We start from the raw sequence: 72,089 nt of genomic DNA on the forward strand, positions 1-72,089 counted from the left end.
ATCCCACATACTTAGCGGAATCGCTCTGTCTTAGCTCCTCCTTCAATTTCTCCAGCTGCTTCTGCAAAAGCCTGATGAGGGGAATGACCTCTGTGAGCTGCTAGCCGTGCTCCCAGTCCCTCTGTCTTCTGTGATGTGCACAGCATCTATTCATGACTGCTCAGCTAAGCAGAGCAGCAAGTGACAGGAGCCCCCAACTGCCCCCTACCATTCATCACTGCCAAGTTGAAAATCAGTATAAATAAGGGAAGGGGTCATGGTAACTGGTACCGTGGTTAAGTGACACTCCCATAGGCTTCAATAGAAATGAGAAACGCTGAAAACCGGTACGGAGCCCCTTTTGTCCGGTACAGACCATAAAAAAACAGTACTGTACCAGCAAAAAAGGTACAGTTGGAGGGTATGCTGCCCCCTTTTCCCTACAGCGGGACACTGCGGCCTGAGGGTGGGGCATCAGGACAGTACTAAAAAAACAGGACGGGAGGTATGGTTATTGCAGTGGTAACTAATGTTTTGTAGTGCTATTTAGAGCAGCAGAAGAGGAGTTATGACTGCAATTCACAAAGGGAACCACCTACAGCAGTGGTCTACAGTAAACAGCTCTGTCACAAAACAGTTTCTGCCTTCCACCTGTAAAACTGTGTGTTCTTTAAACTGTAGACAGCAGCAGAAGTTTTTGTTTGCCATGGCAACCTGCTTTCCAAATGTTGGAACAGGAAATTCTGATTCCAACTTCAGGATGAAAACAGCAGAAGCAAATAGTTTTGTTTGTCCTTATTTTTGACTGGAGAATGCTGACAAACCGGACAGTCCAGTTTATTCTGCATACTATTACGGCTTTTGGCTTACGTGTGCGTGTGTGTGTGTGTGTGTGTGTGTGTGTGTGTGTGTGTGTGTGTGTAAACTGTGCTTTACGAAAGATTGTATTCGAAAGCCTTAAAGGATACATGTGCATGTCTTTGAATGCAGGAAAAGTATGCTATTTTTGCAATAAATCTGAAGTATGATCATTGCAAATGTTGGGTGGAACAGAACATTGTCTTCCCTTTCCTTCTATTACATTTTATGTGTATAGTACATGTTAATATTTATTAATAGTTTCAAATAGTTTAGTCCACACTCTAAGCAGATGACTGAAGGAAGCAGGGAGACAGAAACATAGAAGGAATAAATTGCTTTCAGTTTCAGTAAAGATCAATGGTTATGCTATGCGGTCGCTTATTGTATGATTCTGTGTATATTTATTTCCTGGAAACTCCCCTGAAAGAAACAGTATAATGGCCTCTGGGACTCAGTAGCTGTTAATAGGATCACTTGTAAGCTTATTTCTGGTATAAAGAGGAGGGGGCGAACAGGAGTTTTTGGTCATCATTCAGATCCTAGAAACCCAGGTTGCTTCCTCCCCTCCCCACTTTGAGGCATTTTTATTGGTGAAATGAAGAGAGACAGGACTTGAGTACTTGCTCTTCTTCTAGAGGTTAATGACCCAGTTAGCAGCTCTTGGCTGAATTTCCCGACATTTTGCAGACATCAAGGCCGTGTCTGCCTGCCAAGTACATCCTGTTCCCTGGAGCTCATCCAAACCCTCTCCTATTACTGTATAATGCGACAAAAAGGGGAGGAGGGCTAGAGACCAGCCAGAGACAGAAAAGGAAACAAGCTCAGATCTAACCTCTAGGTTGCCAAGAGTGCCTGCACATAATTCCAGTCCAGTAAACATGGAGTTAAACAGTTCCCTGCGGGGAACACAGGAATCTAAACACTATAAAGTACATTGAACTTTCATTATTCTTAGAAACAGTAGAGGAAGTATTTTGTGAGGCAGGCGGGCCACAAGATTCCTGCGATGTGTCTGCATGTTCACTTTCTGAATTGAGATAAAATTAACTTGTTTTCATAAGGATGCTCTCATACAATATACATTAACGTGACACTTCTCTGAGATCTGAGCAAATTCAATGTTCCTTTTATTGGTGAGCAGACCTATATGTACTATGCAGGAACTAAAGATGGGACGCTTATCAGTTATTACTCAAAGATAGTCACTAATATAAAATATTAATATAAGTTTATTTAGTATAAGCTCAATCACAAATGGAAAGAAAACTGTTAAACATCAGCAAGAATATGTGATTTTTGCAAACTGAATACTGCCAGTTTGCCTTTTTATTTGTCCTATTTATCAACACCTGTTTTGGGAGGATTTCTGCAAATATTAAACATCACCCTAATGTATGGTGGGGTGTGGATCATAGGGTCGACAGTCATTAGGCTGACCACTATTGGCCGACTGTGACTAGGCCGACACCTGAAATACGTCGACACGGTCATTAGGTCGACATGGAAAAAGGTTGACATGAGTTTTTTACTTTTTTTGGTGTAATTTTCTTCGTAAAGTGACCGGGAACCCCAATTAGTGCACCATATCCGCTCGCCATGCTTCGGGCAAGGTGCCATGCTGCACTCAGCACAGGTTACTATTCCCAATTGTCATCCATGTGGTTCGTATATTATGAAAAATATAAAAAAAATGGTGAAAAACTCATGTCAACCTTTTTCCATGTCGACATATAGACCAAGTCGACCAATAGTGTATCCCGACAGAGGGTTAGGGTTAGTCTGCAGAGAGAGGTGGTTAGGATTAGGCACCACGCGGGAGTGTTAGGGTTAGACACTAAGGGGGGAGGGTTAGGTTTAGGCTGCGGGAAAGGGGGATTAGGTTTAGGCACCACTAGGGGGAAGTTAAGGTTAGGCACCAATAGAGGAGGTTAGGGTTAGGCTGCGGACAGGGAGACTTAGGGTGTAGGGGAGGGAGGTTATGGTACCTAATGCACTCCTGTCGGCATTGCTGCAATCGGGAATCTGGACTGACCGCCGGCATCATGACCACTTGCTTTTTATACTGAATCTGTAAGTTTCAATATCAGTAATGACTATCAGTGAAGGGCGCAATGAGTGCACATGAAGACACTGGTATATTCACATTAGCATTCCATTAACAAAATATTTACATCGGAAGGTGGCCACATACACAGGGCTTCATTAACAATGGGGCTGATGAAGCTGCAGCTCCAGGCCCACACTACAAATAGGCCCAGCCACTGGTTTAGAGGTGGATCTGAAGCTGCCCAGTGCCATTAGCATAAAGGTTTTCACTATAGTGCCGCGCAGTGGAAGGCTTTCGTAGCCCTCCCTGCACCGCATACCCATGGTGACACGGTGCCTCCTCCACGCCGCAAACGCAACAGCATGTGACATCACAAAGGTGCCGCCCTGCCGCCATATCCAGACTTCAAGAGCTACTTTGCAGTTCAGGTCACACTGCATGGAGCCACATCACTTTAATACACAGTCAAGTCACATTATTATGACTTACTCCTACATTTGACGTTGGCAGCACATAGGCCCAAGAAGTACATCACTTGTGGCTTGGTGGGTATATAATAGTGTGCTATGGGCCATCTGCACACAAATCACTCGTTGCTGTTATGGGTAAAAGGGGCAATTTGTCCGTGTTGCAAAATGTGATGATTATAATCTTTCGGGCCAAGGGTGGCAGTATTTCGGAAACAGCGCAGTTTGAGAACTATTTGCGTGTTTCTGTGGTAAAAGTGCATCATGACTGGACAAATGGCACCATTGCGAATAACCAACGTGGAAACTGCGGAGCACCATGTGCCATTAATGTGAGAGGTGAATGTCGGTTACGAAGGTGCTTGAGGGCCGATCGACATGATACAGTGCAGCAGCTCACTATCAAAATGAACCTGAGAGTTTAAAATAACAGTTCAGCCCGTCTAGCTGCTGTCCGTGCTGCACGTGGCAGTTACTCTGGCTATTAGCTGGTGGTCATAATAATGTGACTCGACCATGTATGTACTGTATGCAAACAAACACACTGGAGTACAATAAACATATGAAGTAGTGTAAACAATAGAACAATACATATTTTTTGACTACTTTTGTCACAAATGAAAGCTCACACTGCGGGGTATCACAGCGCTTATATGTATGCGAACAAACGGTCTAAAAAAACAACTTTTTTAACTTATTAACTTTTTTTGCAAATGACACTGCAGAGTCACACTGCCTATAGGGGGTAATTCAGAGTTGATCGTAGCAGCAAATTTTTAGCAGTTGGGTAAAACCATGTGCACTGCAGGAGGGGCAGATATATGTGCAGAGAGAGTTAGATTTGGGTGGATTATTTTGTTTCTGTGCTGGGTAATACTGGCTGCTTTATTTTTACACTGCAATTTAGATTTCAGTTTGAGCACACCACACCCAAATCTAACTCTCTCTGCACATGTTATATCTGCACACCCTGCAGTGCACATGGGGGGTAATTCCAAGTTGATCGCAGCAGGATTTTTGATAGCAATTGGGCAAAACCATGTGCACTGCAGGGGAGGCAGATATAACATGTGCAGAAAGAGTTAGATTTGGGTGGGTTATTTTATTTCTGTGCAGGATAAATACTGGCTGCTTTATTTTTACACTGCAAATTAGATTGCAGATTGAACATACCACACCCAAATCTAACTCTCTCTGCACATGTTATATCTGCCTCCCCTGCAGTGCACATGGTTTTGCCCAATTGCTAACAAAAATCCTGCTGCGATCAACTTGGAATTACCCCCATGGTTTTGCCCAACTGCTAGCAAATTTGCTGCTACGATCAACTCTGAATTAGGCCCATACTTGGAGTGGACACAGCACAACACAGTAGCAGCCACTGACTGGAGTGTATGGACACAGTATAATGGAGACAGCACAGCCCAGCAGCCACTGACTGGAGTTATGGATGGACATGGTACAATGGAGACAACACAGCCCAGCAATCAGCACAGCAGCGTGAACAGTGGCAAACGGAGCTGAGTGACCGCCACGGGGTCCTTACATAGAATCCAAAACCCGCAAGAATCCAACATCGGGTTGATGATGTTTTGCCTCATTTGGAATCCAAGCAAGGTGGGAAAACCTAAGAAGTCGCTTGGATTCCTTAAGATCAGCAAAGTTCTAATTTGAAATAATTAATTTAAAGGACTTCACTGAATGAGCCATAAGTAATTTCCCATCTGCAGGGCAGAAATGAGACCTGCACCAAAACATATACCTCTGACAGAAGACTCATAACACAGTCCGGCTGCATCGCTGTATGTGGGGGAAACACTGAGCCAGCAAATTAACTTTCATAAATGTAATTTTATTAATTGGAAAGAATGGAAATATAAATTTGTGCAAAATGTGAGTTGGAAATCCGCTCCCTGCCAGACAACTGATGAATGGACACTTTCAAAGAGACTGCCATGGTCAAAATGTCCTCACCTCATACTTTTTTAGTAAACTGGACATTTTCATCCTTGGGTCACATGTCAATATTGTTGTATTCTGTGACTGGTAGTTGGGCATCTGTAAAGTAGCTTTGTAATAGTTTGTGTATCACTAGTTGTGAACTATTTGATGTATTCTGTACTACATGGGGTTCATGTAGAGTTGTACAATCAAACAATAAACCCATAAAACATAGCTATGGTTCCAATACCGTTAGTTTGTAAGCTTTTGCCCTCACTTATACCATCATCTCCTCCCCACTGACAATAAGGGCTCTAAATGTCTGGGTTCGGCCAGTGTTGCTATTGTGGCTGTTATGAATGCATGTGCAGCAATGTTTATACAGCTGGAATTCCTCCAGACAGTCCAGAAATAATCATCGCAGGTCCCTGTCCATGCTGCTCCGCCTCTGCCTGCTTCATCTCAGCCATCCATCCCTGCTGCTACTCGTCCACCCGCCCCCTCTGACACGCCCAACCTTATCTGTTACAGAGAGAGAGAGAGAGAGAGAGAGAGAGAGAGAGAGAGAGTGTGTGTGTGTGTGTGTGTGTGTGTGTGTGTGTGTGTGTGTGTGTGTGTGTGTGTGTGTGTGTGTGTGTGTGTGTGTGTGTAAACTCCACTGGGACAGGAACGGATGTCAATGGTCAATTATTCTCTGAAAAGTGCAGCAGAATATGTGTGCTATATATAAATTAATGGTAATAATATTGTTCTGATGATAGCACTGCATGAATGGTACATACAGTAGTTAGCTAAACTACATGAGCACATATTTCTAAGTGGTGGTGTTTTAATATTGCAATCAGTAAGCCTAGTTCACAAACCCTTTTTTAATTGTTTGAGAGAGAGAGAGAGAGAGAGAGAGAGAGAGAGAGAGAGAGAAATTATGTTAAACAGAAAATAAATCAGTAATTATGGTTGTTGACATGACAATAGCCAATAGCACTTAGAAACTGGTTCGTGATCAACCAATTAGCCAGTCTAATTGGTAGGCAATATGTAATATCTTTCTGCCATCACTGCTCCTCATGCAACCTTGGCAGGTGGGTTACAAATGTGGAGGGTGGGATGGATTACTTAGAACATTAAATGTAGCCCTTGCACTTGAAGTACTTGTTTTCCTTTCACAATGTCTCCAATAAATTAGCCAGCAGCCAATTTTTCTAGAGGTAAAAGTTTATTAAACTAGATCCTTGTAGGCGGGTCATCAGTTTGCAAAAAGTTGTTCTACTGTACTGTTAATGTTTTTTAATTGAAAGGGCCTTTTTATTTTCATTTCAGAGTGTTATAGCTTTGCTCTTTTTTCTTTGTTTTAGTATCACATAAATGATATCCACTTGTCTGAAATATTTGGGTACAGTCCAAATGCCCATCTCCTAATGTACATAAACAGCTTCCTTCCATCAAGGGTAGTGGAAGATGGCTAATACATAATTCTAGGGTATGTGTATGCCTCTTTCTTTAATAAGGCTTTTATACAGTAGTCATCATTTCTTAGAGTGTGTGTGCAAACAGGATGGATTCAATACCAATAGCATCTAATATCAACTTAGGAAAAAATTCAGTAAAATTGACATTGAGGCTTCATATTATATCATGAATACATGCTGGTCTATGCAGGAAGAGAAGAAGTAATAAAATCAGTGTGTGCAAAAGAACGTAACAAGGCTGCAATAATCAGAAATATAACAAGTGGCAAGGGGTTCCTGGAGAAATGAAGAGAAGGGAAGACTGGTTGTATGATCTTACGTCAAAGGGGCTAGTAAGCTCTATTTTCTTATTTTCTTAAGACAACGTGGGTACTTTCTTCTTGATTTCAACATTTCTTTTCTAAACCTCATTAAAGTTAATTCAGAACATTGAATTATCTGATTATCCATAAAAGATAGACAATGTAGGCAGACATGCAAGATGGGATCAATTTGCTACAAAGATCAATGTCTATCCTTTCCCTTTTCTAATGAATGATCATTTCAACTTCTTGATTAGACAACAGTGAAATACAAACTGCTATGAGACCCATAGGTATTATATATACTAATGAAATGTGATTACTGTAATACATAAAAGAGCCCTTAACCCCTTCAGTGGTGACTTTTTGGAAGTTGGTCTCACCTCCCAGGGCAGGTTTGTATTTTTTTTTTTACCTGCACTTTGCCAAGGGTTTCATGCACGTTGCCATGGGGTTTCACATGCTGTGTCATGCTTTTTGCCAGGGGTTTTATGCTCTGGGATCCATGCTCATTGCCACGGGGAATGCTTGTTGCCTTCGGGAATGCTCATTGCCTAGGGGTAGCTAGGGATGACCATCGACCATCGATTATTTAAAATCGATGGTCTATGACCGATGTTGAATACTTTTACCATTGATGGGGGAGATCCAGATGGTTTCCCGCCATCGATGGTTCTGTGCTACCATTTTTTTTTCTCAAAGTGCCAGGGCACAGAGCTTAGCTCCTCCCTCCTGACACCCACTAAGCTATGCCCCCTGGTTTGCATTTGTACTATAAAGCAGGGATGACCATTGATGGGTAAAACCAACGATGGATCCATTCCAGATGGTTTTACACCATTAAGGTTATCCATCGATGGTGATCATCAATGGATAACCCACCAATGGCCATCCCCTGGGTAGCATTTGCTGGCGGGCACTAGCCTGCCAGCACTGAAATCCTCTCCCCCGTCCTTCATTGTAATCCGCTCAGCACAGAGTTTTGCAGAATGACGCGATAGCATCATGACGTCACGATACGATCGCGTCATTCTCCAAAGTCCACCGGCCAATCGGAGTGCAAGGAGGAGGGAGGGGGAGCAGTTGCATGCACCGAAAAATTTCCGTGGTTGCCAGTCTGCACAGCGCAGCTGGCCCCGTAAATTTTCCAGGCATACCACTGAAGGGGTTAAATGTCCATTTTTCAGGTGATAAAGGGCACATAGTAAAGATAGGTTTAGTATAAAGAATTGCGAAAAACAATCTATACTACAAAGTTAGTATCTCCATCTATTGCCCGGAGGTAATGACGCATGAGTTCAGTGGCCGTGCGGGATACCGGCCAAACTCTGACTTTTTTAAAGGGTTGTGAGAAATTGTAATTATATGGCATAAGTGTACACCCAGCACTCATATAGAAGCAGCAACCATATCTGAACACTAGTAGAGGGTATCTATATTAATATTTATTTCTATTATCGCCATTAACAAAATGAATGTAAAATCTTACGGATAATTTTTTCAGTTGTTAATCACATGAATTAAATTATTTATTACTTTTATGTATTTTTAATATTTATTTTGTCTTAATTTATTTTTTTTCAATTGGTGGAACTGAAAGAAAGCCTGGACAACTGCACATGCATGAACTGGCTACCACGTCACGCATGAGCACTACCCCTGAAACTAGCCAGTATATCAGCCAGGTAAGCCATACTGCTCCTGGCCAGTTTAACTTTTTCTTCCAGTCAAATAATAAATTGCATTGATAATTGATTTTTTTTTTATCGCTATGGCAAGCAGCCAGAGAAAATCAGCCTTAAAGCTGCAGATTAATAAAGAGGAATGTACGGTATATATGGCTTTGATAACTGCACGGTGTGGTGTTTATAACAATTGTACGCTTTAATGAGCACAAGAGAGGGAGTGTAAGAAGAAGAGATATCTTGTTTTGGCCCCAGCATCAATTCAGCTTTATTCGGACATAGCCGTGTACCCAGCTGTTCTAACTGGCCGTGTCACTGAGCACTCAGTGCTTAGCCTATTAGAATAAAAAATCCCCTCAGAACAGGGCAGCATTTGCTCATTGAATTGGATTATTATTTATTTAAGCTGTTCTGGAACATTGTAGATGGTGTTCTGTTTTTTGTTATTTATATACTGTGTCTCATTTAAATCATTAATGTTTATATCAGCTGCTCTCAATTTTTCAAAATAACATAAATTGCTTGCTAATAATATATGAGTTGCTGAGTGACAGCCGCCTATTCCCAATGGATATTTTGTTGTTGTTGTTTTGTATACTACATTTTATTAAACGACTGTAATGTGTATTGTCAGTGATGGAAGTGCCATGCTGAGCTATTGCAGTTATGTATTTCTAAAATAAAATTAAATAAGAACTTTAAATCATTTCTCATTAGACCGCAGCCTGCCTGTCATTTTACCAATTTAAAAAAGTTGATTTTGCGTTGGACGCAAGTCCAAAAAGTGGACACTTCTCGAGTTTACGAGCAGACTGCACATGTGCCGCAACAATCACAGGGCCGATTCAGACCTGATCGCTGCTGTGCGTTTTCGCACAGCGGGTGATTATCGAACTACTGCGCATGCATATGCACCGCAATGTGCACGCTCGTCGTAAATTAGCCTCAGAATAGTGTGAAAATTTAGATCGCATGGGCGTTTGCAAGGTGATTGACAGGAAGCGGACATTTGTGGGTGGTAACTGCCCGTTTTCTGAGAGTAACGGGAAAAACCCAGGTGTTCCCAAGCGTTTTCAGGGTGGGTGGGTGACGTCAGCTCCGGACCCAATCAGCCGGAATTCTTTGCACTGGAGGAGTAAGTATTGACCCAGGCCCGGCGCTACCCGCTCAGCGAAGGGATGCAGTGCAGGGAGGCGCTGGGACAGAGAGGCGCTTTCCCTGCTCTGAATCCCTTCACTGCTGCGCCGTCCTGGCCCCCCTGCTGCTGCTGCTGTGTCTGTCACTGTATGACAGTCACTGGCAGCAGCGCCTGCAGAATCAAAAACCTCCTGCCTCCCCTCCCCGTGTGACAGCGGCTGAGTACGGGACAGAAGGGGGCGGAGCTAAACGGCCCGAAAGGGGGCGGGGCTAAACGGGACAGAAGGGGCGGAGCTACACTGACCAGGCTGCAGTACAGAGGGAGACTGGCTTAGGTAAGTGGTGTGTGTGTGTGTATGGTGAGTGTGTATGTGTGCATATGGTGGGTGGGTGTGTATGTGTGTGTATATATGTGTGAATTGTGTGTGTGAGGTATGTCTGCGTACGCGCACTTTATGGACGCTAGTACTGGGGAGGGGGGCATTACGTATAATGACGCTACTACTGGGGGAGGCCATTACATGCAAGGACGCTACTACTACTGGGAGGGTGCATTACGTATAAGGACGTTACTACAGGGGGGGCATTACGCGTAACAACGCTACTACTGCTGGGGGGGGCATTACTTATAAGGACACTACTAGTACTACGGGGGAATTGCATATAAGGAGGCTTCTACTGGGGGTGCATTATGTATAAGGACGCTACTACTACTGTGGGGCATTACGTATATGGACGATACTACTATTATGGGGAATTACGTATAAGGACGCTTTTACTACTGGGGGTGCACTACGTATAAGGACGCTACTACTGCTGGGGGGAGCATTACGTATAAGAACGCTACTACTACTTGGGGGCATTATATATAAGGACGCTACTATTACTCGGGGGGCATTACGTATAACAATGCTACCACTACTAGAGGGGCATTACGTATAAGGATGCTACTACTGGTGGGGCATTATGCATAAGGACGCTACTACTACAGGGGGGGGGGCATTACATGTAAAGATGCTACTACTGGGGGGACCATTACGTATAAGGACGCTACTAGTACTGTGGGGAGGGGGCATTACGTATAAGGACGCTACTACTACTAGGGGGGAATTACGTACAAGGACGCTTCTACTACTGGGGGTGCACTACGTATAAGGACGCTTCTACTGGGGGGGGCATTACGTATATAAGGACGCGTCTACTACTGGGGGTGCACTACGTATAAGGACGCTTCTACTACTGGGGGGGGCATTACGTATATAAGGACGCGTCTACTACTGGGGGTGCACTACGTATAAGGATGCTACTACTACTCTGGGTGCATTATGTATAAGGATGCTACTACTACTGGGGGGGCATTACGTATAAGGATGCTACTACTACTGGGGGGGCACTACGTATAAGGATGCTACTACTACTGGGGGGCATTATGTATAAGGATGCTGCTACTACTACTGTGAGTGCATTATGTATAAGGAAAGGGTGTGTACCAGTGCTGGCTGAATGAATTTAAATTAATATAATGTCAATAGTAATACAAATAATAATGATAATAACCTTAATAATAATATAATTAATAATGGTAGTAATAATAAACGGATGGTTTGTTCTATATAAAAGAATGATAATTTAATGGCATATCACATATAACAACTCTAAAAAGAAGGAATTCCTCTTGCCACAAAGTGGCAGTAAAAACTTGAATGTGTTTATCTGGATAAAATTTGATATAGTTCACATTCTCCACTGTTTATATTGTCCATTCCTATAGGCTAGGACAGCCTCCCTTTGTATATTCACTGTACTCAGTAGATATTTACCAGATCCCCTTGTTGGTGAGCATCAGCCTTGGAACAAGTCCTTTGTGTAGCTGTAGGGGTAGGTCGGTTTGGTGGAGAGATCCAGTGATGGGAGATGAGTCCAAATATTGCCCAGGAGGACACGGCTTTTGGATTCAGGTCAATCAGAAAAAGCTCAACGCGTTTCACTGGTAAATCCAGCTTCCTCAGGAGCTCCTGAGGAAGCTGGATTTACCAGTGAAACGCGTTGAGCTTTTTCTGATTGACCTGAATCCACCTGCTTTATCTGGACTCTGCTCTCCACACTGGCCCGCAAAAGCCGTGTCCTCCTGGGCAATATTTGGACTCATCTCCCATCACTGGATCTCTCCACCAAACCGACCTACCCCTACAGCTACACAAAGGACTTGTTCCAAGGCTGATGCTCACCAACAAGGGGATCTGGTAAATATCTACTGAGTACAGTGAATATACAAAGGGAGGCTGTCCTAGCCTATAGGAATGGACAATATAAACAGTGGAGAATGTGAACTATATCAAATTTTATCCAGATAAACACATTCAAGTTTTTACTGCCACTTTGTGGCAAGAGGAATTCCTTCTTTTTAGAGTTGTTATATGTGATATGCCATTAAATTATCATTCTTTTATATAGAACAAACCATCCGTTTATTATTACTACCATTATTAATTATATTATTATTAAGGTTATTATCATTATTATTTGTATTACTATTGACATTATATTAATTTAAATTCATTCAGCCAGCGCTGGTACACACCCTTTTCTCTACTGTCCAGTTTTGAGGGATTGACCTTCCTCCTACCCGCTGCTGTTGGCCGCGCACTTGCATATTCTTTATTGTATTATGTATAAGGATGCTACTACTACTGGGGTGCATTACATATAAGGACGCTACTACTACGGGTGGGGCATTACGTATAAGATTAATAAGATTGTGCTACATTGTGGCGTAATTTTAAATGGGGGTACTATTGTGTGGCCATGCCCCTTAGTTGTGAGACCACACCCCTTTTCCCGGCGCACGCCAACGGAATATGGGAGGGCGCAATTTTATAGTTTGCAGGGGGGCGCCGAACACCCTAGCACCGGCCCTGTATTGACCTACGCACACACTGCACAGAATGGGAAAAGCATTTGATGGTGAGTGTGATGCAAATGGTTTTGCAGCTGACCACGGACTGAGGGGAATTTTCGCACAGCGTACACATGCAATCGCACACTTGCATGGGACAAATTTTCACTCCCCCTGAGCGGCGACTATCTGATCACAGGACAGTGTAATTTGCAGCACAGCAATCAGGTCTGAATTGGGTCCACAGACCGCACATGCACTGCGCCATGCATACACACCTTCACATAGTATATGAGCGCAGGTGGAGGCTGGATTGCTCTGTCCGTGAAATGGGCATTTTCTGGCAGCAACTGGATGGATATTGTGAGGATTTAAGAAACATATACATCTCGTGGGAGTGCCATGGGAATGTTGTGGGCATGTAGCCAGATGTCTGGGCACATTTAAGGCGTGCAAACAGTGAAGTGATGCATTTTACAGACCGATCTTTTGCACACAGCATGGAGAGGGTGCAAATATCAATACCAATGATGGCAGTTACGGCTGTGGCAGAAAGAACAGTGGATGTAGTGATAAAAGCACATGAAGCTGCACTGATGCTCATATAGCCGGACAGATACTCACAATAGCATAAGGTAGTAATTCTGGCAGCCGGAGACACTGCATATGTCGGCACTTTGCTTCCCAATCAGTCCCTTATTATTTTATGATGTACCTTTTAATTATTATACTTACTGCGTTATTTACATGTTAATAAAAAAGATGGACAGGCAGACAAAGCAATGCTTATTCTACAATAGCTGGACTTTTCGCTTACATGTCCAGTACACACATTGAAGGGACAAATCTTGATGACATTTGAAACATTGTTAAACTGGTAGAAGCAAACTGATGTGACATTTTCATTTTTTGGTAACTAAGTTATGTTTTACAGAAGGAGACCTGCAAATATCATGTCGATATTGTGCCCATATCTCATGTGACATTGATGTGTATGCAAGAGGACAGTAGTAAATGATTAAAAGTTCAATACGCTGACTCAATTCAGATGAAGAACCCTCAGCCTGTCACTTGGAAAGAAACTTCAGCAGAGCCGTCACATAAAGATGCATTTGGGTTTGCTTAGTTTTGAGCTCACATATCAGCCGCTGTGAACTTTTCAGAATAACAGAAATAGCTATATACAGAGTATATACATATATTATATATATCTATATATATATACACACAGAGAAAAAACCACAGCACTCACCACACCAGAAGCGGGGCACAGCTATGCACTTACCACTCACAGGGTGGGGTGCATGTAACACAGCACTCTCCACCACAAAAGCGGGCTACACAGCTGTCCTTACCACTCACAGGGCGGGGTGCATGTAGCCCATGACCACATAGCTCTAATAAATACAAACAAAGAACCCAGCACTCACCAAAGTAAACTCACTTATCCTCAACAATTCAATAAATAAATGATGGGGGTTTAGTTGGTGGATTGGCCAATGCACGGAAGCCTGCATACCGATTTTCAAGGTACCCCACCTTCATGCAGGTCCTACACTATCACAGAGTCTTAAAACCTGACTACTTCACTGCTGTTACACACATCATCTGCCTGCTAGATTTAATGTGTACCTGCCACAGACTTTATGGCTTTTAAAGGCACACTAGTCACCTATTGCACTGGCTCAAAGATGATTGCTAAGGAACAGCTGAGACAGGTTCAGGATAATAAAGTCCACACAGGGGTGCATGAGAAAGCTAGTGGCCACGGTTAATAAGAGCTAACTATAGATTAACCCCATCGTATACACACAGAGAAAAAACCACAGCACTCACCACACCAGAAGCGGGGCACAGCTATGCACTTACCACTCACAGGGTGGGGTGCATGTAACACAGCACTCTCTACCACAAAAGCGGGGTACACAGCTGTCCTTACCACTCACAGGGCGGGGTGCATGTAGCCCATGACCACATCGCTCTAATAAATACAAACAAAGAACCCAGCACTCACCAAAGTAAACTCACTTATCCTCAACAATTCAATAAATAAATGATGGGGGTTTAGTTGGTGAGTGGTAAGTGCATAGCTGTGCCCCGCTTCTGGTGTGGTGAGTGCTGTGGTTTTTTCTCTGTGTGTATACGATGGGGTTAATCTATGGTTAGCTCTTATTAACCGTGGCCACTAGCTTTCTCATGCACCCCTGTGTGGACTTTATTATCCTGAACCTGTCTCAGCTGTTCCTAAGCAATCATCTTTGAGCCAGTGCAATAGGTTACTAGTGTGCCTTTAAAAGCCATAAAGTCTGTGGCAGGTACACATTAAATCTAGCAGGCAGATGATGTGTGTAACAGCAGTGAAGTAGTCAGGTTTTAAGACTCTGTGATAGTGTAGGACCTGCATGAAGGTGGGGTACCTTGAAAATCGGTATGCAGGCTTCCGTGCATTGGCCAATCCACCAACTAAACCCCCATCATTTATTTATTGAATTGTTGAGGAGAAGTGAGTTTACTTTGGTGAGTGCTGGGTTCTATGTTTGTATATATATATATATATATATATATATATATATATATGGGTGGTATTCATGTGACCGCCTGTCAGCTAACCGACAGTCACATGACCTCCTCCACCAGCCCGACGGGTCACTATCCCGATGGTCGGCATGCCGACCAACAGGGACTATTTCCACTCGTGGGTGTCTACGACACCCATAGAGTGGGAATAGAACCCGTGGCGACCGCAGGTCACCACCGAGCCCGCAGCGTGGTGAGCGCAGCGAGCCCGCAAGGGGCTTGCTGCACTCGGCCCTCTCCGCCGGGATCCCGGCGTCGGTAAGCTGACCGCCGGTCAGCAGTACTACACCCATATATATATATATACATATATACATGCACACACACACTGTATATAGCTTTTTATGTTATTCTGAAGTTTTGACAATATATATATATATATATATATATACACACACACACACACACACACACACACACACACACACAGTGCATTCGGAAAGTATTTACAACGCTTCACTTTTACCACATTTTATGTTATGTTACAGCCTTATTCCAAAACGGAATAAATTCATTTTTTCCCTCAAAATTCTACATACAATATCTATAGTGACAATGTGAAAAAAAAATTGTTTAGATTTTTGCAAATTTATTAAAAATAAAAAGCGAAGAAATCACATGTACATAAGTATTCACAGCCTTGCTCAATACTTTCTTGATGCACCTTTGGCAGCAATTACAGCCTCAAAACTTTCTGAATATGATGCCACAAGCTTGGCACACCTATCTTTGAGCAGTTTCGCCCATTCCTCTTTGCAGCACCTCTCAAGCTCCATCAGGTTGGGTGAGAAGCGTTGGTGCACAGACATTTGCAGATCTCTCCAGAGATGTTCAATCGGATTCAAGTCTGGGCTCTGGCTGGGCCACTCAAGGACATTCACAGAGTTGTGTGCTTAGTGTCGTTGTCCTGCTGAAAGATGAACTGTCGCCCCAGTCTGAGGTCAAGAGCGCTCTGGAGCAGGTCTTCATCCAGGATGTCTCTGTACATTGCTGCATTCACCTTTCCCTCTATTCAGACTAGTCTCCCAGTTCCTGCCAGTGAAAAACATCCCCACAGCATGATGCTGCTACTACCATGCTTTACTGTAGGGTTTGTATTGGCCTGGTGATGAGCAGTGACTGGTTTCCTCCAAACATGATGCCTGGCATTCATGCCAAAGAGTTCAATCTTTGTCTCATCAGACCATAAAATTTTGTTTCTCATGGTCTGAGAGTCCTTCAGGTGCATTTTGGCAAACTCCAGGTGGGCTGCCATATGCTTTTTACTAAGGAGTGGCTTCCGTCTGGCCACTCTACCATACAGGACTGATTGGTGGATTGCTGCAGAGATGGTTGTCCTTCAGGAAGGTTTTCCTATCTCCCAAGAGGAATGCTAAAGATCTTACAGAGTGACCATCAAGTTCTTGGTCACCTCCCTGACTTTGGCCCTTCTCCCCCAAATGCTCTGTTTAGACGGCGGCCAGCTCTAGGAAGAGTCCTGGTGGTTCCGAACTTCTTCCATTTACGGATGATGGAGGCCACTGTGCTCATTGGGACCTTCAAAGCAGCAGATATTTTTTTGTACCCTTCCACAGATTGTGCCTCGAGACAATCCTGTCTTGGAGGTCTACAGACAATTCCTTTGACTTCATGCTTGGTTTGTGCTCAGACATGCACTGTCAAGTGTGGGACCTTAAATAGACAGGTATGTGCCATTCCAAATCCAAATCATGTCCAATCAGGTGGATGATCAGTGGAAACAGGATGCACCTGACCTCAATTTTGAGCTTCATGGCAAAGGCTGTGAATACTTATGTACATGTGATTTCTTAGTTTTTCATTTTTAATAAATTTGTAGAAACCTCAAAAAAACTTTGTACACGTTGTCATTATGGGGTATTGTGTGTAGAATTTTGAGGGAAAAAATTAATTTACTCCATTTTGGATTAAAGCTGTAACATAACAAAATGTGGAAAAAGTGAAGCACTGTGAATACTTTCTGGATGCGTGAACCCGAAACGTAGCAATAAAGGACTTATTTTCAACCATCTAACAAAGTCTGGAGGGTGTCGTCTGTGATTTCCCTAATTGTACTGGGCTGCCATACCCAGGGAGGGCACCACAGCAGATTATAGCAGAAACCCTGAGCTGAGTGGCGTACCAAACTGATTATTTATATATATATATATATACACTGTCCTAAAGCCCGGCACTCCCTCCGCTGATTACGTGCCCCGGTGCCCTCAGAATAAATGCTGAATAGAGGATACAAAGGCTGCGGCACTCAGGGTCACCTACACCTTGACAAAGGGGTTGAATTCCCCGAAACGTTGGTGGGGCGCGGGTGCGCTATGTAACTGAGCATCAATACAAGCTTTTTGAATCTAAGACCCTGAGTGCCGCAGCCTTTGTATCCTCTATATATATATATATATATATATATATATATATACATATATAGATGTCCACGAAGGTGGCGGGCGCACTCTCACACATATTAATGTTCACAAACTTTGTTTAATATCCAATGTTCTTTATAGCAGCCATCATAAATCGACGTTTCGATCCTTCCACAGGATCTTTTTCAAGAAAGGCAGTACGATATCATATTTCAAAATGTGCAATCGTTAAACAATGCCTAAAAAGAATACAAGAAAGAGAAGAGACTCAGCCTCCCAGGCCCCTTGATGATGGCAGAAAAACTATGTGGACCGGGCTTCAATTACCCTGTGCACATAGTGACTATAATCAATCTAGTTAAAATATTGCTTAATGAAACACCTTCAACCATAGTGTAATAAAACACCCACGTGTTCAAGACAGCCATGTTAGTCCCTAAAGGTATGCACAGTTCTTTACAACCAAAGGTATCTCAATCCACCATGTGACACACTGGTGAAAATGCTGTATATAAAAAACTCACACCGGAGACTCACATAGGACCAGCGGTTACTTAAACGCAGCTTTAAAATCGGAATAACAATGTTCAAAGCCGAAAACATGCCAGTTTCGTAGGTAGTCCTAAGGAGACTGCATGTATATAATAACAATGGTTAAACAACTTACACGTTCCTTACAGTCAAAACAGAAAGTGGGCAAGATCGACATAACTGTTACCTATAGTCATCATGCTCAAGATGTGATGTATCCTGAGGTCATGGAAGTCAGCTGCTCAGCGCAACCTGCTGGAACAATATTAACTATTCAGTGTGCGGGCTCTAAGCATAAGCACACAGCGTCTCCAAGAGGTTTACACAAACATATCAACAACGTGTGGATAAAAACATGGGGAGGCAAAACTAAGAAACCAGGTTTACCGTGTGCTGTGATCTGCCGCGTGTTCCCAGGATGCATGCTCTGTCTAGCAATGCCCCTGATGCCTATATACCCCTAAACCGGAAGTGCGCTCTTTCTGGGAAAACAACTCAGCAGATATCAATTCTAGAGTGGCTGCATACGCTCACCGTGAAGCACTCTACATAGATGGTCCGCGCGGCTGACATTCTAAGTGGCCCGTTATTCGGGCTCTGACGGTTCTGGTGTAGCCGCATTCAACAGTCCAGACGTGGAACGCAATGCGTTCCAAAATACCGGAAGCGGAAGTGATGCGCGGAGTCCATCCGCTTCCGGTATTTTGGAACGCATTGCGTTCCACGTCTGGACTGTTGAATGCGGCTACACCAGAACCGTCAGAGCCCGAATAACGGGCCACTTAGAATGTCAGCCGCGCGGACCATCTATGTAGAGTGCTTCACGGTGAGCGTATGCAGCCACTCTAGAATTGATATCTGCTGAGTTGTTTTCCCAGAAAGAGCGCACTTCCGGTTTAGGGGTATATAGGCATCAGGGGCATTGCTAGACAGAGCATGCATCCTGGGAACACGCGGCAGATCACAGCACACGGTAAACCTGGTTTCTTAGTTTTGCCTCCCCATGTTTTTATCCACACGTTGTTGATATGTTTGTGTAAACCTCTTGGAGACGCTGTGTGCTTATGCTTAGAGCCCGCACACTGAATAGTTAATATTGTTCCAGCAGGTTGCGCTGAGCAGCTGACTTCCATGACCTCAGGATACATCACATCTTGAGCATGATGACTATAGGTAACAGTTATGTCGATCTTGCCCACTTTCTGTTTTGACTGTAAGGAACGTGTAAGTTGTTTAACCATTGTTATTATATACATGCAGTCTCCTTAGGACTACCTACGAAACTGGCATGTTTTCGGCTTTGAACATTGTTATTCCGATTTTAAAGCTGCGTTTAAGTAACCGCTGGTCCTATGTGAGTCTCCGGTGTGAGTTTTTTATATACAGCATTTTCACCAGTGTGTCACATGGTGGATTGAGATACCTTTGGTTGTAAAGAACTGTGCATACCTTTAGGGACTAACATGGCTGTCTTGAACACGTGGGTGTTTTATTACACTATGGTTGAAGGTGTTTCATTAAGCAATATTTTAACTAGATTGATTATAGTCACTATGTGCACAGGGTAATTGAAGCCCGGTCCACATAGTTTTTCTGCCATCATCAAGGGGCCTGGGAGGCTGAGTCTCTTCTCTTTCTTGTATTCTTTTTAGGCATTGTTTAACGATTGCACATTTTGAAATATGATATCGTACTGCCTTTCTTGAAAAAGATCCTGTGGAAGGATCGAAACGTCGATTTATGAAGGCTGCTATAAAGAACATTGGATATTAAACAAAGTTTGTGAACATTAATATGTGTGAGAGTGCGCCCGCCACCTTCGTGGACATCTATAGATTCAGCAGACTTGTTCTGTTGGGATAGCACCCATCCTGGAATTTTGATGCGAGTACAGGACTCTCTCTCTATATTATATATACATATATATATATATATATATATATATATATAAAAACAATGTATATATTGCAGACCTCCACTTCCATAGGATAAATTTTCTTCCTATTTTGTTACTTACATATGGGGGCTCATTTATTACAGGATATTTTCTGTCTATCCCCAGAAAACACCCAAAAATATTAAGAATCCTTAGAAAGAATGTATGGGGAACCACAGCAGATATCAGAGAGACAATGGGGGTCATTCCGAGTTGATCATAGCCCTGCAAAATTTTGCAGAGCTACGATCATGTCCATAGACATACGGGGGGACACCCAGCACAGGGCTATCCCGCCCTGCATGCCAGTGCCGCCCCCCTCCCCACAGAAGTGCAAAAGCATCGCACAGCGGCGATGCTTTCGCACTTTAGGAGTAGCTCCCGGCCAGCAAAGCTTTAGCGTGCTGGCCGGGAGCTACTCATCGCTCCCCAGCCCGCAACGGCTGGGTGTAACGTCACGCAGCTGCTGCGGCCCGACCCCGCACGGTCCGGCCACGCCTGCATTGGCCAGACCGCGCCCACGAAATGGCGGCCAAACGCCGCCGTAAATCCCCCCGGCAATCGACCGCCTCTGCCTGTCAATCAGGCAGAGACGATCATAGCGCAGCGATGGACTTCGGCCGTCGGGCATGCGCTGGCGTACTGCGGTGCTGGCGCATGCGCAGTTCTGACCCGATCACGCCGCTGCATTAAACTGCAGCGTGCGATTGGATCAGAATGACCCCCAGTATCTGCTGTGGATATAAATTGCAAAAGCCCAAATATTTCTATGCAAACTGCTTCAATACCAAATATACCAATGTACCGAGCTTGGCCCTGCAGTGGCAAACGCAGGATTTGCATGGGGGGGTTTCCAGAACTGGGCGGAGCCAATCACGGGGGTGGGGACTGAGGTGACCCAGTATATGCTGGGTCCGTAAAACTAGTGTGTCTGTGTGTGTGTGTGTGTGTGTGTGTGTGTGTGTGTGTATATATATATATATATATATATATATCTACACATATATATATATATATACATATATCTAGACACACATATATATATATATATATATATATATACATACACACACATACATATACACGGGTGGTCTTCAGTATGCCGGCGGTCGGGCTCCCGGCGACCAGCATACCGGCGCCGGGAGCCTGACCGCCGGCATACCGACACTTATTCTCCCTCGTGGGGGTCCACGACCCCCCTGGAGGGAGAATAAAATAGTGTGGCGCGCGTAGCGTGGCGAGCGCAGCGAGCCCGCAAGGGGCTCATTTGCGCTCGCCACACTGTTGGTAAGCCGGCGGCCGGCCTCCCGGCGCCGGTATGCTGGTCGCCGGGAGGCCGGCCGCCGGGAGATCGTAGTGAACCCATATACACATATACATAGCATATTAAACATGCACACACATATATATATATATATATATATATATATATACACAAACATACAGTACACATATATATACACATGTATATATATATATATATATCGTGTGTGTGTGTGTGTGTGTGTGTGTGTGTGTGTGTGTGTGTGTGTTTGTATGTATGTATGTATGTATGTATATACATGTGTATATATGTAGGCACATAGATATATATGTACTATAATTAAAATAAAGTAAACTTTTATTGCACTTGCAAGTACCACCAGGAAGACAGCAGGCTGCAGAGGATGCTAGACAGTCATTAATAATACTCATGCAGCTTAAAAAAAAAAAATATATATATATTTTTTATTTTTATTTTTTTTTAGTGGAGGGGGGTTTCTGGGTACTCGGAAACCCCCCCTGGGTGCGCCACTGCCCTGGCAGCTAATGTCATCTTCATTGTAGACTAAAGGCTACACTCTGCAATTAGTACTGGGAGAGGGATACATAGGATCCATCCCCAGCACACTTAACTTGCACTTGTGCGTTTAGCATACTTTGCATACAGAGTAGCTTGCCATGGCTAGCCCTGCATCAGCAATCACTTTACTTTTACACATGTGTATTTCTCTTATGTCCTAGAGGATGCTGGGGTCCATTTTAGTACCATGGGGTATAAACGGCTCCGCAGGAGCCTTCGGCACTTTAAGACTTTTCAACACTGTGAACTGGCTTCTCTCTCTTTGCCCCTCCTCCAAACCCCAGTTTAGAAAATGTGCCCAGGAGACTGGATGCACACTAGTGGAGCTCTACAGAGCCTTGCTGGAAAAATACTTTCTTAGGTTTTTTATTTTACAGGGAAGCTGCTGGCAACAGCTTCCCTGCTTCGTGGGACTTAAGGGGGGGGGGGGGGGGAGAATGAACCACCTTCTCAATTATTTAATGGTTCTGCTTCCTCTGACAGGACACCATTAGCTCCTGAAGGGTACTGAACACAGCCCAAGCCTGGCCAGCGTTCACTCCCACAGCACTGCCGCCACCCCCTAACAGAGCGAGAAGTCAGAAAGCTGGTGAGTATATTACCGGAGTCCTGCAGAGAGGGGATCCACCGGTCATCGTTGGCGGCATACAGGTATTTTCTGAGTCTGAACAACAGATTAAATATTGGAGGCAGTCTGTGGAGGATGCACTGTTTACTGACCCCTCCATATCATCCACTCGGATCCCATCCAGTTCCCAGAAAAGGTCTCTGGCCCAGATAATGCAAGGGGACACAGACACAGATTCCAACTCTGACGTCGACACCATTGGATTTGAGAGGGGTAGACCCCAAATTAGCCAAAAGCATACAATGTATGATAGTTGCTATAAAGGAAGTGTTGGAGTTTCCTGAAACAACACTGGTCCCAGAGGAAAAGGATTATTTTAAATTAAATAAAAAGCAGGTTGTGACTTTTCCTCCTTCAAAGGATTTGAATGCGTTCTTTGAAGAATCCTGGGCTAACCCTGAGAAGAAATTTACCCTTCCCAGAAGGATACATGTAGCGTACCCTTTCCCTGAGGAAGACAGGCACAAATGGGAGACACCACCAATCATAGACACCTCAGTTTCTCGTCTGTCTAAGAAAATAGTTTTGCCTGCCCCTGGTTCAGCCTCCTTAAAAGATCCAGCTGACCGTAAAATAGAAACAACCCTAAAATATACACCTAACGGAACGGTGCTCAGGCCCACCATTGCTTGTGCGTGGGTAGGTAACGCTGTGGAAAAATGGTCTGACAACTTGCTTGTTAACATAGACACAGTTGACAGGGATGAAATAGTCCTTTGTATGTAGTGGGTATGTATTATTTTTGACTTCGACAGTCCACCCTTTGACAGTAGACAATAACTGTCACACTAAACATAATTACAAAAAAAAATTTCAAACAATAATTGGTGACCTAGACACACGTATGTATTTATTTAATAAATCAGACATTGACTATATTTGGGGAAGACAGGGAGGAGGACGGGACATCCTCTATATGCACTTGAAGGTCACGGGACCACTGGTTGGACGTGGGATGACATTCAACCTATAGAGTATGCTGGGACAGTGCTACGGCCTATGATGTCTGATTTGAACGAACGTTGCATACATACATTTACCTACGTCTTTGTACACTAATGTTCGGATTCGATAGAGGTTTTGCTGGGTAGAGGGAGAAAACACAAACAAATCGTGAAAGAGACATATAAAATTTTTATGGTATATATTCCTATCACTCCCTGAACATTGTTTCCATTTCTGGATCATATGCTAGGTTTGTTTCATCATTGAACAAGGGTTATTATTTCAGGTAGTGTCCTTCCTAGAGAACATAAACCTTCGGAGTTCGGGGAGAGCCACTCATAAACTTTTCTTCCACATATATTAATGAGCTATTTATCTGCTATGTGTGAATAGCCATTGTCTGATTGTTCCTGATAACCTCCCAATTTTCCTGATTTCATGAAATTGCTAAGATTTAAAGATACCAGGGATTTATCTATGGTACTGGTGGATTTTAAGACTAGGGGGTCTAGTTATATTATATTCCTTGTCCACCGATCCTCGCCCCCTTCCGTGTAAGTCAAGTACCTCAGCTAACTCTAAAGAATGTGGCACTAATCCTGCATTATTTTGTCTTAGAGGTACCTATGAGCACATCCAACATTCCGTTTAATTTAAAACCTTACTCACTAGTGAGTGGTAATCACTCAAGGGATGTCTGTCAAATGCTGCCTTATTGCTAGACTGACATCTCTAGATGCACTCATTTTCAATTATAGGATCACAATAACTACAAAATATAGTACTCCTCAGACAATAGCCTATCACGTTACCTCCGAACTCCGCAACTACTAGACCTTGGATTTTCTCTGGCTTTAACAAAGTGATAGGCTGATCCTGGGATCCTATAAAGACATCACTCCTTTCTCCAGAACCAGTCCCACACTCGACTCCTCATGAGACCTCACAAAAATAGAATATCCTGAATACAATGTTTGTCAACGGGGAAAAAACAAAAAAATAGAACAAAACAAATCTTGCTTATAGAAAATCCATTACGACTGGCCGCCTCTCAGTCTTCACGGAACAGATCCTCGAGTGATATTTCTGTGATTTCACTCCCTTTATGAGTTCTTTCGGACTACCGACTTTCCTATGATGGGAATCGTGGACCCAAGTCTCTCTCTCGGCTACTTTCACTGGAATCGTGCTGTCAACAAAACTTGGTACTGTCCTTCCCACCTGTCTATTAGGCAACCTAAGCGTAAGAATACTCACACAGTCTCTTGGTTCACAATCAAGACAGTTAGTAGTTGGCATACCAGGAATCAACAGTTTCAAGTTCTTTTGCTAAGTTCTCAAATGTTGGCTCATCTCTATAAAGTACTGTACTGTCACCTCATTGGTGTATTTCTGATCATGGTGTGGATCGATCATGACATGAGGTTGTCTTCCAAAAAAATATATATATATATATTTCAAAGGGGGTGATTCGTTAAGTGGGGATCTGGGAGTGGTTCCGATGCTACATAACACTAGTGGCAGTGTCTATGACCACAATAGTCCAGTTTCAGCTATCACTTTGTTTCTAATCCTAGGGATACCATATCTACACACAAATTTCTGCACAATTTTCTTTGCAGTAAACACAGCAGTATTTGTGGTGGCAAGAAATGCCTCTACCCAGTTTGAGAAAACATCAGTGCACACCAATACATACTTCAAATTCCTACAGCGTGTTAACTGTACAAAGTAGATTTGTATTACTTGAAAAGGTCCGTCTGCAGCAGGAGTATGGGATGGCTCTGTCAGTGCTACCTTACCAAATGTTCTTCATCATGCAAGTAAGACAGGTCATTGCTTTTCTGCTTGCCTGAGAAGAGAACCCTGGTATACGCCAGTAAGCTCTTACCAATTTGCACATATCTTCCTTACCCTAGGTGAGTCAGACCATGTGCCACCTCAGCTAGGCTTGGGAGATACGTCCTGGGGGCCACTGGCTTACCTCGTCCATCTCTCCAGAGTCCTGAGGACTCCTGACCATACCCCTTCACCTTCCAGACCTCCTTTTCCTGTAGGGAACACAAATTTGCATCTCAATTTAATTGTGTGTTTGCAATGTAGAGTACCATGAGCATAACTCCAAAAAAAACATCTCTAGAGGGAAAAAGAAAATATCAGGTCTGCGTTCACTAATGCGTGGTCACTTACATCTGGTCTCGTAGTAAAGGTCTGATTCAGATATTCCACACAATCATGCGCATCAGTGTCCATACAAAATTTTCCTTCACCAGTATTCTCATCCTCCACCCTTTGTGCATGACAAGGCACACTGCAGTAATATACTGGTGCCATCGTGCTGATGAGACATTCCTGGGTTCGGGTAGAACTCTGAAGGACCAATATGGCATGTGGTGTATGAACTGTAAAATCATGTACCAGTACTACGTCCTAAGTATTTGACCCTTGTACTACACAACTGCAGTTAATCCCTTGAGACCTTGTGTCTTGTCTGGAAGAGATGAAACAGAAACTGTTTCGTATCTGCCAGTGAAGACTCAAACGAATCAGCACACAACAAGTCATCAACATATTGTATCAGCACCAACCATTCTCAGGCTGAAAGGACTGTAAACAGTCATGTAGGGCTTGGGAGAAAATACTCAGGCTGTCACTTGAAACCTTGGGAGAATTGGGTACATGTATTGTACCCCCTTTGTGAACGCAAAGATGAAGAGGAAACTGGGAAGAAAACAGAATAGAGGTTGGTGACAGTAAAGTTGTAGAGGTGGAGAGGATTTTATTAAAATGACAGCTGGATTGGGCACTACGGGGAATTGATTCTTAAATACTTGGTCTACCCCCTTAAATCTTGTGCTTGCTGTGTCACTACTGGGACTACCTGAGCCATCAATCCTGTCCATCCTAAGTTCATAGGGAACCCGGTATCTGTGAGATAATTTCCTCTACCTGTGATGGACATGAATCTAGAACAGTGGAATGCAACATTAGTCTTTGAGGAGTGTCTAACATACCTTGTTCTTCCTGAGCGGGAGTACAATATGTGTATTTCATATTTCAATTTACATAACAAAATGTCTGTCGATTATGTTAGTCAGGGGCCACTGCTGCTAGGAGAAAAGAAAAAGGTTTTGCATCATAGAGGCCCAATCTTAACTTCAGCAGCTTTTGTCAAAGGGTAATGTTGCACTTCTCTCGTTCCTCCCATTTACCGAATTAGTGTTTACCTGTGATCTTTCTTTCTATATATGTACTTGAATGGCTCCATACTTACTAGTTCCACTGGTCTCAGCCACTTGCCCTGCAGGCTACAGCTCATCTTTTACCGGTTGGATATTACTGCATGAGAAATGGCTGAAACCAGTCGGGTCACCATTTCCCCCTAAATAAAACTTTTACATTCATTAGTACATATATAAGTTACATTCATAATTTTCATATTTTTTATTTTTATTATCTTCTATAGTTTGTATACTGGCTGTAACTGCTTCCACAACTACATATGGCGGTGTACTTGCTTTCTCTTTTTACTTACTTCTTGTTGCTACGAATTCAAACAGTTATTATGTTTTCGTTCTTGTCTTATATGACTTTGGTTAAACATATTACCTGCAATACCTCAGGATCAAAACCACCAATCACTGGAATTGATATTTCAGCATTCATACGTACTCAATCATTACAAAAAGCCTCTGCGTGTAAGGACCATACTTCTTACACCTAATATACCGAGCGGACCCTTTCGGCCTCTGCTCCTCAGCCTGAACCCTGGCTCCTGAACGCCTCTCGCGTGCCCACTTGGCTCCCATTGTGAACTTTTTAAACACAAACACCAAATGGCCCACGCAAGACGACGGTGAAAAGTCCTCCGAGCGCTTTTCACCCGCTCCTGCTCCTCTGGACAGTACCACGGCCCACTCCTGTAGTGATTTCCCGCGTACCCAAGCGAGGACCCTACCAGACCCCTCAGCACTGGAAGTACGACGTATTAACAGCAATAAATCAATACCACGCCTTTTCAGTGGAGGTTAAAAGCCTGATTTTTTTGGTTTCTTTCCACTGGAATTTTCTTGGGTGAGAAACACCTTATCGATCGCCCTATCCAATGAATGTCCACCAGGAATTTTTCCTGCGAGAGAGTCAGCGAAAAATTCCTTTACTTTACACAAATCACGTCTGTGTATGCTAACACAGCGCATATGATGATGCAATTGCGTGAAACTACGCAAATGGTATCATGTTGTGCTGCGTATCACATACACACACGTGCGGTCCAATTGCACAGCTTATAGATACTTGTTATCTATACGCCCTACGATCACGGGAGTCGAATTCACAAGCTGCACTCCACAGCCGGAGCGTAACACCAAAAATCATGCTCCTCCGCACATTTTACGTTTAAAAACACACACACTACGTGCCTCAATACCAATAAATACGTGAGGTCGCTAGCCTCCACGCCACTAAGCCTCTGCTTACTCAGTGTCTCACCGATGAGATCCCGCTTTGTCCTGGAGTTCAATGCACTCACACTTACTTTCAACAACCCACACTTTTAGATTTTCTGTACAGAAAAAAAATCACTCCCTTTGATAGCTTGCCCCAGAGGTATTCATTTCAATTCAATATGGCTATTGACTATAATTGAAATGCTATGATTCAGACTGGATAGCTATCTAGCAGAACATTCACTGATATAAATATACAAATATCCATATAATAATAGTAATATGACATATATATATATATATATATATATTTTTATATATATATATATATATATATATATATATATATACACACACACACATTATTTCACTGTCATGAAACCCTCACACAGCACATGTATTTATACACATATACTGATTGTGGTTTCCACAGCAGCATTAATTTGCATATCAACAGATGTTCACATGCTTGCTGTTCCAGAGTGGTTGAACAAGTTCATTAACATTTCAATTGCCTATCTTGTAGCAAGCAGAGGGTTATTTTATACCCTTAGTATCTGCCAAGTCTAAAACAAATCCTGGAGAAAAAAAAAACTTTAATTTCTGTGTAATATTTTTTTTTACATCAAGCTAAGTATTTATCTCACTATTACTCTCACTAGGCCCAATTGAAACACTATTTATAATTGACTATGGCATGGGTTAGTTAAATTCATTGGTAGCTTTTAAATGGTGTTGGATTTGTACATATATTTGTTTACACTGTGACAAAGGCTACAGATTGCTTAACAATGGCTCTCAGGAACAGCTGGAAGTCAGCTGTTAGCTAGGTGGGTAGAGAGTGTCCTTATGTTATGTGGCTTTTAAGACCAGTGCAGACTGTACCTTACACTAGACCCAAAATGGCCACTGCTCCTCCCCCTCCCAAACCATGTGCTTGGACAAAATGGCATCCATGCCATGCGGCCAAAATACAAACACTCTATCCTTTGTCACAAATAAATCACAAATTATACAAGCACTGGAAGTCGCCCAAATGGACAATTTCCACTGCATGGTAACAAAAATTTCCACACACTGCTTTTTCAGCCCGAACAAAGCTTTGTTACTTCAGGCCTCCGTACATATTATCTGATTCTGCGGTACTAGTAACAATCGGCACTCCATCTCCATCCATACATAAATAAATGCCCAGGTGCCCTCCTAAATTGACAGAGTTGGCTAGAATACAGTTCCGTTATGTGGATGGCACTCTCGGGACTTAATCTGCAGCAAAATAAATCCAGCACACGGCGGTGCTTACTCCAACGTTTCGGTTTATTTTCTAACCATTTTCAAGGATACAAAAAACAACCATACATGTTCTTACCTTTATAGGATAACACCCAGTGATCTCTGACGTCATCGAGAGCAGACGGTGTTTGCAGGGACAGTGCATGGAGATGACTGGGTGTTATCCTATAAAGGTAAGAACATGTACAGTATGTTTTTTTTGTTTGTATCCATAAAAACAGTTTAAAAATAAACCGAAACGTTAAGCACCGCCATGTGCTGGATTTATTTTTCTGCAGCTTAAGTCCCGATAGTGCCACCAGTATATCTGAACTGTGTGTATGTGTGTATATATATATATATATATATATATATATATATATATATATGTTAAAGCCCGGCACTCAATTAGATAGACAAGGCTCCCCGATGCCCTCAGTAACGTAGTAGGTAAAAGAAAGGAAAACTGCCACACTCAGAGTCGTTCAAAAAAAGTCACGAATGTATTGAAAAAGAATCCAACATGTCCAACGTTTCGGGATGCTTAGCCCCTTTGTCAAGGTGTGTGAAGGAGTGAGGGAAAGTGGAAAAGACTTACCCTTAAGTAGGAATAGGAGCCTGCCGAGAAGTGCTGAGTCGGCAGCCAGAAAGCCGCGTTCCCCGGAAGACACTGTGTGATGACGTCAGAGCACCGGTTGTGTCACGTTGCCGGGCATCAACCATGATGCACTCTGGCCCTCATTCCGAGTTGTTCGCTCGCTAGCCGCTTTTCGCAGCAGTGCACACGCTAAGCCGCCGCCCTCTGGGAGTGAATCTTAGCTTAGCAGAATTGCGAACGAAGTATTCGCAATATTGCGAAAAGATTTTTCTGTGCAGTTTCTGAGTAGCTCGAGACTTACTCTTCCAGTGAGATCAGTTCAGTGCTTGTCGTTCTTGGTTTGACGTCACAAACACACCCAGCGTTCGCCCAGACACTCCCCTGTTTCTTCAGCCACTCCCGCGTTTTTCCCAGAAACGGCAGCGTTTTTTCACACACTCCCATAAAACGGCCAGTTTACGCCCAGAAACACCCACTTCCTGTCAATCACACTCCGATCACCAGAACGAAGAAAAAACCTCGTAATGCCGTGAGTAAAATACCAAACTTCTTAGCAAATTTACTTGGCGCAGTCGTAGTGCGAACATTGCGCATGCGCAATTAGCGGAAAATCGCTGCGATGCAAAGAAAATTACCGAGCGAACAACTCGGAATGAGGGCCTCTGTCGCTAGATGTAAACAACCTAAATGGAACAGTGAAATATATGAAAGAGTGCGCCCTTGTGACCGCATCAGACCAAAAGGCCAGAGAGAGAGAGACATATGGAATTTGCAGTGTATAGTGTTAGAGGAAAATAACTAGAGAGAAATGTAATAATAGAAAGGGAATAATAGAAAACAGACTGATAAGAGATAGAGGACAGGTCTCTGTTGAGTTGTAGATAATAAACATTTCACGTAGTAAAGATAATATTCTGAAAATGGCAGTTCTCTTGCTACTTGCTCGGAGTAATATAGTGACATAATGTTGACCTAGAGATAATAATCCAAAGTCCCGGACATCGACAAAAAAAAGAAATATGTAAGTACTACAAGAATGACCCTCTAAAGAAGCATGTACATTCAGGTCTGAAACAACAAGAAGGGCTCGATGGTCCGCCCAATGAGAATATAGCAGTGAAAACCACTTTCTAGCCAGAAATTCTCTCGTTTAGCCCAGTCAGATGTGTAGTGTTCAAGTTGTGTATCCATTGGGCTTCTCTACGAAGGAGCTGTCCGGCTCTATCTCCACCCCTGATGGATGTCGGTACATGGTCTATAATGATGTGTTTGAGGTCGGACATCTTGTGGTTAGCCTCATAGAAATGTCTGGCCACAGGTTTCTCTGAGGGGGTCCCCGTTAGGGCAGACTTGATTGCTGAACGGTGGAGTGCCATACGTTCACGTAGGGTTCTTCCCGTCTTCCCGATGTAACATAAATCACAAGGGCATTGAATCATATAAATCACATGTGTAGTGGTACAGGTCACAATGTGTTTAATTGGGATGTTGTTTCCCGTTGATGGAGACTTGAAGTGTGAGCCCGTTAGCATATGTCCGCATGTGGTGCACAAAAAACACATGTAACAGCCTGGTCTTTTCGACAGGAATGACTATTTCTGAGAGGTGGATGAAAGAGTGGTGATGTCTGTACAGACCACCATATCTTTAATGTTCCTGCCTCGTCTGTGGCAGATCATTGGAGTTTTGTTCCTAATGCAAACTAGATTGGGGTCCGAGGACACAATAGGCCAGAGGGTCCTAGATGCTCTATTGAGAACTGGGCTTGAAGTGTCAAAAGTGGTGGTCCAGGAGATCCTCTTGTCCAAATTTTTGTCCCTAGGGCGCATAAGATCTGCCTGCGGGATCTTCAACACCTCATTCTTGGTAGCATCTAAAGTAGTACAGTCGTATCCTCTAGCGATGAATCTTGCCACCATTATATTAAGTTCATCTTCTAATCAAGAGGGGAGACTGTTGATATGAGCCGCCCTGATCATCTGGGACCTAGGCAGTCCCAATTTAAGGGAGCGAGGGTGGTGACTGTTGGCCCGGAGTAATATGTTCTTGTCTGTTGGTTTGCTATAGACACCCGTTTGAGGGGGGTCATTCCGCCAGGGCAGCGACGCTGCGTATGAAGAAAGTGGTCGCAGTGGCGATCACAAAAGGATTGACAGGAGGAAGGCGTCCTGGGGTGTCAACTCACCATTTCCGGGCGTGGAGCAGCGAACGCAGGCATGTCCAGGCATTTGGAGGGTGGATGTCTGATGTAAATTCTGGGACCTTCATCACTGGATCCATCGCACATGGTAAGTAACTGCCGGGTTAGTTTTGTTTTACACAAACCTTTTTTGCATAGCAGGGATGCACAAGCGATCGCAGCCCTGCTATGCTAAAATACACTCCCCCATAGGTGGCGTTTAGTTGATCATATGGGCAGCAAAAAGTTGCTACATGCGATCAACTCGGAATGACCCCTGTAGCGAGCCATTAATAATGGACACCTGGATGTCCAGATAGTTGATGGTCGATAAGGGCCACTGGTAGGTTATTTTAATCAGGGAGGGCCTGGAGTTGATGGATTCCAACAGGCGTTTGAGTGCTGGCTCGCCTCCTGTCCAGCTGATGAACAGGTCATCTATGTAGCGAGTAAAGAGGGAAATGTGTCGGCTGACTGCTTGATCCTGAAAGAACATATCAAATTCTTCCCTGAGCATATAGATGTTGGCATAAGAAGGGGCTACATTACTGCCCATAGCACAACCTGTCTTCTGTTGATATGGAGATCAAATTAAAAAAAAACTCTAAGAGGGACATAAACAAATTAAGGTCTATATCAACCATATTTTCTTTAATCAGGAATTCTTGCATTTCTTCAAACCCTCCACTGTACGGGATGCTGGTGTACAGGCTGAATATGTCTACTGTACACAGGATTGTGCCATCACTAACTGCACCAAATTGGTCCAACAGTGTATGTATATATATATATATATATATATATACACACACACACACACACACACACACATATATATATACATACATAAAATACATATATAACACATTCATATATACATACACACACACACACATATAAATAGACACACATACATACTGTAAATACTCAAGCACACACACAAACCCACATACATACATATCATACAAATGCACACATAAACAAAGATTTCAAACTTACATATACTGTACAGTGCAGCGTTACACCAGGGGCTGGGAGCAGAGGGACAGATGTGTAAGGACGGAGGGAGCTGCTGTGGCTGGGCATGCGCAGCCAGCAGCTCCCCTGGATCCCGAGACATTCTGTGACTGCAAGCAGAGAGCTGCATAGCTCTCTGTTGTTGCTGCAGCTCTGAGGCTGTGATCGCTGTGGCAATTGCGGTCGCGGCTTTTGCTAAGACATAGACAAAGCTGTCTCAGTCTCTAAATGAAAATTTGGCTCATCAGGGAGGGTTTTGGCTCATCAGAAGGATGCCTGAAGATGTCTTTGACAAAAGAGAAGAGAATTGAGGTCATTTTGATGTCTGGAGAACGAATTTTCCATGTCATAGCTGCAGATTTTAACAACCGGCACCCAGAAAGACCTCCAATTTCAGACAACACTGTCAGATGCCTAATTTCCAAATTCTGAGAAACTGGGACTGTGGCTGACAAGTGACGGAATGGTTGTCCAAAAAGTGCTACTGACGAGACATCCTCAACAATGGTTTTGGCATCCTCCGTGAAGAGCCCACAATGCAGCACATGACCTGACAGTGTTATGTGACATTGGAGGTATTTCTCTCCGCTTTTGACAAAGCCATCTTCAGTTACCTGCAGCAAACAAAGTGTTGTAACTTTTGAACCATAACTGCTATCTCAAATCTATTTGCAGCAATAAACTTTGTTGTTTGACATGTTACATGACCCCCTTTCCATTTGAAAAAACTGACTTAGATTCAAGATGGCCAATTTCAAGATGGCGCACATGTTCGCTACATACCCTAAAAGATAGCCCACCTCATCCATACCTTACTGGAGTATTCAGTTTTCCCATTTCCTGCACAGTTTTTGAAACAAAAGGGTGTACTGAGACTTTTGAATCACCCTGTAGTTCATATTTATATGTGTATGATGGAGTGACGTGATTGCAGCTCATTATGTAAGGTATACATTTTTATGGGTGGAGATAATTAGATCTAAACTAAAAAGTTCACCAGTCAATAGGTCGACCACTAATGGATATGCATTAGGTCAACATGGTCAAAAGTTTAACAGGGTCAAAAGGTCAACATGTAATTGGTAGACAGTAGAAAAGGTTGACAGTGTCAAAATGTCGACATGGAAATGGTTGACACAAAGTCGACACATTTATTTTTGGGGGCTGTTTTATCACTTTTCTGGGACAAAATTGCCCAATTAGTGTACCACATCCCCTTGCATGGCTTGCTTTGCTCGCCATGCTTTGGGCAGGTTACTATTCACAATCGTAGTTCACGTGGATGGTAAAGTATGAAAAAGTAGAAACTTTTTTTTTTTTTAAATTGTATCAAGCATTGTCATGTCGACCATTTCAGCCTGTTGACATTTTGAACTGTCTAATTTTACATGTCGACCTTTTGACCATGTCAACCTAATGCATGTTGACCATTAGTAATAAACCTATTGACTGTAGACATTCTTAGTGTAGATATATTGTATTGTATATACATGGTATAAATATTTATATATTTTGCTTTTCAGTGACCAATATTGTGCTGATATAATACTCAGAAATCGATCAGATAGACTGTGATTTGTTAAAACCAATAACTTTTGCTCAGCAGCAAATCAGAGCTGCAACTTAACTTTTTGGTACCCTGTGCCAGAAAGAGAATCGGCACCCCCCCATTTTTCCCATAGGCACATTAGGCGCATGCCTCATGGGCAGTGGCGTAAGTTTGTCCCAGTTGCCCGGAGGCAAGAAAAATATTGGTGCCCCCCCATAAATATATATATATTTATTTATTTGCTCCTACATAACAAGCCTGCAGATTCTAACTACCTGAAGCTACTACAAAACTGTTGCAACTAGGCAGATTTATGTAGGGGTCCAGCCACACACTACATAGATCTGCTCAGTCACTCACAATGCTGATTATTTCTCTGACAATTAATTTGCAAGTGTCATACCCAGGATTAGAACCCACAACCTATTACACTGGAAGCATGCACCTTACTCATGGAGATATTTGCTATTGCATAGGAAGTATGAGAATTCTAACTATATGAAGTTACTTGTAATTGTCAGAGAAATAACTTCATATAGCTAGAATTCTCATGCGTCCTTTATAGGAGCAAATGTCTCCATCAGTAAGTTGTCTGCTTCCTGTGTATCTATAATAAAGAGGGTGTGATTTGTAATGTGTAGTGACTAGTGGGGAAGTCGGCTACGGAAGAGATACCGGCTGCTGTCAAATAACTTATTTGATTAATGTGGCTGAACACATGGAACAGGAGGAGAGGTGCCCCCCTTCAAAGCAGGAGCCCGGCAGCAGCTGACTCAATTGCCTCCCATAGTTCTGCCTCTGCTCATGGGGAAGGGGCATGAAAGCTGCAGGCGAAAGTAATTAAAACAGTTAATTGTCACATGCTGCCAACAACGCCCTCTGCCCTGCAGCGCTATGTTACGGCCCTGCAGCAACCTCTTTGCTGCCAATGCAAACCTTTGCACCAAAATCAAACACATTCAGTTTAAACAAAACATATAATTATTTTTACCTCGTGGGGTTGGGTTTAACAACTACTCACAACACCCTTGGTCTGGTACTGATGCCCACGAGATCAGCTTGGTCTCGAGTTCGCTGGTATGTGTGCCGCTACCTTGCGGCTGTTGGGTCCTCTGCCATGTGTGACACGACTAGCAGAAGAGCCCCACGTTGGGCGCCATTTGTAACAGGAGTCTTGCTAGAATGTGCTCTGCTACAAAAATTCCACCAGCAACCGACTCCAGGCTTGTGCAAAAACAACAAACATCTTTTATTCAGGTAGCTCAAATAGAGAGAAAAACATAAAACAAAGATCACTGTTTTTAGTATAAACAACCAGGGAGGTTAGGCCCTGCCTCACTCCCTCTTCCTAAATAAGGAACCCTTTCAGGTCCTGGCATCCTGACGCTAGTGGCCCAGCCCTCCGGATCCCACTGTCCCTAGCAGGCCTATCACCTGGACACTAATTGCCTTCAGGAGCCCTGACTAGTGGGAGAGACTCTGTTTTAAACCCAGCACCCAGGTGCTGGCTGATGAAGAAGCTTCTTGGGCTAAGAAGCCTATAAGACCTGGTCTGGGCCAAATGTATGGGAACCCGGTCCATCCACACTTCCCATTCACCCCCAGGACCCTGTGTGTAGCTTACAGGTGGCAAAGTATTTCTCCTGCCACAATGTATATATATATATATATATATATATACACATCACTTTTGAACCTGATTAAACCGAGTTGATTCAACAAGTGGACTCAGAGACTGATTTTGGCGAGAGTGCACCTTCCACTTCGGTGGTAGTTGCGGTATATATATATATATATATATATATATATATATATATATATAAAAATATAGGGCTGCCAACAGAAATCTTGGGTCCCGGTACAGTGACATCTCTGGGGGCCCCTCAGATTGTATGTGTATATATATATATATATATATATATACATATATAGCATGCAGACGTGGCACTCACGGTGATTCACATAAAGAACACAAATCCAATTTGGTTACTGCAACGTTTCAGTGGTCTGCGCCACTGTTGGCAGGCTTGACCACTGAAACGTTGCAGTAACCAAATTGGATTTGTGTTCTTTGTGTGAATCACCGTGAGTGCAACGTCTGCATGCTGTATACTCACCTGTACGGAGGCACCAGTGTTTGATTGCAGCCAGTATTGTGGGAGTGCCGTACCTGCCCTACTATATATATATATATATATATAGAGAGAGAGAGAGAGAGAGAGAGAGAGAAATATCGGGAGCACTCACCATTCTTCATAAGAAAATCTCTATATTTGAATGGACTGGTCCATGTGACACAAGTTATATGGATGCCACCCCAGCAGTTGATACACGAGGCTAGAGTGTGGACTGTACAAGAATATATATATATATATATATATATATATATATATATAACATTTATATTTAAAGTGCAATGGAATTTGCTGTGCTATATAATAAATTGTTAATAAATAAATATGCATTTATTTATACACATACTGTATATAAATTTGTATATCTCTCCTTTCTCCACCACACACCCCACAGACTGTCTCTCCCCAATGACTCCATGTTGCATTCCCAGCAATCCCACCCCATCCCAAAGCCCTGTATCCCCTCACCAGTCCACTCTTACACCAGAGAGAGACTCACCTGCACTGCACTGTCCAGTTTCAGACCCGAACGCCGCATAGCACGTACCATAAGCCACTCACACCCCACCAGAAGAGGCCGGCGCAGGCAACAAGAATCCTGGCCAGTGGAGCTGCTGCTATGTCCTGCAACAGAGCTGGGCCTGGCAGAGTGGACGCACACTCATGCTGCACAGTCACTGTTTGTGAGAGGCTCCTGTCACTCTGAGGCTGCACCCACACTGCCTACAGCTCGCTGCTCTATTTGGACAAGACAGCTCACATGCCTGCTGGGCACTAAGGTGATAATTCAGACATGATCGTAGCAGTAAATTTGTTAGCGGTTGGCCAAAACCATGTGCACTGAGGTGTGGCAGATATAACATGTGCAGAGAGAGTTAGATTTGGATGGGTTATTTTGTTTCTGTGCAGGGTAAATACTGGCTGCTTTATTTTTACACTGCAATTTAGATTTCAGTTTGAACACACCCCACCCAAATCTAACTCTCTCTGCACGTGTTATATCTGCCCCCCCTGCAGTGCACATGGTTTTGCCCAACGTCTAACAAATTTGCTGCTACGATCAGGTCTGAATTACACCCTAAGTGATGTATTCTTGGAACCCCTCTGATCCATGGGGCCCAGTACAGGTGTCCCCTCTGACCACCTCCTACATTTGACGTCAGCAGTGCGTAGCCCATGAAGTACGTCACATGTTGGTGTGCTGGCATGGTGGGTATATAAGGTGTGCGATAGGCCGTCTGCACACATATCAGTCATTGCTGCCATGAGTACAAAAAATGGTGGCAATATTTTTGAAACAGCGCAGTGCAGTTTGTGAACTGTTCGCGTGCTGCTGTGGTGAAGGTGTATCGTGACTGGACAAATGGCACCATTGCAAATAACTGATGTGGAAACTGCCAAGCACCACATGCCATTGATATAAGAGGTGAACGTCTGCTATGAATGTGTGTGAGGGCCAACCAACACTCTAGAGTGGAGCAACTCACTGTCTGTGCTACACACGTCGATTACTCTGGCTATTAGCTGGTGGTCATGATAATGTGACTTGACGTGTATATATACATATATACCTCTGTGCAAGCTAAGCTGCTTCTTTGGGCACATTTTTATCCAGTTGACACAAGAAAGTTGCAGAAAAGGCACTACATTGTTATTGGATTCTACCACACCAGAGAGGATTGGATTACACATTATGCCCTTATAATTGATGGCATAAATGACTAATAAATGTAACACTATTACAAAGGAGAACTGCCATAATCCTGGAGCCTTGCGGCATACGATTAACTGGTGTGTTTGGCTCCATGCTACTGTTTCTTATTAACAAAAATAGTTTGGATTTTGCCTGTGTAAAACACAAGTGAGAATTTAGCAAATTGTGAATGACGTGCAAGGCAGGATGAACTCCCAGCCTCCCTGTGAGCATGTCACCTGCTCACACAGATCTTGTTTCTTAGCATCTGGATTGTTAACAGTTTCATTAATTGACTGGGAAGGTTTAATAGACACACAGGATTACAATGTATTTATTTCATGTTTGGTGTGGAGAAGGGGGGTAATTCAGATCTGATCACTGCTTTGCGTTTTCGCACAGCGGGCGATCAGATCCAAACTGCACATGCGTATGCACCGCAATGCGCAGGCGCGTCGGACAGCTACAACGGGCTTCACCAGTCAGCAACGGGATGGATGGTCTGAAGGATCCATTTGCATGGGCGTACGCAAGGTGATTGACAGGAAGAGGCTGTCTGTGGGTGGCAACTGACCATTTACAGGAAGTGTCCGGAAAAACGCAGGCATGTCCATGCGTTTTGAGGGAGGGTGTGCGCTCCAGCCCCAATCAGCAGGATTCAATCGCACTGGAGGAGTAAGTCCTGGGCTGCGCAGAAACTGCACAAACTGATTTTTAGCAGCTCAGCGTACACATAGCATCGCACACTTGCACAGCTAAAATACACTCCCCCTGTAGACGGTGACTATCTGATCGCAGGACAGCAAAAAACGCAGCCCAGCGATCAGATCTGAATTACACCCAAGGTTCCTGGAACATTTATGGGAAACATATTATGTAAGCTGCGAAAATTGTCCCATGTTGCTAGATACATTAATGGGTATATTTGAGATTCAAAACCCTAAATTAAAAAATATTGGAGATTCTACTCTTAATATGCGAATACTCATTCAACATTTATGATTCCATACTAGTACCATGCAATAGGATTGAATCACCTTGCAAGAAAAACTGAACATAATTTTAATGTTGGTGTGAAGGGGGTTGTTCCCCGTTGCTCTTCGGCGCGGCGGCGCGGCCCTAGCTTGGAGGGACTTGCATCCGTAGGGATTCGAGCCCCTCCAATCACGTCGCCGCATTTTGAATGGCGCGCCAAGCGCGAGCCAATCGGAGCTCGCACCTTGGCAGCCAATACAAAGATGCCGCGGCGAGCCAATCAGGGCTCGCCGCGTCATAGCTCCACCCGCTCCCGGCGTCATATAAGAGACGCTGCGGAGCGGGAGAGCTCAGTCGGACGCCAGACACAGAAGAGAGAAGAGCTCCTGAAGAAGAAAGAAGACCGAGCGGCGGCGGAGGCGGCGACGACGGCAGAGAAGAAGAAGACGTCGGCGGAGAAGAAGAAGACGTCGGCGGAGAAGAAGAAGATGTCGGCGGAGGCAGGCGGCCAGAAGCGGAAGTCCGGCGGAGAGTGCTGCAGCGTGTGGGAAGCAAAAGAGCCAACGAAGCTCCCCGCTGCAGCCTCCCCAACCGAGACAGGTAGGCGACCCTGGGCCACCTGCACTTATATTTAGTCCAAACTAGAGCACCAGGGACAGGCACTAGGCCTGCGGGTATGACCAGGCCCTCTCGGCCTGTGGCCACGTTAGTCAGGCCTCCTGCCTGTACCCCTAATCCAGGCCTCCGTCCTGTGCCCCTAATCCAGGCCACCGGCCTGTGCTCCAAAGTCAGGCCTCCTGCCTGTGCCCCTACTCCAGGCCACAGGCCTGCGCCTCAAATCCAGGCCTCCGGCCTGTGCCCCTAATCCAGGCCACCGGCCTGTGCCCCAAAGTCAGGCCTTCTGCCTGTGCCCCTACTCCAGGCCACAGGCCTGCGACCCTAAACCAGGCCTCCGGCCTGTGCCCCTAATCCAGGCCACCGGCCTGTGCCCCAAAGTCAGGCCTCCTGCTGTGCCCCTACTCCAGGCCACAGACCTGCACCCCTACTTCAGGCCACAGGCCTGCGCCCCTACTTCAGGCCACAGGCCTGCGCCCCTACTTCAGGCCACAGGTCTGCGCCCATACTTCAGGCCACAGGCCTGTGCCCATACTCCAGGCCTGTGCCCACACTCCAGGCCCTCCAGGCCTGTGCCCATACTCCAGGCCTGTGCCCACACTCCAGGCCCTCCAGGCCTGTATCCACCCTCCAGGCCTGCGCCCTCATCCAGGCTTCCGCCTACTGCATTTTATAGGACTCGGGGTGGTATTGTACCGCCCGGCCCGGGTAGGATCGGTTAAGAGTGGGCCGTGTGGCAGCTCCCGAGGGGTTCGCAGTCGGTCGGCGTGAGGAGCCGGCTGGCCCCACGCAGTGTACAATACAAGGGATTAGAGAGTGTGGAGTAACGTTCCAGTCCCACGCTCCTCTACTTCCCGGTAATCTGGAGTGGACGGCCGTCCGCTCTGGACCCCCGCTTGCGTCCTCAGTTAGGAGCGGAAGGAAGTAGCTAGTTACCAGCATCTGGTAAGTGGAATTGGTTATTCGGGGTTAACCTGTTGTACCGGGGAATTGTTCGACTGACTTGTTGGTTAGCGATTGTGTTTAGTTAGTCCAGTCTCTGCTAGTTCGGAATAGAACCAGTAGCCTCAGTTGCTGAAGATAGTTTGCTCAGGCAGGAGTAGTTGGCTGTACAGTAAGTTGTTGTTTGCCGTTAGTGTAGCCTGCAGTTAGGGAGGCTGCTCTTCTTGCCCCAACAGGAGCGGAGAGGTGCGACCATCAAAGTGACCAGCGAGTCGGAAGTGAGTATTACTCTGTGTCTGTTTTGTCATCGTCTCCGTATACCGGTCAGGGGTTGTGCTCACGGACGTGAGGAACCCTCTCACCACACAATGTGCGAGAGTGCGAGTGTGTGAGAATTGGGTAGCTGAGGCCTTTGGGCCAGTGATGACCTTCCGCCCAGCCGGTGAAGGTCGCAGCTACCCCTGACGCGCCCTGCTCTCTGACGGAGGTTGGCACGCACATCTCAACCGGTACGTTCCTTCCTTCTAGGTTCTTCGTCGGCCGCTGCAGAGAGGTGTTCGTGTTGGCGATCGACCCGGAAGGCGGAGTTCCCTGACGCTTCTGGGTATCGTAGGTGACTGGAGCTGCCACAGGTGGGTAAAGTGACGACACCTGCACGGCAGCAGGCACCGTACCACGGTCCGGGCCGTTACATTTTTGGCGGAGTCGGCAGGATGGATGAAGACCAGTCACACCATTCCGCCCAGAAGACGTTGGGAGATGAGCAAAGCCGACCCGCCCGGAGGGGCTCAGATGCCAGTTCCACTCAAGTGGCCCGGACGACGATCAACGTAGATCTTCCCGTCGACTCAACGTCGGACCGGCCCTCGCCCACTTACCTCGGTATGACGGGCGTAATATGACCTTGGAGGACTGGAAAGCCCGACTAGAGGCGACTTTCCTTATCTACCAGGTGCCCCACGACTGACGAGTGCCCCTCGCCCTGAATTCTCTGGAAGGCGAGGCTCGCCGGACGATTCTCTTACGACCTGAAGACGAACGTGAAGAACTGGAAGAGATCTACGAGATACTAGGGGATATCTACGGGGACACCTCCTCCGCAGGAACCCTCCGACAGCGCCTGTTTGGCCGGTTCCAGAGGGAGGACGAGTCCATACCCCAGTACGCTAACGCACTCCAGGAAATGATGTGGGAGGTGCGTCGAAAGGATCCTGATGGGTTTGGGGCACTCATCAATACTAGCCAGATATTACGGGACCAGTTCGCCATGGGACTAAGGAATGTGCCCCTGAGGCAGGTCATGCTGGATAAAATATCCCAGGATGATACCTTGACCTTCCATCGGGTAGAAATTGACGCCGTAGCCAGGGACCGCAATGCCAATTACGGACCCCACGCTGTGTTCCCCCAATGGGTGCAGCCGGTGTCCGCGCCAGTGGCTAGCAAGGAAACCAACCCATTGGAAACCTGCGTTGAAGACTTAAAAGAGGCCTTTCTCCGGGTGACCAAAGAGATGAGGGAGGAAGTCGCCCAACTGCGGGATGAAGTGTACCGGCGGGACCGCCAGGGTACGGAGTCCAGATCCCGAGAGAGGGACACCAGACGGCCCAGGGGACGGAGCACCGGATCAGATAGCCGTTCCAGAGATGGCCGGGGCCCTCGTTGTTACCGCTGCCATCGGTACGGGCATATCGCCCGAACCTGTACGGAAACGATCCCAGAGGCACAGTTAAACTGACCTCCCTCGCGGTAACGGGACCACCCGTGAGGGAGAGCGACGAGGGGAAGTCAGCCATTGACAAACAGGCTGAATTGGTAGGAGTGTGTCCCGTAGTAGTCGGCCGCCTTGGGGAAAAAGATCAGTCCTGCCTGTTGGATACCGGCTCTCAGGTATCCACCATGTCTGAGGCATGTTTTTTGGAACACTACGCTCATCTCAAGGGTGAGGTGTCCGAGAGCTTTATTACCCTCACTGCGGCTAATAATCTGCCCATCCCCGTGGTGGAGGTGGTGTGGATGGAAATGGAAGTTTGTGGCCAGAACCTGGGCAGAAAGGGGCTGTTGGTGGTTAGCAGTCCCGGACTGAGCCATGGCCCTGTGATCCCCGGAATGAATGTGCTACGACACCTCGATCGGCTCCTGTTCCAGGAAAATGGACCACGATACTGGAAGAATGTGGGAGTTCAGCGTCCTGTCCAGCAGGCTTTCCAACAGGTGGGACGACAACAAGGAGCCAGGGGCCTAGGGGCTGTTTATGAACACCTGGGCCTTCTGAAGATCGGTCACCACCAGCGCCTGGAATTACCCCCTCGTCAAGAGATCCTTATTCCTTTGGAGGTACGGACTCATCAGAGCCTGAATGGCATGGAGGTGATGGTGGAGCCTACGGATGTGCTAGGCGTAGGATCTGGGGTGATGGTGGCCCGTACCGTGTCGGTGGTGGCTGGGGGAAAGGTCTCTGTCCGTTTCTGTAACCTCACAGATCAGCTTTGGCGGATTCCGGCAGGAACAGTTGTCGCTCAGGTGGTGGCGATTCATGAAGGTAGTGTTCAGGGGATGCGAAAACTCTCCCTACAGCCGGAGGCTTCGGAAGCATGGGCATTGTCGGTTTGAGTGGAGGAGCTGGAGGAGGCCAGCCCCGAGTGGAACGGGACGGTTATCCGAAAACAGATGGACGTGTCGCTGGAAGAGTGCGCGGCCGGGGATGTGGCCAAGTTGGATCAGATGCTCTGGAGTCGGCAGAAAGTTTTCTCGCGACATGAGGAGGATTTCGGATATACTGATGACCTGCAACATGAGATTCGCACTGGGGATGCCCTACCTATTCGAGAACGGTATCGGCCGATACCTCCCCGATTGTATCAGGAAGTCAAGACAATGCTGCGTCAGATGCTGGACAATCACGTGATCCAGGACAGTAAGAGTCCATGGGCTGCACCCATAGTCCTAGTTCAAAAGAAGGATGGGACCATCCGTTTATGTGTGGATTATTGGAAGTTAAACAGTTGCACCGTCCGTGATGCTTACCCCCTCCCCAGGATCGAGGAGTCCCTAGCCGCGTTGGGCAATGCAAAATTCTTTTCGACCTTGGACTTGGCCAGTGGATACTGGCAAGTACCTGTGGCCCCACAGGATAGGGAGAAAACCACGTTTGTTACGCCCATGGGGTTGTTCTAATTTTGTCGCATGCCGTTTGGTTTGAACAATGCACCCGCCACGTTCCAACGGATGATGGAAAGATGCTTGGGGGATTTGAATTTTGAGGCCTTGCTGATCTACCTGGACGACATCATTGTGTGCGCGGCAACCTTGGAGGAACACTTTGCTCGACTTGACATGGTTCTCCAGCGGTTAGAGAAGTATGGTCTGAAGCTTAAACCTCGGAAGTGCCATCTGTTGAAATCCAGTTTGGAGTATCTCGGGCATGTGGTGTCCCGTGATGGAGTGTACACAACCCCCAGCAAGATTGCGGCAGTTCAGGAGTGGAAGGTGCCCACTACTGTCACGGAACTGCGAGCATTCTTGGATTTGGTCGGGTATCACCGGCGCTTCATCAAAGATTTTGCCCGGATCGCGGAACCCCTACATGCGTTGCTTTGAGCGATCGCAACTATGAGGAAAGTGACCCTGGAGGCGTGGGGAGGAGCACAGGACCTGGCCTTCAACCGACTGAAGAAAAGCCTCACGGAGGCTCCGGTGTTGGGGTATGCAGATTTTGAGAAGACCTTCATTCTACATACGGATGGAAGTCTGCAGGGGTTGGGTGCGGTCTTAGCTCAAATTCAGGATGGACAGGAGCGGGTGATTGCCTACGGCAGTCGTAGCTTGCGAGAGACCGAGAGGAACCCAGACAACTACAGTTCTTTCAAGCTGGAATTGCTGGCAGTAGTGTGGGCAGTAACTGAGAAATTTGCGGAATACTTGACCGCAGCCCACGTGGACATCTTCATGGACAACAACCCCTTGGCGTACCTGGAGACTGCCAAGCTGGATGCCCTAGAGCAACGGTGGGTGGCCAGGTTGGCCAAGTTTTTCCATAAGATTCATTATTGCTCGGGGAAGAGTAATACCAACGCGGATGCCCTGTCTCGCTTCCCAGTGGAAGTTCCAGGGCCTGGTGAGGAAGAAGATGACGGTGGGGAAGAAATGCCAGGTCTGACTCGTGTGCGACAGCCTGTTGCTAGAGAGTCGTGTCAACAGAACGCCCGGACTGCCCTACTCAGATATACGGAAGTGGACTGGGCGCAGGAGCAACGGGATGACGAGGGTTTGAATCTCATTCGGCAGTGGATACAGGAAGGTCATCTGCCGTCTCGACGAGAACAGGATGGACTGACTATATTCTGTAGGAAGGTGATGCGGCGATGGGACCAATTGCAGGTCTGGGCTGGTACTTTGCGGAGACAGTGCTACCTGGAGCAAGAACTGCGCACTGTTGAACAGGTGGTGGTGCCGGAAGTCCGGGTGCGGGCATTGGTGGAAGAGGCGCACGCACAGGGGGCCCATTTGGGGTCCCACAAGACATACCACTGGCTGAGATGCCAGTACTTCACCCCTCGACTGCAAGCGGTCATGGATCAGGTGTGTCGGGAGTGCAGGAGGTGCGCGGTAGTCAAGCCACAGGAACAGCACGTGCCCGTACAAATTATCCGGACCAGTCGGCCGTTGGAATTGCTGATGATTGACTATGTGTTGATTGGGGAATCGGTTAGTGGACATCAGTATGCCCTGGCGATGACTGACCAGTTCACCAAGTTCACGGTAGTGGTCCCTACTCGAAATCAAACTGCTGAATCAGCCACACGGGCGATCATTGAGCATTTCATCCGGCAGTACGGTTGCCCCGAGCGGATTCATTCTGATCAAGGGGCCTGTTTTCAGGGGCAGCTGATGGAACGTCTCTGCCATCTTTATGGCGTCCAAAAGTCCCGTACGACGCCTTACCACCCGCAGGGAAATGGAGCCTGTGACAGATTTAACCACATTTTGCTGCAAATGCTCCACGTGCTGGAAAGAGCTAAGAAGCAACGATGGCCCGAACATGTGCAAGAATTGGTCTGGACTTATAATAACCGAGTTCATCACACCACCGGGTTTTCCCCTTTCTTCTTGTTGTTTGGTCGACCGGGACGGGAGGCGCACGACTTACAACTGTCCGGGGCCGAAGAGGAAATGCCCCTGGCCCCTGCCGAATGGGTAGAGGAACATCGGCTGCGGCTGAAGGCAGCCCACGAGATGGCTGGAAGACTCATCGCGGATCAACAACATGCGCCTGCGAGGTACCACGAACCTGGGTCGCTGGCCGTGGGCCAGCAGGTTTTGGTGTGTGAGGTCCGTCCGGGGGGAAAACTGTCGGAACTGTCCGTAGGGATTCAAGCCCCTCCAATCACGTTGCCGCATTTTGAATGGCGCGCCAAGCGCGAGCCAATCGGAGCTCGCGCCTTGGCAGCCAATAGGAAGATGCCGCGGCGAGCCAATCAGGGCTCGCCGCGTCATAGCTCCACCCGCTCCCGGCGTCATATAAGAGACGCTGCGGAGCGGGAGAGCTCAGTCGGACGCCGGACGCAGAAAAGAGAAGAGCTCCTGAAGAAGAAAGAAGACCAAGCGGCGGCGGAGGCGGCGACGACGGCGGAGAAGAAAAAGACGTCGGCGGAGAAGAAGAAGACGTCGGCGGAGAAGAAGAAGAAGACGTCGGCGGAGAAGAAGAAGAAGACGTCGGCGGAGGCAGGCGGCCAGAAGCGGAAGTCCGGCGGAGAGTGCTGCAGCGTGTAGCAAGCAAAAGAGCCAACGAAGCTCCCCGCTGCAGCCTCCCCCACCGAGACAGGTAGGCGGCCCTGGGCCACCTGCACTTATATTTAGTCCACCCTAGAGCACCAGGGACAGGCACTAGGCCTGCGGGTATAACCAGGCCCTCTCGGCCTGTGGCCACGTTAGTCAGGCCTCCTGCCTGTGCCCCTAATCCAGGCCTCCGGCCTGTGCCCCTAATCCAGGCCACCGGCCTGTGCCCCAAAGTCAGGCCTCCTGCCTGTGCCCCTACTCCAGGCCACAGGCCTGCGCCCCTAATCCAGGCCTCCGGCCTGTGCCCCTAATCCAGGCCATCGGCCTGTGCCCCAAAGTCAGGCCATCGGCCTGTGCCCCAAAGTCAGGCCTCCTGCCTGTGCCCCTACTCCAGGCCACAGGCCTGCGCCCCTACTTCACGCTACAGGCCTGCGCCCATACTTCAGGCCACGGGCCTGTGCCCATACTCCAGGCCTGTGCCCATACTCCAGGCCCTCCAGGCCTGTGCCCATACTCCAGGCCTGTGCCCACACTCCAGGCCCTCCAGGCCTGCGCCCTCATCCAGGCTTCCGCCTATGCATTTTATAGGACTCGGGGTGGTATTGTACCGTCCGGCCCGGGTAGGATCGGTTGGGAGTGGGCCGTGTGGTAGCTCCCGAGGGGTTCGCAGTCGGTCGGCGTGAGGAGACGGCTGGCCCCACGCGGTGTACAATACAAGGGATTAGAGAGTGTGGAGTAACGTTCCCGTCCCACGCTCCTCTACTTCCCGGTAATCTGGAGTGGACGGCCGTCCGCTCTGGACCCCCGCTTGCGTCCTCAGTTAGGAGCGGAAGGAAGTAGCTAGTTACCAGCATCCGGTAAGTGGAATTGGTTATTCGGGGTTAACCTGTTGTACCGGTGAATTGTTCGACTGACTTGTTGGTTAGCGATTGTGTTTAGTTAGTCCAGTCTCTGCTAGTTCGGAATAGAACCAGTAGCCTCAGTTGCTGAAGATAGTTTGGTCAGGCAGGCGTAGTTGGCTGTAAGTTGTTGTTTGCCGTTAGTGTAGCCTGCAGTTAGGGAGGCTGCTCTTCTTGCCCCAACAGGAGCGGAGAGGTGCGACCATCAAAGTGACCAGCGAGTCGGAAGCGAGTATTACTCTGTGCCTGTTTTGTTATCGTCCACGTATACCGGTCAGGGGTTGTGCTCACGGACGCGAGGACCCCTCTCACCACACAACGTGCGAGAGTGCGAGTGTGTGAGAATTGGGTAGCTGAGGCCTTTGGGCCAGTGATGACCTTCCGCCCAGCCGGTGAAGGTCGCAGCTACCCCTGACGCGCCCTGCTCTCCGACGGAGGTTGGCACACACATCTCAACCGGTACGTTCCTTCCTTCTAGGTTCTTCGGCGGCCGCTGCAGAGAGGTGTTCGTGTCGGCGATCGACCCGGAAGGCGGAGTTCCCTGACGCTTCTAGGTATCGTAGGTGACTGGAGCTGCCACAGGTGGGTAAAGTGACGACACCTGCAAAGCAGCAGGCACCGTACCACGGTCCGGGCCCGTTACATTGGCATTACCTGATAGCAGCATTATTTAATGCCAAATTTACTAAACATCGTCTTTTTCATGGATTTGAAAATTGTTGGGATCCGACGTGGATTGCTCCTTCTAAGACAACAAAACAGAATTTACTAAAGATCAATTTGACCTTCTAAGCAGAACTCCCTGTTGATCCTGTTGGTTTATAAACATCTATACTTCTACAATTCCACTGCAGTTTACCTACAAAGGATCAGTGCATGACAGGGCTAGGGAGACATGCAGTGTGCCAGTAAAAAGAATATTGTTTAAATTTTTCACACAATATATTATCACAACACCCACCACCCATTGTGGCAGTGGATACTTAACCACAACAGTAATTCACCATTTCTCTGGTAGAGGGACAGCTTTTCCCATGATCCTTAAGGCTCATACACAGTCACACTGGGCGATTTTGAGCTGAAAGCAGCTCACTTTTGATGTTTTGAGCTGCTGTCAGCTCAAAGCCGCCCAGTGTGTATGAGCAAGCGATGAGCAGTGAGAGCTGATGCACGCTCCCGCTTCATCTCTGGCGGCCGCTGTTCATCTTCAGCTGAAGTGCTTGGTCTGTTAAACTGTAGTGATGAGCGAGGTTCGGTTTTACTCGGTTTTACTCGGTTCTCAAAACGGCATCTTATTGGCTATCCAAAACACGTGACATCCGTGAGCCAATAAGATGCCGTTTTGAGAACCGAGTAAAACCGAGTAAAACCGAGTAAAACCGAATCCGCTCATCACTATTTAAACTGTGCATGTCTTTTTTATTGTCCAACATAAGGGTGGATGGGAGAGCCCAAGGACAATTCCATTTTGTACCACTTTTCATTTCTGCTACTGCTATGTGGCAATGTTTCATAGATGTGCTATAAACTGCCGTGTATTTGTGCTGCTGCTCTATACTTTATTACCAGTCAGCTCACTGCAGCCTTTGGCCTAAACCTGATGAAAACAATATTGTGAGCTGTGAGGTGGTCAAAATTGACTGGATATGACTAGAAATTAATGTTATTGAGGTTACTAATACTCTAAGAACAAAAAAAATGACCAAATTACAGTGTGTGATTTTAGATTCTATTTAAAAAAAATTTAAAAATCCAAACCGAATCCTAAATCAAAATCGGACAATGAATTAGAACTAGAGATGGGCGACGGACCAAATCTGTATCTCCATTTTTTAAAATCTTTATTGGTTTTGCCAAAACAGCCCTTGTAGGTTTTGGATCTGTATTTTTTTTATAAAAAATCATAAAGACAGCTACAATCACAGAATCTAGGTCTGTTTTGTTCCTACAGTATTAATAACCTCAAAAACATTAATTTCCACTCATTTCCAGTTAAATTTGACCATATCACAATATTGTTTTCATCCATCATTGGATCTTGCAGGTTTTGGATTCCATAAAGGGAGCTGCAGCCGGCACTCCCTTTCGACCACAATGTCAGAATCAGAATCAGTTTATTAACAAGTATATCAGTACATAATACACAAGGAATTTTGTTTCTGCCGCTCCCAGACAGAATATGACATAGGACAAGAAACATAAAGGAAAGAAGTGCATATGACGGATAGCTTGAGTACATGAGTTGAGTACTGAACGAATATGAGAATCTGCAATAAAGTGGAAATACTGTATGTTTAATTAATACAAATTTTTTTTGTATATTGGTCAAAAGCATATATATTTATTTACATGGTACTACATACCTTGTGTAAAGCTGGAAAAAGCACCTTGAGTTACCTTCTCCAGGTCAAACAAAACTTTCAGGAACTGATCCTACATTGAGGCTGTAAATAATCTGTACAGATGATTACAGCATCTAAAAATATATATTTTACAATATATATTTCTCTGATGTCCTAGAGGATACTGGGTCCACATTAGTACCATGGGGTATAGACGGGTCCACTAGGAGCCTTGGGCACTTTAAGAAATCAATAGTGTGCACTGGCTCCTCCCTCTATGCCCCTTCTACCAGACTCAGTTTAGAAAATGTGCCCGGAGGAGCCGGTCACGTTTATGGAAGCTCCTGAAGAGTTTTCTGCATTTATTTTCTATTTGTTATTTTCAGGCAGGGCTGGGTGGCACCAGCCTGCTTGCTTCGTGGGACTTAGGGGGGAGAACGGCCCAACTTTCTGAAGAGTTAATGGTCCCGTTTCTCCGCTGACAGGACCCTGAGCTCCTGAAGGAGTCATTCGCAAGCCGTACCCTCCCGCAGCTCGCCGCCACCCCTAACAGAGCCAGAAAATAGAACAGTGGTGAGTAGAACACCGGCATCCCGGTTAGTGGGTCGCTCCCGGTAATGGCGGCACAAGGGTAGGAGCGCAGCTCTGACAGGCTGCGGCTCAAGGCTTCAGAGTAACATGCTGTGAGGTGTGTATCTGAGCTGAAGCTACTACAAGTACCCATACTGGCACCACTAGCTTACAGGGGTTCTGACCCACTGTTAAGCATACAAAATTACCTCAGCCAGTCTAAAAACCCGGGAAGACTGCGCGCCATTAAGGGGGCGGGGCTTCACTATGAACGGATCCAGCAGCTCACCAGTGCCAGTTTCTCTCTGCAGATTACACTGAAAACGCTGGCAGGGGAGCAGTATTATAAGTACTAATACCCTATTCAGGGTACTTAGTCTGTGCCCAGCTGAGCTTATTATTAGCTAAGGGGGCGCTGTGTGGCTGGTTTCCTCATAACTCCGTGTCTCCCTAGAGGGCTCTGTTGGTTAATTGTGCTTAACCTGTATTCTACTGTGTGTGTGTTTAAAAACTTCCACATTACAATGTCTAAGGAGTGTGTTTCCTGCACAGCAGAGTGCTTCTCTTCTCTTGGGGGATCATTACACTGTACTCAGGGGGTCATTCCGAGTTGTTCGCTCGCAAGCTGCTTTTAGCAGCTTTGCACACGCTAAGCCGCCGCCTACTGGGAGTGAATCTTAGCTTATCAAAATTGCGAACGAAAGATTAGCAAAATAGCGAATAGACACCTCTTAGCAGTTTCTGAGTAGCTCCACACTTACTCGGCATCTGCGATCAGTTCAGTACTTGTCGTTCCTGGTTTGACATCACAAACACACCCAGCGTTCGCCCAGACACTCCTCCGTTTCTCCAGCCACTCCCGCGTTTTTCCCAGAAACGGTAGCGTTTTTTCACACACACCCATAAAACGGCCAGTTTCCGCCCAGAAACACCCACTTCCTGTCAATCACATTACGATCACTAGAACGAAGAAAAAACCTCGTAATGCCGTGAGTAAAATACCTAACTGCATAGCAAATTTACTTGGCGCAGTCGCACTGCGGACATTGCGCATGTGCATTAGCGACTAATCGCTCCGTTGCGAGAAAAAAATACAGAGCGAACAACTCGGAATGACCCCCTCAGTACACATTCTCAGGATAGTGGGTCTGACCCAGCATACCATTGCCGGAATCCCGACCGCTGGCATACCGACACTGTGACAAGCGCAAATGAGCCCCTTGCGGGCTTGCTGCGGGCACGGTGGTGCGCTACTCGCGCCACGCTATTTATTCTCCCTCCAGGGGGGTCGGGGACCCCCAAGAGGGAGATAAAGTGTCGGTATGCTGGCTGTCGGGATTCTGGCACCGGTATACTGTGCGCTGGGATCCTGACAGCCGGTAAACTGAAGACCACCCCCTCAAACCTCTACCATTGGTCCACAAAAGCGTACACTGGCCCAGATCTTGCAGGCTGACACTGATGACGATGCCTCGGATGCAGGGAACGGTGCGGTGCATATGGGGGGGGGGAGATGCAACTCTGTCTCAGGGGGAGCAAGCTCTGATAGAAGCTATAAGAGATGTATTGCAGTTTCCTGATAAGGTGACAGTAGATGAGGAGGAATCTTATTTCAATGTAAAGTAGACATCCTCAGCTACTTTTCCTGCATCAAAAGAGTTAAATTCTCAGTTTGAAGTGACTTGGGTAAATTCAGAGACAATGGCCCTCATTCCGAGTTGATCGCTCGCTGCCGTTTTTCGCAGCATAGCGATAAGGCTAAAAACCAGCTGTTCTGCGCATGCGTATGGGCCGCAGGGCACATGCGCCAAGTAATTTCACACAAAGCTAAGCAATTTTACGCAGGGGCGAGCGACGCTTTTCAGTCACTCTGCTGATCGGTGTGTGTGATTGACAGGAAGTGGGTGTTTCTGGGCGGAAACTGACCGTTTTCCGGGGAGTGTGCTAAAAAAACTCAGGGGCATCAGGCTAAAACGCAGGGGTGGCTGGGGAAACGGGGGAGTGGCTGGCCGAACGCAGGGCGTGTTTGTGACTTCAAATCAGGAACCAAACAGTATGCAGTGATCGCAATCTAGGAGTAGGTCTGGAGCTCCTCAGAAATTGCAGGAAAAGATTTTCGAGCAATTCTGCTAATCTTTCGTTCGCACTTCTGCTAAGCTAAGATACACTCCCAGAGGGCGGCGGCCTAGCGTTTGCACTGCTGCTAAAAGCAGCTAGCGAGCAATCAACTCGGAATGAGGGCCAAAGTTTCAGATCCCTAAGCATTGCCTTCCCTTTCCCTCAGGAAGATAGGAAGAAATGGGAAAACCCACCGATCGTAGATACATCTGTATCTAGATTGTCACGTAAAGTTATTTTACCTGCCCCAGGCGCAGCCTCCTTATAGGACACGGCTGACCACAAGATTAAGACCTCTCTCAAATCCCTGTACACAGTTGCAGGGGTGGCCCAGAGACCCAATATTGCTTGTGCATGGATCACTAGGGCCATTGCAAAATGGTCATGTATCCTAATTGATGTTTTGGATTCTCTACACAGGGAATAGATCGTTTTGCTCCTGCAACATATACTAGACTCTGCAAACTTTATGGTGGACGCCATGAATGAAATAGGCATGCTCAATGCACGCATCACTGCCATGGCAGTGTCAGCACGCAAAGGCTTATGGATACGCCAGTGGATTGCAGACGCAGATTCCAGGAAAGGGTGGAGAGCCTACCTTTCACAGGTGAGGCCTTGTTTGGAGATGAACTGGATACGTGGATATCCAAGGCTACTGCGGAATTATCTGCATATCTTTCTTCCATAGCACCCCCAGCTAGGAAGTTCTCCTCTGCTCCAACGTTGTAGTCCTTTCGGACAGCCAAATTTAAGAATACATCCTGAGGTTCCTCTACAGTCTTCACAGGTGCTAGAGGTAAACCCAGAAAACTGTCAACTGCAGGTTCACAGGAGCGGAGCTCAGGTTCTTCTTCCTCAAAGCCTTCAGCATGATGGTGTAACTTCATGCCTAGATCACTGGGTCAAAAATTATTGCCCAGGGTTAGAGACTGTAGTTTCAGGAACTTCCACCTAACAGATTCTTCAAATCAGGCTTACCAGGTTCTCAGGAAGCAAGTATAATCCTAGAAGAGGCAATTCAAAAACTGGTATACGGCTGGATAGTCGTCGGCTGGCAGTGCTTCCATAGAAGTGCTGACATAAAAGTGTTATTATAAAAATAGCGTTATACCTGCGTCAAGTTATATCATCAGCTGTTGTCAATTGTGAACTTGTGAACCAACTCCTCATCACTCTTTATGCTCAGCAGGTATGATTCGTTGAACTACACATCCCAGCAAGTTGTACTGCATTTGCTGATTATGCCAAATGAATTTCATGTTTGAATAGTCTAGGTATGATTCGTTGAACTACACATCCCAGCAAGTTGTACTGCATTTGCTGATTATGCCAAATGAATTTCATGTTTGAATAGTCTAGGTATGATTCGTTGAACTACACATCCCAGCAAGTTGTACTGCATTTGCTGATTATGCCAAATGAATTTCATGTTTGAATAGTCTAGGTATGATTCGTTGAACTACACATCCCAGCAAGTTGTACTGCATTTGCTGATTATGCCAAATGAATTTCATGTTTGAATAGTCTAGGTATATTGAATACGGGTTTTTTTGTTTTTTTTTCTTGTATGTTTTTCTCTTTGTAGAGATATAGTTGGCTGCCTTATTGGTATGTAATGTCTGTTTTTCTAAGCTAATTTATGGCCTTAGTTTAAAGGGGGATGGTCTTGGGTGGAGTTTGCAATCATTGCATTCACATGGATATTGTTCCTATTTGAAGTCTAGTATACGGCTGGATAGTCGTCGGCTGGCAGTGCTTCCATAGAAGTGCTGACATAAAAGTGTTATTATAAAAATAGCGTTATACCTGCGTCAAGTTATATCATCAGCTGTTGTCAATTGTGAACTTGTGAACCAACTCCTCATCACTCTTTGTGCTCAACAGGTATGATTCGTTGAACTACACATCCCAGCAAGTTGTACTGCATTTGCTGATTATGCCAAATGAATTTCATGTTTGAATAGTCTAGGTATATTGAATACGGGTTTTTTTTCTTGTATGTTTTTCTCTTTGTAGAGATATAGTTGGCTGCCTTATTGGTATGTAATGTCTGTTTTTCTAAGCTAATTTATGGCCTTAGTTTAAAGGGGGATGGTCTTGGGTGGAGTTTGCAATCATTGCATTCACATGGATATTGTTCCTATTTGAAGTCTAGTATACGGCTGGATAGTCGTCGGCTGGCAGTGCTTTCATAGAAGTGCTGACATAAAAGTGTTATTATAAAAATAGCGTTATACCTGTGTCAAGTTATATCATCAGCTGTTGTCAATTGTGAACTTGTGAACCAACTCCTCATCACTCTTTGTGCTCAACAGGTATGATTCGTTGAACTACACATCCCAGCAAGTTGTACTGCATTTGCTGATTATGCCAAATGAATTTCATGTTTGAATAGTCTAGGTATATTGAATACGGGTTTTTTTGTTTTTTTTCTTGTATGTTTTTCTCTTTGTAGAGATATAGTTGGCTGCCTTATTGGTATGTAATGTCTGTTTTTCTAAGCTAATTTATGGCCTTAGTTTAAAGGGGGATGGTCTTGGGTGGAGTTTGCAATCATTGCATTCACATGGATATTGTTCCTATTTGAAGTCTAGTATACGGCTGGATAGTCGTCGGCTGGCAGTGCTTCCATAGAAGTGCTGACATAAAAGTGTTATTATAAAAATAGCGTTATACCTGTGTCAAGTTATATCATCAGCTGTTGTCAATTGTGAACTTGTGAACCAACTCCTCATCACTCTTTGTGCTCAACAGGTATGATTCGTTGAACTACACATCCCAGCAAGTTGTACTGCATTTGCTGATTATGCCAAATGAATTTCATGTTTGAATAGTCTAGGTATGATTCGTTGAACTACACATCCCAGCAAGTTGTACTGCATTTGCTGATTATGCCAAATGAATTTCATGTTTGAATAGTCTAGGTATGATTCGTTGAACTACACATCCCAGCAAGTTGTACTGCATTTGCTGATTATGCCAAATGAATTTCATGTTTGAATAGTCTAGGTATGATTCGTTGAACTACACATCCCAGCAAGTTGTACTGCATTTGCTGATTATGCCAAATGAATTTCATGTTTGAATAGTCTAGGTATATTGAATACGGGTTTTTTTGTTTTTTTTCTTGTATGTTTTTCTCTTTGTAGAGATATAGTTGGCTGCCTTATTGGTATGTAATGTCTGTTTTTCTAAGCTAATTTATGGCCTTAGTTTAAAGGGGGATGGTCTTGGGTGGAGTTTGCAATCATTGCATTCACATGGATATTGTTCCTATTTGAAGTCTAGTATACGGCTGGATAGTCGTCGGCTGGCAGTGCTTCCATAGAAGTGCTGACATAAAAGTGTTATTATAAAAATAGCGTTATACCTGCGTCAAGTTATATCATCAGCTGTTGTCAATTGTGAACTTGTGAACCAACTCCTCATCACTCTTTGTGCTCAACAGGTATGATTCGTTGAACTACACATCCCAGCAAGTTGTACTGCATTTGCTGATTATGCCAAATGAATTTCATGTTTGAATAGTCTAGGTATATTGAATACGGGTTTTTTTGTTTTTTTTCTTGTATGTTTTTCTCTTTGTAGAGATATAGTTGGCTGCCTTATTGGTATGTAATGTCTGTTTTTCTAAGCTAATTTATGGCCTTAGTTTAAAGGGGGATGGTCTTGGGTGGAGTTTGCAATCATTGCATTCACATGGATATTGTTCCTATTTGAAGTCTAGTATACGGCTGGATAGTCGTCGGCTGGCAGTGCTTCCATAGAAGTGCTGACATAAAAGTGTTATTATAAAAATAGCGTTATACCTGCGTCAAGTTATATCATCAGCTGTTGTCAATTGTGAACTTGTGAACCAACTCCTCATCACTCTTTGTGCTCAACAGGTATGATTCGTTGAACTACACATCCCAGCAAGTTGTACTGCATTTGCTGATTATGCCAAATGAATTTCATGTTTGAATAGTCTAGGTATATTGAATACGGGTTTTTTTGTTTTTTTTCTTGTATGTTTTTCTCTTTGTAGAGATATAGTTGGCTGCCTTATTGGTATGTAATGTCTGTTTTTCTAAGCTAATTTATGGCCTTAGTTTAAAGGGGGATGGTCTTGGGTGGAGTTTGCAATCATTGCATTCACATGGATATTGTTCCTATTTGAAGTCTAGTATACGGCTGGATAGTCGTCGGCTGGCAGTGCTTCCATAGAAGTGCTGACATAAAAGTGTTATTATAAAAATAGCGTTATACCTGCGTCAAGTTATATCATCAGCTGTTGTCAATTGTGAACTTGTGAACCAACTCCTCATCACTCTTTGTGCTCAACAGGCATGATTCGTTGAACTACACATCCCAGCAAGTTGTACTGCATTTGCTGATTATGCCAAATGAATTTCATGTTTGAATAGTCTAGGTATGATTCGTTGAACTACACATCCCAGCAAGTTGTACTGCATTTGCTGATTATGCCAAATGAATTTCATGTTTGAATAGTCTAGGTATGATTCGTTGAACTACACATCCCAGCAAGTTGTACTGCATTTGCTGATTATGCCAAATGAATTTCATGTTTGAATAGTCTAGGTATGATTCGTTGAACTACACATCCCAGCAAGTTGTACTGCATTTGCTGATTATGCCAAATGAATTTCATGTTTGAATAGTCTAGGTATATTGAATACGGGTTTTTTTGTTTTTTTTCTTGTATGTTTTTCTCTTTGTAGAGATATAGTTGGCTGCCTTATTGGTATGTAATGTCTGTTTTTCTAAGCTAATTTATGGCCTTAGTTTAAAGGGGGATGGTCTTGGGTGGAGTTTGCAATCATTGCATTCACATGGATATTGTTCCTATTTGAAGTCTAGTATACGGCTGGATAGTCGTCGGCTGGCAGTGCTTCCATAGAAGTGCTGACATAAAAGTGTTATTATAAAAATAGCGTTATACCTGCGTCAAGTTATATCATCAGCTGTTGTCAATTGTGAACTTGTGAACCAACTCCTCATCACTCTTTGTGCTCAACAGGTATGATTCGTTGAACTACACATCCCAGCAAGTTGTACTGCATTTGCTGATTATGCCAAATGAATTTCATGTTTGAATAGTCTAGGTATATTGAATACGGGTTTTTTTGTTTTTTTTCTTGTATGTTTTTCTCTTTGTAGAGATATAGTTGGCTGCCTTATTGGTATGTAATGTCTGTTTTTCTAAGCTAATTTATGGCCTTAGTTTAAAGGGGGATGGTCTTGGGTGGAGTTTGCAATCATTGCATTCACATGGATATTGTTCCTATTTGAAGTCTAGTATACGGCTGGATAGTCGTCGGCTGGCAGTGCTTCCATAGAAGTGCTGACATAAAAGTGTTATTATAAATATAGCGTTATACCTGCGTCAAGTTATATCATCAGCTGTTGTCAATTGTGAACTTGTGAACCAACTCCTCATCACTCTTTGTGCTCAACAGGTATGATTCGTTGAACTACACATCCCAGCAAGTTGTACTGCATTTGCTGATTATGCCAAATGAATTTCATGTTTGAATAGTCTAGGTATGATTCGTTGAACTACACATCCCAGCAAGTTGTACTGCATTTGCTGATTATGCCAAATGAATTTCATGTTTGAATAGTCTAGGTATGATTCGTTGAACTACACATCCCAGCAAGTTGTACTGCATTTGCTGATTATGCCAAATGAATTTCATGTTTGAATAGTCTAGGTATGATTCGTTGAACTACACATCCCAGCAAGTTGTACTGCATTTGCTGATTATGCCAAATGAATTTCATGTTTGAATAGTCTAGGTATATTGAATACGGGTTTTTTTGTTTTTTTTCTTGTATGTTTTTCTCTTTGTAGAGATATAGTTGGCTGCCTTATTGGTATGTAATGTCTGTTTTTCTAAGCTAATTTATGGCCTTAGTTTAAAGGGGGATGGTCTTGGGTGGAGTTTGCAATCATTGCATTCACATGGATATTGTTCCTATTTGAAGTCTAGTATACGGCTGGATAGTCGTCGGCTGGCAGTGCTTCCATAGAAGTGCTGACATAAAAGTGTTATTATAAAAATAGCGTTATACCTGCGTCAAGTTATATCATCAGCTGTTGTCAATTGTGAACTTGTGAACCAACTCCTCATCACTCTTTGTGCTCAACAGGTATGATTCGTTGAACTACACATCCCAGCAAGTTGTACTGCATTTGCTGATTATGCCAAATGAATTTCATGTTTGAATAGTCTAGGTATATTGAATACGGGTTTTTTTGTTTTTTTTCTTGTATGTTTTTCTCTTTGTAGAGATATAGTTGGCTGCCTTATTGGTATGTAATGTCTGTTTTTCTAAGCTAATTTATGGCCTTAGTTTAAAGGGGGATGGTCTTGGGTGGAGTTTGCAATCATTGCATTCACATGGATATTGTTCCTATTTGAAGTCTAGTATACGGCTGGATAGTCGTCGGCTGGCAGTGCTTCCATAGAAGTGCTGACATAAAAGTGTTATTATAAAAATAGCGTTATACCTGCGTCAAGTTATATCATCAGCTGTTGTCAATTGTGAACTTGTGAACCAACTCCTCATCACTCTTTGTGCTCAACAGGTATGATTCGTTGAACTACACATCCCAGCAAGTTGTACTGCATTTGCTGATTATGCCAAATGAATTTCATGTTTGAATAGTCTAGGTATATTGAATACGGGTTTTTTAGTTTTTTTTCTTGTATGTTTTTCTCTTTGTAGAGATATAGTTGGCTGCCTTATTGGTATGTAATGTCTGTTTTTCTAAGCTAATTTATGGCCTTAGTTTAAAGGGGGATGGTCTTGGGTGGAGTTTGCAATCATTGCATTCACATGGATATTGTTCCTATTTGAAGTCTAGTATACGGCTGGATAGTCGTCGGCTGGCAGTGCTTCCATAGAAGTGCTGACATAAAAGTGTTATTATAAAAATAGCGTTATACCTGCGTCAAGTTATATCATCAGCTGTTGTCAATTGTGAACTTGTGAACCAACTCCTCATCACTCTTTGTGCTCAACAGGTATGATTCGTTGAACTACACATCCCAGCAAATTGTACTGCATTTGCTGATTATGCCAAATGAATTTCATGTTTGAATAGTCTAGGTATATTGAATACGGGTTTTTTTGTTTTTTTTCTTGTATGTTTTTCTCTTTGTAGAGATATAGTTGGCTGCCTTATTGGTATGTAATGTCTGTTTTTCTAAGCTAATTTATGGCCTTAGTTTAAAGGGGGATGGTCTTGGGTGGAGTTTGCAATCATTGCATTCACATGGATATTGTTCCTATTTGAAGTCTAGTATACGGCTGGATAGTCGTCGGCTGGCAGTGCTTCCATAGAAGTGCTGACATAAAAGTGTTATTATAAAAATAGCGTTATACCTGCGTCAAGTTATATCATCAGCTGTTGTCAATTGTGAACTTGTGAACCAACTCCTCATCACTCTTTGTGCTCAACAGGTATGATTCGTTGAACTACACATCCCAGCAAGTTGTACTGCATTTGCTGATTATGCCAAATGAATTTCATGTTTGAATAGTCTAGGTATATTGAATACGGGTTTTTTTGTTTTTTTTCTTGTATGTTTTTCTCTTTGTAGAGATATAGTTGGCTGCCTTATTGGTATGTAATGTCTGTTTTTCTAAGCTAATTTATGGCCTTAGTTTAAAGGGGGATGGTCTTGGGTGGAGTTTGCAATCATTGCATTCACATGGATATTGTTCCTATTTGAAGTCTAGTATACGGCTGGATAGTCGTCGGCTGGCAGTGCTTCCATAGAAGTGCTGACATAAAAGTGTTATTATAAAAATAGCGTTATACCTGCGTCAAGTTATATCATCAGCTGTTGTCAATTGTGAACTTGTGAACCAACTCCTCATCACTCTTTGTGCTCAACAGGTATGATTCGTTGAACTACACATCCCAGCAAGTTGTACTGCATTTGCTGATTATGCCAAATGAATTTCATGTTTGAATAGTCTAGGTATATTGAATACGGGTTTTTTTGTTTTTTTTCTTGTATGTTTTTCTCTTTGTAGAGATATAGTTGGCTGCCTTATTGGTATGTAATGTCTGTTTTTCTAAGCTAATTTATGGCCTTAGTTTAAAGGGGGATGGTCTTGGGTGGAGTTTGCAATCATTGCATTCACATGGATATTGTTCCTATTTGAAGTCTAGTATACGGCTGGATAGTCGTCGGCTGGCAGTGCTTCCATAGAAGTGCTGACATAAAAGTGTTATTATAAAAATAGCGTTATACCTGCGTTAAACCGAAGGAAACCAGAAGGAAAACATCAACACACCAACATTACCACAAAAGGACTGCCTTAATGCTCAAAAGTATGTAATTCATCCTATGCATATCATCCGTTTTTACAAAACCTAGGAAAAGGCATCCCCAATCTGCTCACTACAGTTCTCTTTTATGCAAACTTATGTATGTTTCTTTATGTAATGATTTCTTGAAAATGTCATTGCATGTGTGGGGAAGTTGCTCAGTGAAACAGTTTAGTATTGCATACTAACTGGTGATTACCTCTTTTGAACATTAACCCATTGTGGTCAGGTGTACTATGTCTTTATATTTAGTAAGGTATAGTCGTGGTGTAAAGGACAGAGTATGATTACTGATTAGTAAAAGAAAACAAATACTGAGCAACATCCCCAAACAGGTAATTTCAACTTTAAACTTGTCATTTATTTTGTACGCTCTGGACATGGCTACTACTAACAAATGCACAGAAACATTTTTTAAAGCTATGTCTGCAAATGCTAGGAGCTTAGGAGACAAAATTCCAGAGCTAATTGCGATAATGACAAGGGATAACCTGGATTTTGTGGCTATTACAGAGTCTTGGTGCAATGAGAATCATGACTGGGACTTAACTATACCAGGATACAATTTATTTAGGAAAGATAGAATAGGAAGAATAGGAGGAGGGGTAGCAATGTATGTGAAAAAAAAGCATAAATGCCACTTTAATACAAAATATTGAAGCCAAAACTGAGGCCCTTTGGGTCACCATAGAAACTGGGAAGAAGGACATTATTCGCATTGGGGTGATCTATAGACCACCAGGCCAGGGGCAGGATTTGGACAGGAACCTATAGTTGGACATCTCTAAAATGGCTTTTAAGGGAGAAGTCATAATCATGGGAGACTTTAATTTACCTGATGTAAATTGGGAGGGGTCTTTTGCAAGTTCAGCTACAAGTGGCAAATTTCTACATTCCTTACAGGGAGCATCTCTCAAGCAATTGGTGAGGGAGCCCACTCGCAAAGACTCAATATTAGATCTAATTCTTACAAATGGTGATAGAATATCTGATATATATGTGGGTGAGCACCTGGGATCCAGTGATCATCAAGCAGTATGGTTTAGTATAAAGACAGGATCCAACTCCTCTCACACAAAAACAAAGGTGTTGGATTTTAGAAATGCAGACTTTGCAAAAATGGGGAGATGTTTAAGTGATTCATTGGCAGACTGGAGGAACTTGGAAGGGGTGCAGGAGAGGTGGAAAAAAATTAAAAGTGCATTACTAAGTGTAACAGACCTTTGTATCAAAATGGTTAGGAAAAGCACCAGGAAAAGGAAGCCAGTGTGGTTCACAAAAGTAGTATCAACTAGTGTGAAAGCAAAAAAGATGGCTTTTAGGAAATACAAACAGACTCAAAATAATAACGACAAAGAGGAGTATCTGGACAGACGGAAGGATGCTAAGAAAGTGATCAGACGTGCAAAGGCAGAAGCTGAGGAGAAAATGGCCCAGTCAGTAGATAAAGGGGGCAAAACTTTTTTTAAGTATATAAGTGAAAGGAGAAAATCAAATGGAGGAATAATAAGACTTAAGACAGAGAGTGGGCATTTGGTGGAGGGAGACAAGGCAATAGCAGATCACCTAAATAATTATTTTTGCTCAGTATTTACTACAGAAGAAGGGATGGGGCCACAGTTAAATTGCAAGGACATTCATAAAAATAAGGTAGATGAAAATACATTTACAGAGGAGAAGGTCCTAACAGAACTTTCAAAACTAAAAGTGGATAAATCAATGGGACCAGATGGAATACACCCAAGGATACTCAAAGAGCTAAAAGATGTCCTGGTTACACCTTTAACAGAATTATTTAACCAGTCACTAAATACAGGTGATATTCCAGAGGACTGGAAAAGAGCAAATGTAGTTCCACTGCACAAAAGTGGAAGCAAGGAAGAAGCAAGTAACTACAGACCAGTAAGCCTTACATCAGTAGTAGGGAAAGTAATGGAAAAACTATTAAAAGAAAGAGTAGTGGAATATCTTAAATCAAACAACTTACAGGATCCAAAACAGCATGGATTTACTGGTGGGAGATCATGCCAAACAAATCTTATTGACTTTTTTGACTCTGTGATGAAAATAATAGATCAAGGGGGAGCTGTAGATGTAGCATATCTAGACTTTAGTAAGGCATTTGACACTGTCCCACATCACAGACTGCTAAATAAACTTGAAAGCCTGGGGGTGGATTATAAATTAGTGAAATGGATAAGAACCTGGTTGCAGGATAGGAAACAGACAGTTGTAGTTAATGGAGTGCAATCTATGGAGGGAAATGTTACCAGTGGAGTACCCCAGGGATCTGTACTTGGTCCAGTTCTCTTTAATATCTTTGTTGGTGACATTGCAGATGGTATTGAAGGGAAGATATGCCTTTTTGCAGATGATACAAAGATATGCAACAGGGTAGACACACCGGGAGGGGTCAAACAAATGATTGATGACCTAGGTAGGCTTGAGAAATGGTCAAGAACGTGGCAACTACAGTTTAATGCTAAAAAATGCAAAATCATGCACTTGGGTCTCAAAAACCCAAAGGCTAAGTATAGTATCAAGGGTACTATAATGGAAACTACTGAGGAGGAAAGAGATTTAGGAGTCACTATTTCAAGTGACTTGAAGGCAGGAAAGCAATGCAACAAAGCAATGAGAAAGGCAAGTCAGATGCTTGGTTGCATAGGGAGAGGAATCAGTAGCAGGAAAAAAGAAGTGATAATGCCACTGTATCGGTCATTGGTAAGGCCCCATCTGGAATACTGTGTCCAGTTCTGGAGACCCTATCTCCAGAAGGATATAAATACATTAGAGAGTGTACAAAGAAGGGCAACTAAAATGGTGCATGGCCTACATCACAAAACTTACCCGGAAAGGCTAAAAGATCTTAACATGTATAGTTTGGAGGAGAGAAGGGAAAGGGGAGACATGATAGAAACTTTCAAATATATAAAGGGTCTTAACAAAGTTCAGGAGGGAAACATTCTTCAAAGGAAAAGAAGCATTAGAACTCGAGGGCATACATTGAGACTGGAGGGGGGGAGGTTCAGGGGAAATTTAAGGAAAAATTACTTCACAGAAAGGGTAGTGGATAAGTGGAATAGCCTCCCATCAGAGGTGGTAGAGGCTAAGACTGTAGGGCAATTTAAACATGCTTGGGACAGGCATATGAATATCCTTACAAAGAATCAAGGTTAAAAAAGGGTTGAGATTGCCTAAAGGATAAAATAAAAAAGGGGCAGACTAGATGGGCCAAGTGGTTCTTATCTGCCGTCAAATTCTATGTTTCTATGTTTCTATGTAACCCAGGTCATTGTCCCAGTTCTACATCAGCTACAAAACAGGGGTTGCTATTCCAACCTGTTTGTGGTTCCGAAACCAGACGGTTCAGTAAGGCCCATTTTAAGTCTCAAGTCACTGAACCCACACTTACGGGTTTGCAAATTCAAGATGGATTCTCTGAGAGCGGTAATCTCAGGTATGGAGGAGGGGGAATTCCTGGTGTCTCTGGATATCAAGGATGCGTCCCTTCATATTCCGATCTGGCCACCTCATCAGACTTCTCTAAGGTTTGCTTTACAGGACTGTCACTGCCAGTTCCTGGCCCTGCCATTTGGCCTTTCCAAAGCACCGAGGGTGTTCACAAGGTCATGGCAGAAATGATGCTTCTCCGCCAACAGGGAGTGAACATAATTCCGTTCCTGGACGATCTGCTGATAAAAGCATCATCCAGGGAGAGGTTGTTGGACAGCATTGCCCTCTCAACCCGACCACTCCAGGATCACGGGTGGATTCTGAAGTAACCAAAATCCCACCTGGAACCTACACGGAGGCTTCCATTCCTGGGGATGATACTGGATATGGAGGAACAGAAGGTATTCCTTCCATTGAAAAAGGCATTGGTAATCCAGTCAATGATGCGGGATGTTCTCAAACCAACCCGGATATCGGTGCATCTATGCATTCACCTTCTGGGGAAGATGGTAGCCTCTTGGTAGCCTCTTACAAGGATGGAAGGTTTCGCGCAAGACCATTCCTGCTGGATCTGTTGTACAAATGGTCCGGATCGCATCTTCAAATGCACCAGAGGATAAGTCTGTCGCCCTAAGCCAGGATTTCTCTTCTGTGGTGGCTTCAGACTTCTCACCTGACCGAGGGTCGAAGGTTCGGGATTCAAAATTGGATTCTGCTAACCACAGACGCAAGCCTCAGAGGTTGGAGAGCAGTCACCAAGGGACAACAGCTCCAAGGAAAATGGTCAAGTCAGGAAACCATCCTTCCGATCAACGTTCTGGAGCTAAGAGCCATATACAATGCCCTTTTACAGGCCTCACATCTTCTTCAAGATCATGCCATTCAAGTTCAGATGGACAATGTGACAGCAGTAATGTACATAAACCGACAGGGCAGAACGAAGAGCAGAGCAGCCATGTTAGAGGTAACAAGAATTTTCCTCTAGGAAGAAAGACATGCTGTGGCATTGTCGGTAATCTTCATTCTGGGAGTAAACTACTGGGAAGCAGACTAACCTCCACCCAGGAGAGTGGGGTCTTCACCCGGAGGTGTTCAGGTGCTTAATAAGCCAGCGGGGGATTCCACAGATCGACATGATGACCTCTCGTCTAAACAAGAAGGTCAGGCGGTATTGTTCCAGATTGAAGGACCCACAAGCAGTGGCAGTGGACGTTCTGGCAACCCCATGGGGCTACCAGATGATTTATATGTTTCCACCTTTTCCATTGATTCCAAAGGTTCTCAAAAGAATAAAAAAGGGGAAAAAGTTCAAGCAATTCTCATTGCTCCGGACTGCCAAGACGGGCTTGGTACACGGTTCTACTGGAACTGCTCCTGGAGGATCCGTGGCTTCCACCTCTTCGATAGGGTCTCCTGCAACAGGGGCCGTTCATCTATCAAGACTTACCACGGCTACCGTTTGACGGCATGGAAGTTGAGCGTTAGTTTCTAGCCCGGAAAGGGATCCCGGACAAGGTTATTCTGACTTTGATTCATGCAGAAAAGGGGTAACGGCTATGCATTACCACCGTATTTGGAAACAATACGTCTCTTGGTGTGAGAACAGGAAATTTCCTGTGGTGGAATTTCAATTGGGGCATTTTCTGCTTTTTCTGCAGTCAGGTGTGGATGTGGGCCTACGTCTGGGCTCATTGAAGGTCCAGATTTTGGCCTTATCCATTTTCTTCCAGAAACAAATGGCTTCCCTCCCTGTGGTTCAGACATTCTTGAGGGGTGTTCTGCACATCCACCCTCCCTTTGTGCCTCTCACGGCACCTTGGGATCTCAATGTGGTGTTGCAGTTCTCCCAATCAGAATGGTTTGAGACCTTACAGGAGGTGGACGTAAAGTTCTTACACGAAAGACTGTCACACTGTTGGCCTTGGCTTCAGCCAGGCATGTGTCGGAACTGGGGGTGTTGTCTCACAAGAGCCCCTATTTGATATTTCATGAGGATAGAGCTGAACTCAGAACTTGTCAGCAATTTCTCCCAAAGGTGGTGTCTGCGTTTCATATCAACCAACCTATTGTAGTTCCGGTGGTTACCGACACCTCCTCTACCTCAAAGTCCTTGGATGTTGTGAGGACTTTGAAGATTTATGTGAAACGAACAGCTCGTCACAGGAAATCAGACTCGCTGTTTGTTCTTTATGATACCAATAAATTTGGGTGTCCTGCTTCAAAGCAGTCTATTGCTCGCTGGATCAGGCTTACTATCCAGCATGCTTATTCTACGGCAGGTTTGCCGGTTCCTAAACCCTGTAAGGCCCACTCTACTAGGTCAGTGGGTTCTTCCTTGGCGGTTGCCCGGGGTGTCTCAGCTTTACAGCTCTGCCGAGCAGCTACTTGGTCAGGTTCGAAAACGTTGCTAAGTTCTACAAGTTTGATACTTTGGCCTCTGAGGACCTTCTGTTTGGTCAATCAGTTCTGCAGGAACCTCATCACTCTCCCACCCGGTTTGGGAGCTTTGGTACATCCCCATTGTACTAATGTGGACCCAGTATCCTCTAGGACATAAGAAAAAATAGGATTTTAATTACCTTCCGGTAAATCCTTTTCTCGTAGTCCATAGAGGATACTGGGCGCCCGCCCAGTGCTTCGTGTTTCCTGCTCTGTTACTTTATTAAGTATTGTTGTTGGTTCAGCCATTGCTGTTCCTGTTTAAGTTTGGTTAGCTTGGCTTTCCTCTTGTTTGTGTGTGCTGGTTCGAATCTCACCACTGTTTCTGTTACATCCTTCCTCGGGATATGTCCGTCTCCTCGGGCACAGTTTCTGGACTGAGTCTGGTAGGAGGGGCATAGAGGGAGGAGCCAGTGCACACTATTGATTTCTTAAAGTGCCCAACGATCCTAGTGGATCCGTCTATACCGCATGGTACTAATGTGGACCCCAGTATCCTCTACGGACTACAAGAAAAGGATTTACCGGTAGGTAATTAAAATCCTAATCATGTGATTGTAGCTATTTTAATAAATGGGAAAAAATTGAAAGCAAAATCAGCAAAAATGGTCTGACATGAGGGGCCCAATGGAGGTAGAGTATGTATTTAGTGGAAGGAAGGATTGATTAGTAATTACATTTAATTTGTTTGATTTAAAAATGTACATTAATCACTGGGAGCATTGGGATATTTTTTTTTTATTGGTTACTTATTGCACTAGTCTGATTTTTACTAATCCGTCTTTTACTTTTTCTTTGATTTTACATGCCCTGACTTAAGCCAGCTATGCTTCTTCGTGCATTTGTTTGTCCTCCATAGCTATCAACAAACACAAACCAAGTAGCCTAAAGGATAGACTAGATGGGCCAAGTGGTTCTTATCTGCCGTCAAATTCTATGTTTCTATGTTTAAGTAGGGTACAGCACACACCACAATTTTACAAAAAATGTATGACCTACAGTGTCATAATACAGGAAACAGTATGATATCCCGGCTATCGGGATCCAGGCAGTCATCAGACCGATGCTGGAATCCCAACAGGTGGAATAACGGCTGCGATCGCAGTATGTCCTCTCAAGGGCTCGCTGTGCTCCCCACGCATCAGGCCCAGTGCGACCTTTGGACGCCACACTAATGTATGGCCCTCGGGTGGTGGCGTGGACCACCACCCAAGTGAGGATTCTGGGCAGCGGTCAGGATTTCGTCCACCGGCATTTCACTAGGTGTCTGGATTCTGGCATCAGTATCCTAGCCGCCGGGATCCCGACAGCCGTCAACTTGACCACATACAGTACCATAATATGTATAGGAATCAGAGATAATAATCTAAGCCTACGGTTTAATTTCACCAACAGTGTCGCACAATACGTGTATGAGATGGGTATGAAAATATATTACTGTGGTACCACCTCCACCCCCAGTGTTGATCAATACGTGTATGAGATGAGTACAAAAATATATTACTGTGGTACCACCTTCACCCACAGAGTCGCACAATACGTGTAGGAGCCAGGAATAGTAATCAAATACTGTGGCTTCATTTCACCAACAACGTCACACAATACGTGTAGGAGTATGAAATAATAATATACTGTGGTCTGACCGGCAGTGTCACAGTACTTATGAAAATAAAATAAAAACTGTATAGTACACTGGGGTACAGCACAAACTAAAAAATTTCTTTTAGATTTTTTTAATTATATTATAGGCTTTTTAGCTTTTATTATATTACACTGGGGCGGAACCCCTGGATAGATGGACAGATCACCCCTAGGTGGATAGAGCACCCCTTGTCAGATATACCAGATGACAGACAGAGAACCCCTGCACTAATACTGATAGGTGTCAGACACACCAGCCCCTGGATGTACACACAGTATACTGGGTTTTAACTTTTAACACTGGGGCAGAGCCCCTGGATGTATATGGACAGATCACCCCATGTCAGATAAACCACCAGACAACAGACAGAACAGAGAACCCACAGACTGATACTGATACACAGGACACACTAGGACACACCAGCCCCTGGATGTACACACAGTATACTGGGTGTTGACACTGGAGCAGCCCCTGGATGTATATGGATTATGGGCAGATCACCCCTTGTCAGATACGGTAAGTGGTCACCATACCGCTAGTCGGCATCCCGAACGTCACAATGCTGACGTCGGAATACTGATCACTTAACGACAGACAGAGCACCCCTGGAGTGATACACCAACCCATCAGCCAGCAGCCCCACGCCACAAAAACTAGCACTGAGATGGACATGTCCGTTCAGTGCACTCTCCACAGCCCGAGTGAAAATGGCGCCGATCACTGGGATCTTTATAGAATCCAAAACGCTGAAAGAATCCGACAGTGAGATGATGACATTTTACCTCATTTTGGGATCCGGACTCGGATTGAGAAGTTCGGGTGGGTCCGGTTCTCAGAGATCACTTTTTATAACCAAAACCAGCAAAAAAATTCTTTGCTAAAACATGTGGAAACTAGAGATGAGCGGGTTCGGTTCCCTGAGAACCGAACCCACCGCCCCCCTCCCCCCCACCGAAATTCACAACCCGAGCCCGGACCGAGTCAGGTTCGTGTTTTCCCGCCTGACTCGGAAACCAAATCGAGGCAAAACGTCATCATCGCACGGTGTTTGGATTCCATATAAGGAGCTGCGCATCCCCGACATTTTCACTCCGGCATTGGAGAGTGTAGAGAAGGGATGTGTCTCCGTCCTCAGTGTCCATGTCTTGTGCTGCATCTGTCCAGTCATAGTGGTTGTGTCCTCTGCTGCCATATGTCCAGTGCTGCTGTATAAGTCCAGTCCAGTGGTGCTGTGTTGTGCTGCATCAGTCCATTGGTGGTGTATTGTGCTGAATCAGTCCAGTTACACTAGTGGTGTCCTCTGCTGCCATATGTCCAGTGCTGCTGTATAAGTCCAGTCTATTGCAGTGGTGCTGTGTTGTCCTGTATCAGTCCAGTGGTGGTGTACCTGTGCTGCTGTATATGTCCAGTGGTACTGCCGTATATGTCCAGTGATCCTGCCGTATATATCTATTGATACTGCCGTATAAATCCAGTGATCCTGCCGTATAATTCCAGTGAGCCTGCCGTATAATTACAATGATCCTGCCGTATAAATCCAGTGATCCCGCCGTATAATTACAGATGTCCAACGTCCTTGACAAAGGGGTTGAAACCCCGAAATGTAGGACATCTTGTTATGTTTTTTTGAATCCAACTATCACAATTGACGAGTCTCCGAGTGCCGCACTTTTTCTTTATCTCCTGCATTCATGCCGCTGAGGGCACCGGAGCCCTTTATTATACAGAGGAGTGCCGGGCTGTGTTTGATATATATATATATATATATATATATATATATATGTATGAATAGTGTTACTTTGTGTGAAATTTGCAAAAAATAAATATCCTTAATTAGAAAACAATTATTGTGAGCCTAAAACCTGCAACCTTTGAGAACTAATGTATTTTGTTGCATTAACTGCAGAGCATCCAGCATAGATTGCATGTTGTGACTGATGGTCGGGATTGTGTACAGGATTATTGACCACAGCGTCTACTTTCTTGTTATGGAACATACCTCTCATGTTCCTCTGTCTTATTGCTGCTCAGAGAAATAATCAAGAACATTTTCTCCCAATGTTCTGCAATATACTGCCTTTCAATTGAGTTAAATGACACACTAGACAGAACTGGCAAATGAACTCTGTGAGATCACACAGTTTAGCGGCATATTGTTATGGCTGATTCAGGGGGTCAGAAGTACGTGTGTCGAACTGCACTATGATAATATCATATTCATTTCAATGAACAAGTAGTGACAGGGCTTTACACAATAACAATCGGATGTTTTAGCAAATGTGGATTAACCTTTGTATTCACGCACCCCACAAAACCTTTCCTGATCATGTAGGTAGGGAGACAGCAACATAATAAATGCCATCAGATATGCCAGTTAGCATTCACAATGTGATCTCTGTAACTAAATGACAGTGATAAGAAGCGGACAAGTGTACCGATCATGCAGCTTCCTAATATGTAACCAGTAACACAGACAACCTTATTGAAACACACAAAATGGGGCTTATGTAGGATTAGCCATATGCAGGCATACCTTTCTTCATTGGGGGCAGCAGGGTATACTCTTTACTCACATAAAACACAATTTTTGTGGTGTTTTGGATTTTCCCAGTTAAATGAAGAAAATAAATTGCTGACACTACTGAAATTACAGTACTCTAGGTCTCCATAACAGAATGTCCTGTGCATATTGTAAAGACTTTTAGAGGACATATCCAACACTGGTCTCAACTAGAGATGAGCGGGTTCGGTTCCTCGGAATCCGAACCCGCCCGAACTTCATTTTTTTTTACACGGGGCCGAGCGACTCGGATCTTCCCGCCTTGCTCGGTTAACCCGAGCGCGCCCGAACGTCATCATCCCGCTGTCGGATTCTCGCGAGGCTCGGATTCTATCGCGAGACTCGGATTCTATATAAGGAGCCGCGCGTCGCCGCCATTTTCACACGTGCATTGAGATTCATAGGGAGAGGACGTGGCTGGCGTCCTCTCCGTTTATAGAGAAGAGAGTGAGACTAGAGTAGAGAGAGACACAGTAGTAATTTTGGGGAGCATTAGGAGGAGTACTACTACTTGCTGAAGTGATAGATAGATAGTGTGACTGTATAATGTATATCTGACTTGTGGGGGAGACACTGACAGTGGGGAGCAGTTAGAGTCTGAGAGCAGGACTCAGGAGTACATATAACGTACAGTGCACACTTTTGCTGCCAGAGTGCCACACTGCCATTGTGACCACACTGACCACCAGTATAATATATATTGTGATTGTCTGCTTAGGAGTACTACTTGCAAGTTGCTGATAGTGTGACCAGTGACCTGACCACCAGTTTAATAATCACCACCAGTTTAATATATATATATATATATATAATTGTATATAATATATATATAATATTGTATACCACCTACCCGTTTTTTTTTTTTCTCTTTCTTCTTCTTTATACATACT

The sequence above is a fragment of the Pseudophryne corroboree genome, chromosome 4, assembly GCF_028390025.1.
Source record: "Pseudophryne corroboree isolate aPseCor3 chromosome 4, aPseCor3.hap2, whole genome shotgun sequence".
NCBI lineage: Eukaryota > Metazoa > Chordata > Amphibia > Anura > Myobatrachidae > Pseudophryne > Pseudophryne corroboree.